This window comes from Callorhinus ursinus, unplaced genomic scaffold (assembly GCF_003265705.2).
Source record: "Callorhinus ursinus isolate GAN/ISIS: 27379988/994484 unplaced genomic scaffold, GSC_fseal_2.0 scaffold11, whole genome shotgun sequence".
Taxonomy (NCBI): Eukaryota; Metazoa; Chordata; class Mammalia; order Carnivora; family Otariidae; genus Callorhinus; species Callorhinus ursinus.
In genome coordinates, this window is record NW_027397073.1 from 58,201,066 (window position 1) to 58,262,013 (window position 60,948).

Sequence of the window (60,948 nt, forward strand, 5' to 3'; positions counted from 1 at the left end):
GGTGGTATCTCAGTGTAGTTTTGATTTGAATTTCCCTGAAGGCTAATGAAGATGAACATTTTTTCACGTGTCTGTTAGCCATTTGTATGTCTTCTTTGGAGAAGTGTCTGTTTATGTCTACTGCCCATTTTCTGACTTGATTATTTGTTTTTTGGGTGTTGAGTGTGAGAAGTTCTTTATAGATCTTGAATACCAGCCCTTTATCTGTAGAGTCATTTGCAAATATCTTCTCCCATTCCATGGGAGTTGTTCAGCCTCTTAGTTTTGTTGACTGTTTCCTTTGCTGTGCAGAAGCTTTTTATCTTGATGAAGTCCCAAAAGTTCATTTTTGCTTTTGCTTCACTAGCCTATCGATTCTTTAAACTGCTAACCAAAGCTAAGGAATATTCTTGAATGCAAATCAGCCCGTTATGTCACACTGTGACTGTGGGCTGGGACCCTCCTCAGGACCTTGGAGAGAGGCTATACCTGCCTTGCAATGCTTTATAGTGTTGATCACTGAATATTTAATTCTTTGGGAAAAGAAAAGCTTTTCATGTTCAGTTACTGCTCTGTCATTAGAGTTCTATCACATACTTAGGTTTTGTGGTTTGTAGGGTTTTAGAGTCATCTGTGGTCATGTATTGGAGCATTCAGTAGCATAGGCAGAAAATAAGACAAGTTTCATATTATTAAAGACCTTATAATATTAATATAATGTTTCGTTGAGGGTTTGTGATAAGAATTGTCCTACACATTTCCCATGGTAAGAATAAAATGAGACAAGGTATGTGAAAATACTTTGCATACCATAATTATCACTAATATTCACTCAGTAAATAAGTGACCACGTACTGTATAGATTTTGTTTTCACTTGCGTGATTTTTACATCATGTTTTGGTCCCTGAATCACATTTTCTTGGCACTTGGGGAGATCCATTGGCCAACGTGAGGTTGTACCAATTTCTGACAATATTTCTAAATACAAATACCAAATACCAAACAGCCTTTAATTGCTCAAAGACTCAGGATTGATGCTGACTATTTTCTTGCTACACTGCTTCACATTTTTCATCTATAAGATCTGAGTCAAAATCTAGGCTTCAAAGAGTAGTTGGAAAGCATTAAGTGAACAATGCACAAAAGCACCTTGTGAATATATAGCACTGAACAACTGCACCACTTTACTACTTACTATGATTACCCTTCAAAATACCCCGGGGTGTAGTATTACCAGTCCTATTGTCTATACTCTAGATCTTTTCAACTTCTCAAGAGATATCAGCAAATTTATTCTTAACACTGAGATTTATTAAGGCACAGCTTTATTTCCCCATCTTATGACAATATAGGTCATGTTATTTCAGCTATGGCTAACATAAAAATGTTGTTCAATTACACATATCTTAGCCTAAGTGAACATACATCATTATGTTATATACATACAATTTGTGAAAGAGTTGTCAGCTACAAACGCATTAGCCTATACATTGAAGTTAGCCATGGGAAAATGCTGTTGTCACAGAAAATTGGACTCTGAAAAGAGAGAAATGTTCAGATGCTTACTTTTGAAATAGGAAGCATTCATCTTGTGACAACATTGGCTTACAGTAGCTTTATTTCCATTATGTAAGTGCCAAGCAGGTGATTATTGTCCTTGAAGAATGTGAGGACTAGTTACTTCATCAGCACAGAAACAGTCTTCCTGTTAAATGCTAGATATAGTCTGGAGTCCTAGATGCCAATTCAACTTCTTGATTTAAATTTTTGAAAATTTGAATATTCTTTTGATACATAGCAAAAGCAATGATACAAAATTCAGAAGGTTCTAAAGGGAATAACATGAAACATCCCTCTGCTTCCCTATCCTGTAGCCATCCCAACCCCTTTCTTGGAGACAAATAATATTAATTTCCTTTCTTGTGTGTACTCTGTAGATATTTTATGCACATACAAGCATGTATCTATATCTGTATCTTTCTTTGCTTCCCTGAATTGTGTCTCCCCACCCCCACCCCCATTTCATATGTATCTCAGAATGAGACTCTATTTGGAGATAAGGCCTTTAAAGAAGGTGATTAGGCTGAAATGAGGTCCTGTGGGTGGGCCCTAATCCCCAACGAAAGTTGTCCTTATAGGAAGAGGAAATTAAGACCCAGACACACACAGAGGGAAGACCATGTAAAGACCGAGGGAGAGCTACAAACCAAGGAGAGAGGTTCAGAAGAAACTAATCCTGAATTGATCTCAAATTTCTAGCCTCCAAAACTGTGAGAAAGTTTCTGTTGTTTCAGCCACCCAGGTGTGGTATTCCTTATGGTGATCCTAGCAAACCACCACACCCGCTCCTTTTACAAACTGCTAGCACACAATGCCCACTTTGCCATGCCTTCCTTTTCACTTACTGTATGGTAAACAAGTACATAAAAGCTTCCTGCTTCATTTTATGGTATAAATATATGGGTTCTTTTTATTATATGGATTGAGCATAATTTGACCACTCTCCCATTGATGAACACTTAGATTATTTCCAATATTTTGTTATTAAAAACAACACTGTAGATAAATAAATAAATAATCTTGTACATAAATAATTTCACACATGGACAAGTATATCCCTACAATCAATTTCTAGAAGTGGTATTGAGACAGGGAAACTGAAAGAACCACATGAAAAACTGCTTTTCTGCTGCCTCTATTCTTGCTAGGAACTACAACCCCCTTCCCCTTACACATGCCTTACAGAACAGATAATGAATGACCTCCTTGTAAAGGTCAAGGAGTTCATGATCTTTTTGGAGTGTTCCAGCCCAGTAGGTAACATCTGGGAGTGACTGGGTGTGGTCATCATGAGTGTTTTCCAAGACCACTGACTCACCAAGACCCCTGGCTCCAGGGCATGAGTGACTTATGGAGGTCACCTAAACACTGGTCTTTGTTCCTGGATGCCTGAGAGGACATGCACACTGGACCACAATCAATAAAAACCCCAGACACCAAGCAAAGACAAGACTCACTCCTCTTTCCTTTCTGAGTTTCCTGGACACTCTGTATCCATAATCTCTGTCTTCAGTGGACTCTTCTCTCGCTTCCTCTTGACTTTTGTTTGATTTCTATCTGCATGAAGCCAAGCACCTTCTTGGCTGGTCTTGAGGGCCCCCCTCTGGGTCCTCAGACCCAGCCAGCCTATATCATTATCAAGGGGCTTAAGGGCATGTGTAGTAACATTTTTACAGTAATTGACAGATTGTCCTTCCAAGAGGTATAGAGATTTACGTGTCCGTTAGAAGGACTGAGAGTAGTTTGCGCTCCACTCCCTCCAGGTGTCCATTTCCAACCTTTTGATCGCAAAAGTCCTGCATTGGAAATTATCTTCTTGCATTTCTCTCATTTTGAGTGATGTTGAACATTTTTTCATAAATTTAAAGGGCAATTTGTATTTCATTTTTTGGTTAAGCTTCTTTTCCTACAAGGTTTTTTTTATATGGAAGATATTCTTTATTTGTTAAAAAAATTAATCATTTTCAGTGGCATGGGTGGCAAGCATTTCCCATTTATACTGGTTTTTTTATAGTGCTTCTGAGGAGGTCATGTCAAAACATTTTTTAATATAATTAGATTTATTATTTCCTCTTTTAATGGTACAATGACTTCCGATTCCAACTACACAGAGTTAGGCCAAACTTTGTAGGTACAGGTACCACCCTCCACAAGACTGCCCTCACTTCAGACACCAGCCTCAAATTCAGGCTCCCCAGGACCACCAGGCTGCAGTTCTGACCAAGGGGCTGCAAGTTTGGGGGTTCCCACTACCCTTGCCGGTTCAATAATTCACCAGAACATCTCACAGAAGTCAGGAGAGTGCTGTCCAGTTTTATAGTTTCAGTTCTATTATAGCAAAAAGGATACAAATTAGAACCAGCCAAAAAAGAGAGACACCTAGGGTGAAGTCTGGGAGGGTCCCAAATGCAAAGGTTCTGGTGTCCTCTCCCTGTGGAGTCAGGATGCATCACCTTCCTGGCACATCAATGCATGACAATATGCAGTGTATTAGCAACTGGGGATGCCCACCTGAATGTTGATGTCCAGTGTGCTTTTTTTCTTTAAAGATTTATTTATTTATTTGAGAGAGAGGGAAAATCTCCCGCAGACTCCCTGCCAAGCATGGAGCCCAATGCAGGGCTCTATCTCATAACCCTGAGATCATGACCTGAGCCAAAACCAAGAGTCGGGTGCTTAACTGACTAAGCCACGGAGGCACTCTTGTCCAGTGTTCTGAATTAGTTTCACTATTAATCGAATCATTGTCCACTTGATTGAACTCGATCTCCAGCTCACCTGCCCCTTCCCTGGAGGTTGGGTTGATATCACATGGCTCAAAGCCCAGCCCTCTAATCACTGAGTGGTCTTCTTGTAACCAGCCCCCTTCTGAGTCATGGCCTCCTATAAACCCTCAGGGTCCACCGTGAATGGGAGACATTCTTATCACTGGGGAATCTCCAAGGATTTAGAGTTTACTTCGCAGGAATCAGAAGCAAAGACCAGCCAAATTCCTTATTACCCAGGATACAGATTCTGAATTTCATATCATATGTAGAAAGTTCTTCCCTTTTTAAGAATATTACGAAAACAAATTGCCCCAGGATTTCCACTACAACCTAAATATTCCATTTTTTTTTAAATTTGTTAAAAGATTTATTTATTTGAGAGAGCGAGAATGAGAGAGAGAGAGTACATGAGAGGGGGGAGGGTCAGAGGGAGAAGCAGGCTCCCTGCTCAGCAAGGAGCCTGATGTGGGACTCGATCCCGGGACTCCGGGATCATGACCTGAGCTGAAGGCAGTCGCCTAACCAACTGAGTCCCCCAGGTACCCTGAATATTCCATTTTTTTTCCCCAAAATATATTTTTGATCCATCTGGAACTTATCCTAGTTTACAGGAGAAAGATTTAACTTATTTTTTTCTAGATAGTTGTCTTAAAATATTTATTGAGGGGCGCCTGGGTGGCTCAGTCGTTAAGCATCTGCCTTCGGCTCAGGTCATGATCCCAGGGTCCTGGGATCGAGCCCCGCATCAGGCTCCCTGCTCCGCGGGAAGCCTGCTTCTCCCTCTTCCACTCCCCCTGCTTGTGTTCCCTCTCTCACTGTGTCTCTCTCTGTCAAATAAATAAATAAAACTTTTAAAAAAATGTTTATTGAATAAACTATTTTCCCTCCACTGACTGAAATGCCAACCTTATGATATACCAAATTCCTATATGGATCTAGACCTATTTCTTAATTTCTTAGTGTGTTCCATTGATCTGTTTTTTATATGTCCATACTACACAGTTCGAATTATTGTAGTTTTATAATTTGTTATTTCAAATTAATATTAAGAGTAAATTTTGTAAACTTCTGTAGAGCATTCTTTTGGAACTAGATTTAAAATGAAATACAAATTAGGAAGTAAAATATCCAATATAGCTGTCAGGTAAGTAGCCAACATCCAGTTGATCTGGTTTCTGAGCCATTTAGCAGCTTAGAGTAGGAATTGTTTCCAATGAATTCAGTTACTTTTTATGCCAGAATTGAAGGTTACTCACAAAATTGTGTGCCATACTTTTGTCTTTTAGGAGAAGTTATCCAGAATCACATGCACAATTTTCAGTGCATTGGAAATAGCCCAGTGAACTGTAGCTCCTCCTCTCCTCTAATGCATCAGGAACATTCTAGGTATCTGGCTTTCTCAACAGCCAGTTGTTGAACGTTGAGCACACACTTTCCTCAATGCTTTTTTTTTTTTTAAGATTTTATTTATTTATTTGACAGAAAGAGACACAGAGAGAGAGAGAACACAAGCAGGGGGAGTGGGAGAGGGAGAAGCAGGCTTCCCACTGAGCAGGAAGCCCAATGCGGGGCTCGATCCCAGGACTCTGGGATTATGACCTGAGCAGAAGGCAGACGCTTAACGACTGAGCCACCCAGGCCCCCCTCTTCAATGCTTTCTGCCTCCTGTCCATTTTGAACCCTGAGCGAGGTCACTCACTTGCTCCCAGCAGAATCAATGGGCTTCCTTCTGCTCCTGACCAAGGTGGGTCTAAGTCAGCCAGTCCAACCCGGGCCCAGTGTTGGCAGAACATAATTCTTTCGTGGTCAACCCTGGTGTTTTTATCTTCACACTGGACTTTTCCTTCAGACTAGGCAAAGAAAATTGGCAGAATAGACCACATGATTTTGGCTCCCATAGGTAAAAATGCAGGTGTGTGAGCTTGTCTATGAACAGTGCGTGAATTTCAGAGCCTGCTTCTGTAGCATGCTACAGAATGAGCTAACAGGAGGAGATTTCAGAGTTCCCAATAAATGTGTCCAAATGCCTGCCCTAGCCCATCTTTCCATCTTATTTAATTTTTGTATCCATCAGGATTTAAAGGCATGGGATGTGTTCTTCAATAGAAAACTATGGAAGTCTTATTTATGTATATATGTATTTATTTATGTCAGATGAGGGTCAGATCCATCCACAGCTGAGCACTGTGTACTGGAGATAGAGGGGGTAACAGATAACAGAGGACCACAAGCTTCAAAAAGCCTGTGACTGATGAGGGGAGACACATGGGTGCTAAGCATTTAGCCTATAGTTTTCATGGGAAAAACTGAGTTAGAACTCAGGACTCAGGCTGTAAAGTGAACCCATGAGAACCCATAAACATTTGATGTTTTATTTCTCACTCTGTCCAAAAAGGATTGGAGGTGGTTTAAGGTTTTATCGACATACACACAAAAAAATCCCAGTAAAGTAGTATATTCACAAATCTAAAAATCATTAAAATGTTATTATACATTAAATTAGCAATAACGGTTATTATATATTTGAACACAGGTTTCACCCTGCAGTCTGAAAGTAAAGCATTCCTATGAAAACTTTCCGAAGCCAAAATGGTGGAAAGCAAAGAAGCAATTACCATTAATTTATACAGGAAAAAAATTGAACATTTCTAGACCTCTCTTAGGCTTTTCTGATTCCTAGGACACGTCTTGCTAAGAGTGGAGCAGATAAATGTAGGTAAAGCACAGAAGCTCGTGGAGAGTTCAGAGCTATGATGGCTGGATGCTGAGATGCTGAGTGTAGCTCCTGGGGAAGGAGCTGGGTGGGGCCGGCCTTGCCCCTTGGGGTTTATGCTGCCTCTGTAATGGCTTGTTGCAAAACAAGTGCTGAATGCTATTTTTGCTTTTTGCCTTTTTGGGCAAAAGCAAAAAACCTCTTTGGGTTTCTTTCAGTTAGTGAAAACAGGTACTAATGTAGGTCTTTTGTAAAAGCCAAGTGGCATAATGTGAATTTTTTAAAAGATTTTATTTACTTACTTGACAGAGAGAGAGAGATCGTGTGCACAAGCAGGGGGAGCGGGAGAGGAAGAAGCAGGCTCCCCACTGAGCAGGGAGCCCAATGTCGGGCTTGATCCCAGGACTCTGGGATCACAACCAGAGCTAAAGGCAGACACTTAACTGACTGAGCCACCCAGGTGCCCATAATGTGAATTTTTGCAAAGTAGGGGACACCTGTTTATCTGTTCCCCTGTAGCAGAATGATTCATAAAATATGAAGCCTTTTTATGAGCTCAGGCACAACAAAGATAGATACCAAACATGCCCAAGTTTTTGACATATACATTCAAAAGGTCTGATGTAGAACAAGTAGAAAGGAGAAAAGTTGGGTGGAATGGATGTTATTGTAGGGTTGCTGGTGGGCCCTCTTCTGCGCCCAGGACCAGTCTTCTATCACCTGGAAACAGCAGCTGCCTCACCGATGGATCCCTCCCTGGAGACTGCCCTCTGTCACAGAAGACTGTCTCCCCTGAGCTTACCCCTAGAAGGTGGCTCGTGGCCAGTGGCTGGCTGATGTGGGGATACACAAGCCCTGCCTTCTTGTCTCAGTTTGGGCCCTGAAGGGCTGTCCCAGCTCCCCTTGGGACAGGCTGAAGGTGCAGTTTCCTGTGCACTGGGGGTCATCTTCTCTTCCAGCCCCTACTCCTGCCTTCCTCACTTCTGCAAATTAGCTAGGACAGAGAGAAAGAGCCTGTCCCAAGGAACTGCCCAAAGCTCGAGGCAGGACCGGGAGACCCAGTATCAGAAGATGATAGGGACAGTTGATGACCCAGCTGTGGTTCATGGAAATTTACCTTGGAAGGTGTGGTAGGCAGAGTTCTCAGACTGCCACCGCCCATCCCAGCCCCTGGTGGACACACTTCTTCTCCCAGTTATTCAAACACTCATCTCGGAACTGCTGTGTCAGCATTTTGCAGATATAATTTAGTTTTCAGATTAGTTGGTGTCAACTTAGGGAGATTATCTGAGGGCGAATATGCTACCTAATCACATGAGCCCTTTAAGAGCAGAGGGTTTTTTCCTTCTGGTTACAGAAGAGGAAGTCAGAAATTTGAAGCCTATGAAGGATCAATGTGCTCTTGTTGGCTTGATGATGGAGAAACACCTCTGGCAAGGACATGAACGACATCTAGATGCTGAGAGCCCCTCCCAGCTAAGAGCCAGCCAAGGAAGCCAGGACCTTGGTCTCACAACCAGAGGACTTGAATTTTGCCAACAACAAGAATGAGTTGGAAGTGAATTTTCCCTAGAGCCTCCAGGTTTGCCAATACCTTGATTTCAGCCTTATCCTGAGCAGGGAACCAGCCATGCCATGCAGGATTTCTTATATATGAACTGTGGGCTAATTGAGTGTTGTTTTAAGCCACTAAGTTTGTGGCAGCGTGTTATGTATGTAGCAGTAGAAAGCTGATACAGGGGGACAATGCAATGGGAGGGTCTCAGGTTAAGCTCCTCCCTACGGCACAAAAGTGCATTTAGCCCAGGCCCCCCTCCTCAATGCTTTCTGCCTAGGAGATCAACTCCTAGGAGAAAGTGGGGAGGTCCTCTGAATGTGATTAGCCCTGCACTCAAGAAAAAAGGGAACAGGAGGCCTTAATGGACTTCAAAAAAAAAAAAACAAAACCCACTGAGTCTGATTAAATTTATCTGAGACTAGACTGAGTTTGCAAAAAGAGAGAGAATAAGGACTCAAAAATTAGTATGAGATCTAAAACCATAAAACTCCTAAAAGAAAACATCGGCAGTAGTCTCTTGGACATCAGCCTTAGCAACATGTATTTATGGATCTGTCTTCTCAGGCAAGCAGAACAAAAGTAAAATTAAACTAGTGGGACTACACCAAAATAAAAAGATTTAGCACAGCAAAGGAAATCATCAACAAAACGAAAAGGTAACCTACAGAATGGGTTGATATTTGCAAATGTTATATCTGATAAGGGGTTAATATCCAAAATATATAAAGAACTTATACAACTCAAGACCAAAAGAACAAACAATTTGATTTAAAAATGGGCAGAGGAGGGGAGCCTGGGTGGCTTAGTCAGTTAGGCATCTGCCTTCAGCTCAGGTCATGATCCCGGAGTCCCAGGATCAAGTCCACATCGGGCTCCCTGCTCAGTGGGGAGTCTTCTTCTCCCTCTCCCTCTGCCCTCCTTCCCCCGCTCGTGCTCTTGCTCTCTCTCAAATATATAAATAAAATCTTTAAAAAAAAAGGGAGAGGACCTGAATAGACATTTTCCCAAAGACATCCAGATGGCCAACAGACACATAAAAAAATTCTCAACATCACTAATCATCAGGGAAATGCAAATCAAAACCACAATTATCACCTTACCCCTGTCTGAAAGGTGAGTATCAAAAAGACAACAAATAATAAGTGTTGGTGAGGATGTGGAGAAAGGGAACACTTGTGCTCTATTCGTGGGAATATAAGTTGGTGCAGCCACTGTGGAAAACAGTATGGAGGTTACTCAAAAAATTAGAAATACGATATGATCTAATAATGTCACTACTGGGTATTTATCCAAAGAAAAGGAGAATACTAATTTGAAAAGCTATATGCACCCCTATGTTTATTGCAGCATTGTTTATAATAACCAAGATATGGAAGCCACACAAGCGTCCACTGATAGATGAATGGATAAAGAAGATGTAGTATATACATAATGGAATATTATTCATCCATAAAAAAGAATAAGATCTTGCCATTTGTAACAACATGGATGGACCTAGGGGGTATTAGGCTAAGTGAAATAAATCAGACAGAGAAAGACAAATACCATATGCTTTCACATGTAAAAAACAAAAATGAAGAAACAAAAAACCAAACAGACTCTTTTTTAAAAAAAGATTTTATTTATTTATTGACAGAGAGAGACACAGCGAGAGAGGGAACACAAGCAGGGGGAGTGGGAGAGGGAGAAGCAGGCTTCCCGTTGAGCAGGGAGCCCGCTGTGGGGCTCGGTCCCAGGACCGACCTGAGGCGAAGGCAGACACTTAATGATTGAGCCACCCAGCTGCCCCCAAACAGACTCTTAAATACAGAGAACAAACTGGTAGTTGCTGTGGTGAGGGAGTGGGGAGCAGGTGAAATAGATTAAGAGGAGTAATAGGTACAAACTTCCAGTTATGAAATAAATAAGTCATGGAGATGAAAAGTACAGCCTAGGGAATATAGTCAATAAAATTTTAATAACACCGTACGGTGACAGATGGTGACTGAATTTATAGTGAGCACTAAGCAACGTACAGAATTATCAAATCACTGTATTGCACACTCATATTAATAAATTATATGTCAGTTATACTTCAATAATAAATAAATAAAGTTATAATAATTAGTAAAATGAAGTTACATTTTTACACTTCTCAGTCTATGATATGTGAAATTTATACTCACTGTGATTTGCATTTGGTTGTTAAAAGTGTTTTTAAGACTTTTTTACCCTACAGTTTCCACAGGACAATGATACATTTATCTTGTTCTGTTGCAGGCTATTCACATGCTAAGAAGTATTTCCCCCTGTGCCTGGATCTTCACTGAAATATGGATTAAAAGACTTTAAGAGAAACATCTACCAACTGCAACATATGGATCCTGATTCAAAAAACTTTAAAGAAAAACTTATGAGATAATGGGGAAATTGGAACCCTGGTTGAACAGTTTATAATGTTAGGAAAAATTATTGTTAATTTTCAAAGGTGTGATAAAGGGTATATACATGCATGGATGTATATAATGTATACATTATATACATGTATATAATGTATAACATAATGAAAGATTTATGGATGAAATAATATAATGTCTGGGATTTGCTTCCAAATAATTGGGTGTGGGGCTGGGGGATTAAGTTCATAGCAGAGACAAATTTGGTCATAAGTTGATGGCTGTTGAATTTGGGATGACAGGCACATGGAGGTTCATTATATTTATTCATTATGACAAAATACTAAATCTTTTTTATTTTGTGTATTTGAAACTTTTCATTAGAGAGAAAATAAGCCCACTTTGGTCCCATTCTGGTTTTGATGACTGATGTCGCAGGCAGTCTGTGCCCTCCTGCGTGCAGGGCTCCTGAAACGGGGCTACCTCTTTGCTGAGCAGGAGCTGTTCCAGGTATAGCCTTTCCCTTGCTCCCCTCATTCCTCTCAAGGCTTCTTGGCAGAATTCCTATGGCTCTTCTTTTATATTATCTCTCTTCTATTTCCGAACTCCATTTCATGCTTTTCCTAATTATTCCCAACAAAAAGGAACTTGAAATTCACATATGCTGCCACTGAACATCTTGTTGCTGAAAGGGCATACAGAAATAGCCCAAAGAGCAGAATCTGTGGCAAGGAAAGCATCTGGGGAAAGATTTCTGCCTTGTTTTTCTTTAAAATAAGGTTATTTAGCACAGGTCTCAGAAAACACATAGTGAACCAGATTTCATTTTCCTGTTAATTACATTTGAGCTGAGATACAGAAGTAAAAAAGTATTTTCCTTTTTTTTTTAACAAGAAGTTTATTCAAACAACAAGATGCATGACTTGAAGGGAAACTAGGAAACTATCATTTCTTTTAGAGTAATTTATCTCTACTTAAAGTCAGCTTGCCCTACATATAACAGCTACATACAAAAAAGTTGTAAAATTATCCTTGATTTTACAATGATAAATGACAAACATTAAAATTCTCCAATTAAACAAAGTATAGAAGAATTTTTATATTCTTTTTGTTGTTGTTAAAGACCAAAAGCAAAATAGCTTACTGGAATACAAAGGTAAGAGCTGAGTGAGCATGCCACAATGGAGAAAGGGGCTATTTCCATAGAAGCAGTATTTTTCTCCATCCCATCTCCATTTGATGTCGATCAAAACATATCATTGGCCATTTATTAACAACAACAACAAAGCCAGTGTGCTTATGCACTTACACCCATTACTTTATGTACAACAAAAGAATGGAGAGGGAGGAAATGAAAGAATAGAGAAAACTATACTAAACCATGTGATACTAGTTGGGATATGGTGGAACCAAACTGCAGTTTTCTAACTGAGAATGTCTTTCTTCTGAGTCTGGAGGAACAGAGTTCTGGAGTGAAGTAGCAGATTCCCTTTCTAGTAGACATCTCCCATCTGCTGCTGGAACACATCAATTGTATCTTCCTCATCCATTTCCAACCATGCAGGTGTGTCTGTCTCATGGATTAGCTGCCTGTCAAATCAGAATCTGATCTGCCTCATTGACAAACCTTGTCATACACAATAGGCTTTCACCAGTTTACTAAGTAGCATATGCCTCTTAATCTTAAACGGCCCTACAGAACCATCCTGCCCCACTACCTTCAAATTAATATGATTGTAGTTCTAGGTCTTGACTCATTCCTTGGGCTCTTCATTGGCCAGGGTGAGTCCCGGGGTCTCCTCAGCTGCAGCTTCACGAAGAAGGGACCAGGTTGGCAGTGAACAAGCACAAAGAAGCACCTGGAGCAGCAGAAGGAGGGTGGTAGCAGTCAAAAAGCATTTTCTGAAATAAAAAATAAGTTCCTTGGAAGTGTTTAGAACCTACTAGGATTTGTTTAGAACCTACTAGACCAGAGCAGGAGAAGATCTTTTTCATGGGGTTTATTTCCAGTTGATTAGTTGTGAAATAGCTGAGACTTAGCCAGAGAAGTCTGAAACTCCCAGGTAACTGGCATTCCTGTGTAAAATAAAGCTCTTAGCCGGGAAGGGCTTCCCAATACAGCCAAAAGAGCAAGAACTGCTCTTTTTACATCAAAAAAGAATAAAAGACTTGGGAATGAATTTAACAAAACAAAATGTCTACTCAGAAAACTACAAAACATTGTTGAAAGAAATTAAGGAAAATCTGAATAAATGAGAAGATATCTCAGGCTGGAGGATCAGAAGACTTAATATATTGTCAAGATATCAGCACTCCCCGCAGTGATTCACTGCAAGATCATTCACTGCCATCCCCATCAAAATTCTAGCTGGGTTCTTTGCAGATATTCACAAGAGGATCCTAAAATTCATATGGAAACATAAGGGACTCAGAAGAGCCAAAACATTCTTGAAAAAGAAGAACAAAATCAGAAGACTCATTTCTTGAAAAACTTATTTTAAAGCTACAGTAATCAAGACAGTGTGTTACTAGAATAAAGACGGACATATAGGTCAATGGAATAGACACATTGCAGCTGATTGATTTTCAATGGGCTCCAAGGAGCCCATTGGGGAAAAGAATAGTCTTTTCAATAAATTGTTCTTGGATAACCGGATATCCACTCATAAAAGAATGAAATTAGATGATCTACCAAATACCATATACAGAAATTAACCCCCAGTTGTTAAAAAAAACCAAAATCCTAGATTAGATTAGATACAACACCTAAAGCATAAGCAACCAAGGAAAACATTGACATTGAACTTTATCAAAATTAAAAGTTTTTGTGGTTCAAAAGATACCATCAATAGAAGTAAAAAAAAGACAACCTACAGAATGGAAGAAAATAGTTGTAAATCATATATCTGATAAAGGATTGATACTTAGAATATATAAAGAACTGTTACAACTCAATAATAAAAAGACATAAAACCTAATTTAAAAACAGGTGAAGGATCAGAGTAGACATTCTCCAAACAAGATATGCAAATGACCAAGAAGCACATGAAAAGATGTTCAACACCATTAGCCATCAGGGAAGTGCAGCTCAAAACCACATGAGATACACTTCACACATGCTAAGATAGCTGCAATCACAAAGACAGATAATAAAAAGTGTTGGCAAAGATATGGAGTATTAGAACCCTCCAGCATTGCTAGTGGGAATGTAAAATAATGCAGCTGCTGTAGAAAATAGGTTGGCAATTCCTCAAATGGTCAAACATAGAGTTACCATATGACCCCCCAATTCTAGTCCTCCGTATATACCCAAGAGAAATGAAAACAAAGGTCTACACAAAAACTTGTACATGGGGGCACCTGGGTGGCTCAGTCGTTAAGCGTCTGCCTTTGGTTCAGGTCATGATCCCAGGGTCCTGGGATCAAGCCCTGCATCGGGCTCCCTGCTCAGTGGGAAGCCTGCTTCTCTCTCTCTCACTCCCCCCTGCTTGTGTTCCTGCTCTCACTATCTCTCACTATCTCTCTCTCTCTCTGTCAAACAAATAAATAAAATCTTTCAAACAAACAAACAAACAAAAACAAAAAAACTGGTACATGAATGTTTATAGTAGCCTAGGGGCTAGGTGACCACTTCCAAGATGGCTTTGTCACAGGGCAGGCTATTGGCTGACAGTTCAGCTGGGTCCAGGGTCCTAAGAACTTGCGTCCTCTCTTCATATGCTCCTCCATGGGCTGTTCTGCTTCTTCATGTCATGGTGACTGGGTTCTAAGAAGGAGAAGGGGTATCCCAAGAGACAGGAAGCAGAAGCTGCTGGTTTCTTAGGGCCTGGGTCTAGAAACTGTTACCATTACCCCTGTTGCATTTTATTGGTTGAGCAGTCACAGAGCCTAGATTCAAGAGTTGGGGACATTGACCTCAACTCCTGATGGGAAGTGTGTTAAAATTTTGATGACATGTTTTATAACTGCCACACCCCATAGTAGTTTCCAGAGCTGGGATATGACTCCTGATATGGCTGAATCATGGAGTTCAAAGTCTTAAAAATTCTGCTTTACATTTCAAATGGGAGGGGTGACAGACCCTGGGATGGAAGAGCAGGAAAGCCGTTTAAAATATTTTTAGTTGGTTTTGGGAGGGGTGTATTACCCTGCTCATAATCATGACCATTTTGAGGAAAAAAAAACTATTTGCAATATTTATGGCAAATTTCAATGATGTCATTTTAATGCTGAATATCCGAAGATGGAAGGTCAGAGACAAGGTTATTAAAAGAACAAACAGAAGAAGGTCTTGTTTCCCTTTTAGCAACAGATCTAAAGACAGGACTCGCCATGAACAGAAAGAGCTCTGTCTATGCTTTGGTTGTGAAGGAGAACAGTCTCTTTATAGTGGTCATGTCTTAACTCAATACATTACTCAGCTGGGCTTTAATCCTGGGGCTACAATCAGACCATTCAAAATGCCATCATTATACCTGACAGATGGGGCATGTGCCAGCATGATTCAGACCCGGTAGCCCATCAAAATGGGAAGTGAGGGCTCTGTTCAACTGTTGGCTTTGCGACGCAAATAGAATCCAGCCCCTTTCCTATTTTATTCTGTCATTGTTCCCCAAAGGTTTTCCCAAGAGGATAGAGAAATTCCAGCCATTGCCCTCATTTACTTTGAGGATCTTGGATTTGGATATTGTTACGGAACCTGCTCTGGATTGCCCAATGGAAGAACCAAGTGGCACCCAGAGATCTTGGAGGATAGGAGGTTTATTTAACGCCGGCGGGCTCAGAGGAGAGTGGTCTCCAAAGGTCTGATCCCTGAGCACAAACAAAAGGGGTAATTTATACACTTCTACTTCCGCACACTTGGCCTTTTTGGCGCATGCGCGAAGCCAGGCAGGGAGAAGAACCTGGATTGGTGCGCGCGTGGGAAGCAGAGCTGGAAGAAGAACCCGCGTGAGCCCCTGGGCAAGGACTGGGCCTCTCCTGCTGGCTCGGTCTGCCATCTTAGGACACAGATTTCCCTAATCATTCCCCTCTTTGATGCCTCTTTAAACACCTAGTTTAGAGGGCATGCTTTTCATTTTCTAACAGGCGATAGTGTGTAAGGAGTAACTGGAGTCTGATTTTAGCAATTTGAGTAGTGATAAACCTAGGAAGGGCATTAAGAATACAAGGACCAAATGCTACTGTGAGGAGGAGCATTAGGAGGGGGCCGACGAGGGGGGCCAACCAAGGGAGCCATTGTGAGAGGGAATCCCACCAAGTGGTCCACTGGAGTGCCTCCCACCAGTGATTCACTAGTTCCTGTAATTGGGTTAGAGTTTCTTGGACCACCCCCGACTCACTGGCATAGAAACAACATTCCTCCTGTAAGAAGAGGCAGGGCCCCCCTTGCACGGCCATGAGTAAGTCGAACCCATACTTGTTTTGGAGGACCACTGAAGCCAGTGAATCGAGTTGGCGCTGCAGGTCCAGGGCCAACTGAGTGAGGGCAGAAAAATCACCGTGAGTTGTTGAGTTAGCCCCTGGTACTGAACCTGAGACATCCCGAAGCCAGTGGCACTGAGGGCAACACCTGATACTGTCAGCAGACTCCACGATAAGAGGGATGGCCATGGGGGAGCATCGAGGGTAGCAAGGAGATCTCCATATGAGTGGGGCATCTCTCCCGGGGAGGACTGAAAGATCAGGTAAGAGACTGACAAGCGTGCATGATTGATCACACAGGGTGATGCAGATGTACACACCTTGATCAAAGCCAGAAAAAATGTTGTCAGACGCACAGACCCAACTGTGGCCTGTGATGGGAGAGGAAGAGTTGCCATACAGTGGTACCGGAGCCAGAAAAGGAAAATCTGAGGTCCCCGGTGTCGGTGCTGTGATGGGAGGTGACACGGTAGACTGGTTGAGGATGACACCTAGGTATTGGACGGGACTGGGCTTCATATGGATCCAGCAGTCAGACCCTAGGGGTGGATTCGAGTGGTTAAGCGCTTGGTGGGAGGCGTTAATCATACCTAACAGTTGCGCTATAGATGCCTGCTGTGTGTGGATGGGGGACCCAGGGATGTGCCAGGGCGAGTTATTTTCTGTCTGACTCTGGGGTTGACTGTAAGGCTTGGAGTGAACATGGACTTAATCATAAACTTGGCCATGGGGTCGGTCCCCATAGGGCGATATTGGCCCAACAGGAGAATGATTCCTGTGGCCCATGATGTGGCATTGGGTTCTAAGACCAAGAGAGTGAGCAGTATACAGTGATTGTTAGGGCAAGAGGATGGGGCGGCGTTGCGTGACAAGGAAATCCGGATGTCACTGCGCTGTTTGAGGCGCCACCTGGTGGACCAGGGTTCCATTCCCGGCCAAGTCGTCACCCAGGACTCACATCCCCAGGCTCAGGAGCAGAACTGAGGGCAGGTGTTTGGCTGTTGAGGCGTAGGGCCCCCACAGATGCAGATATCTACCAGCCGGTAACCAGAGTGAGGGCCATGGTAGGAACACCGCCTATGCGGTTCCCAGGAGGTATCAAGAAGCTGGCATCCATCAAAACGGAGGTTAATCTTTGGTGTGTGCCCATCCCAGGTGGAGGAAGTCAGTGGGGGCGCTGGTGCGGGATTGAGGGGGATAAATTGGAAAGTCCGTTTGCCAGTGACGGCGATACGAGAGTTTGCCCCCCTTGCCTGGCCGGACAAGCTAGAGGCAGTGAGAAGGAGCAGCACACCAGGTAGCAGAAAACCAGGACTGACTGGGGCCAGGAAAACCATGGTGAAATGTGCTCAGGAGTAGAGAGCAGAGGGCCAATAAAAGTGGGATCTATGGCCTTAGGTAGAGGGAGCCATAGTGGCTCACCCATCAGCAGATGAAACCTGTGGACAAGTAAGTGCAGTAATACACCCTAGGGTCACCCAATAAGCAATGACAATAGTAAGCCTCTGGGGGAAAGTCCAGTCAGGCGGGGCAACAGTGCAGAGTCCGATTCCCAAGATGAGGGAAATCACACCGATGAGAGTTAGGGACCACAGTGAAAAGGTGTCCATCAGTCGGTGGGGTCTCATCAAAGGTGAAGCCAGAGTGGGTTTGTGAAGTCTGGCTGGACTCTCCAGTGCATGACTCCTCATCCGAATGATGAGCTCTCTTCAATCTGGAGTGGTGGACCCACGGGGTGAACCCTGAGACCTTGAGGGCAGTAGGGGCGGTTAGAACAACAGTGTGGGGCCCTGTCCACTGTGGTTTGAGGGGGTCTTTCTTCCAATCTTTGACCCAAACTGAGTCCCCTGGTTGGAAGGAGTGTTAGATGCCCTCCAGTTGCTGTTGGAACAAAGATGCACCCATCTGGCATCATCCACCATCCCTTTTCAATCAGGGTGACCCCCTCAGCCGTGGCCCATTCTTTTTCCTTTTTAGTGTAACTGGGTAGAGGGACTTCTTCCGGGGGTGTTAGGCCATAGTGAGGGAAGGGGCTCTGTCCTTGTCCTCACTGGCTGCGGTCTTGGCTGCCTCATCTGCCAGATGATTTCCCCATGCTATGGGGTCATCTCCTTTGTGGTGTCCCTTACAGTGCAGGATTGCTACTTCCTTTGGAAGCCAGACGGCTTCGAGGAGTCTCAGTATCTCCTCTTTGGTCTTGATGGCTTTTCCTGCTGCAGTTAGGAGGCCCCTTTCCTTGTAGATGGCTCCATGTATACGTACAATAGCAAAGGTGTACCGAGAGTCCGTATAGATGTTGACTCGCTTGCCTTCACCGAGGGTGAGGGCTCGGACTAAGGCATATAATTCAGCCCGTTGAGCTGACCATCCAACTGGTAATGCCTTAGCTTCTAGGACTTCAGTGGTTGTGGTTACTGCATAACCCCCTTTCTGGGCACCCTCCTGTAGGTAACTGCTGCCGTCGCTGAACAGCGTGAGCTCTGGATTCTTTATGGCTTGATCCCGCAGATCTGGACAGCTCGTGTAGACCTCATCAGTTACCTCAGAACAGTCATGGTCTGGTTCCCTCTCTTCCGTGGGGAGAAAGGTTGCTGGATTTAATGTCCTTACTGTTTCGAGGGTGACCTGTGTGTTTTCGCAGAGGAGTCCGTGGTATTGTGCTAGCCCAGAGTTGGAAAAGAAGCAGTGCCCCTGTGAGTTCATGAGGGACACAACTGCATGAGGGACCTTGACGTTACGTTCTTGCCCCAGGGTAAGTTTGTCCGCCTCCTTGATGAATAGGACTGTGGCTGTCAGTGCCCTGAGGCACAGTGGCCATCCTGCTGCCACGGGGTCCAGCTTCCTTGACAGGTAAGCAACAGGTGGTTGCCAGGGTCCAACAGTCTGGGTGAGTGCCCTGAGCACTATTTTTTCCTTTTCATGCACAAAGAGATTGAAGGGTTTTTCTACATCTGGCAGGTCCAGGGCTGGAGCCTGCCACAGGGCAGTCTTTATCTCTGTGAAAGCAGCTTCTACTTCCTCAGTGCAGGTAGGGGGTTCTCGATTTGGTCCCCCTAAAAGATCATAAAGGGGTCTTGCTATTGCTGAGAACCCCGGGATCCAGATGCAGCAGAATCCTGCAGCCCCCAGGAATTCTCTCTCGTAGGCCCCTTTTTGTCTGGGGCTGTGGCAGGGAGATGATATCCCTTTTCCTCTCTGGCCCTAGTTCTCTCTTCCCTTGGGTGAGGAGGAAACCAAGGTATCAGACCTGTTGTTGGCAGATTTGTGCCTTCTTCCAAGAGGCTCGGTATCTCGAGTCTGACAGGAGCTGTAGGAGGGCCTTTGTGCCTTTTGTGCAGTCTTCTTGGGTGTCACTGGTGAGGAGGACGTCATCCACATACTGGAGGAGGGTGCACCATGTGGCCTCTCTTGGGAAGCTGGCGAGGTCCACGGCCAGCCCTTCCCCAAAGAGGGTTGGTGAGTTTTTAAACCCCTGCGGGAGGCTCGTCCAAGTCAGTTGCATCTGGCACCCTGTATCAGGTTCAGACCTTTCAAAGGCAAATAGTGGCTGCCTCTGGGGAGCTAAGCGGAGGCAGAAGAAGGCATTCTTCAAATCTAGGCAAGTGAACCATCTGGCCCACACTAGGATTTGGCCGAGGAGGGTGTATGGATTCGGGACCACTGGGTGCAGAGAGATGGTCACCTTGTTGATGGCCCATAGGTCTTGAACTGGTCGGTATACCCCTCCTGGCTTCTTGACTGGCAGGAGTGGGGTATTCCAGGCTGATTGGCACTCGACTAGAATACCCGCTTCTTTGAGTTTGGTCAGATGTTCTTGGATGCCGATCTTAGCTGCTTGTGGAAGGGGGTATTGCCTTTGCCTCTGAGGTTGGGCTCCTGGGATCAGTTCAACAATGATAGGGGCCCAATTCTGGGCTAGTCCAAGTGGGTTTTTTTCAGTCCATACTGAAGGGAAGGCGAATCTGAACTCCAGCGGGCTGCTCGGTTGGGCCTGGGCACAGAATAGCCTCCATTCTTCTTCCCTTGGCATGGTAATTGCTAGTATTAGAGACCCTGCCTCCTCTTGTCTTGGGTTCAGTCGGAGGCTAGTGTGTCCAGTGGGCTCAAAGGTTATCTGAGCCCTAAGCTTGGAGAGTATGTCTCAGCCCAGGAGAGGGATGGAGCAATCAGGCAGATAAAGGAATTCGTGTCGGACCTTGTGGCCCCCGAGTTTGCACTGGCGAGCATGGCAGAAGGACTGTGGTATCGCCCGTGTCCCAGTGGCCCCAAGTGGTCGCGACCCAGTGGTCACAGTCCTTTTGCTGAAAGGGGCCACTGGGGAGGTGACAACAGAGTGCTCGGCCCCAGTATCAACCACAAAAGTCACTGGTTGGCCCTCCAACTTCATTGTGACCATGAGCTCATGGGGGCCAAGGAGGAAAGAGCCCAGTCCCCCTCAGTCTGAATCCATTCCCGCAAGGCCTATGAGGTCCTCCTTTTGGGGTTCTTCCTTGTAGCAGCTGGGCTTCTGAGCCTTTCCCTGGTTGGGACATTCGTTTTTCCAATGCCCTTTCTCTTCAAAGTAGGCACATTGTTCCCTTGCCAAGGGAGTTCTGGGCTCCCCCCTTTCACTGGTCAGGGTCTCCCCACCTTTGTGTTGTCCTTTTCTTTCAGGGTGGCAGTGAGGAGGCTGACTTTCTTTTTCATCTTTTTGTAGGCTTCCCGTTTGGCTGCGACCTCCCTGTTCATGTAGACCTTATTGGCAAGCTCTATTATTTGGGTGATGTTCATCCCGGCAAAACCCTCTAGTTTTTGAAGTTTTTTCTGATGTCTGGGGCAGCCTGAGCCAGGAAGGACGTGTTTACCATATGTTGGCTTTCCTGTGCCTCGGGGTCAAATGGAGTGTGTAGGCTGTACTGTAGGCTTCACATAGTCTTTTGTAGTAGTCCCCGGGGGACTCCCCTGGTTGTTGAGTGACTGAGGATACCTTAGTCATGTTCATGGGTTTCTTAGCTCTTGCCCGGATTCCCCGGAGGAGGGCTTCCTGGTACCGGCAGATGTGGGCCTGTCCCTCGGATGTGGTGAAGTCCCATGCTGGGCTCCCCTTGGGTGCGGCCGCATTAGCCCAGGCAGCAGGGTCGATCACTCTGCAGGTGCGTGCTCTTCCAGGGACTGCTGTGCACCTTTCATTATTCTCCTCCTTTCCTCTCTGTTAAACAGGGTGCGGAAAAACTTTGGCTGTCTTCCCAGGTTGGCCGATGGGTCTGAAAGAGGGATTCTATGAGTTCTACCATAGCCTGTGGCTTCTCAGAGTAGGATGGGGTGTTATGTTTCCAGTTGAGGAGGTCAGTGGTGGAGAAGGGCTGATAATACATCGTGGAACAGCCGGGTTGGACCGTCCCATCTTCATCGTGCCTCTCGGGTTCGTGCGTCTCTCGTACTGGCATTTGGAGGGTGCTTGCACCCAGCCTGGGACATAGCTTGGTCGCCGGTCCTGGACAAAGTGGATCTTTCGGCCCTGGGGGCACCAGTGAGACTGATGGTGGCAGAGTGTCTGGAGCTGAAGGGCCAGGTGTAGGCGATCTTGGGGGTACGTACGGTGTGGACAAGGACGGTTCGTCCTCGGGATCTCCAGCTAGGATTTGTGGAGACTGGGGCTTTTGCTAATTTTCTTTAGGATGCTTAGATGAGGCAATTAAGACCCTGGCCTGTCCCTGCCTATTGCAAGCGAATTGCACCGAGGGGGGAAGGGTCTGAGCAATTTCTAGCCAGGAGTCAATGTACAGAAACTGGTCAGGGTGTCCTGGGTCTCCTGTTACGACTCACCATACTCGAAGAATCGCTGGGACCTCCAGTGTCCCTTCTGAAGGTCACCCGACATCAAAGGTGAGCCATTCCAATTCACATAGAGTTCTCAACTTGCCAGGGTTCATCCTGACTCCATAGTCTCCCCAAAACCCCTTCTTGAAATTTTTGATCATGCTCTCTAGAACTGTAGGTTTACTCTGCCCTCACCCCATGGTGATGTCCCTGTGTGCAGTGGTACAGAGACAGAAAAAAGTGGGGAGGGGGTGCCTCCTGAGGTGAGGAGGCCAATCAGATGCCCGTCTGGCCGTGTCCCAAAGGAGCTTAGGTGAGGCTTAGCCGTAGTGGTCCCAGCATTGTGACTTATGATCGGAAACTATTCTGATGCCACCATAGACCATATGCCATTCACCATGGAATCACAGACAGGCCCACTCAGACTCCGTAGGCTTCTGGGGACTTTAAGGGTGCCCGCCCGTGGAGTGACAGAATCAGTCTGCATGAGCAAGCCAGGTCGGACTGCACATTCATCACACATTCACTCCAGAAGTTATTACATTCGCTCCCTGGGAATACCTATGTGTGAGACACCTAAGAGGTCTCTGGGAGGTGATCAGGCTCCCCTTCCACCCCAGTGGGGGTGGACCTGTCTGGGTCCTGGGGCCCCAGGCCTTACCGGAATAGGATGTTGAGACCAGGCCCTCACCTGTCAAGTCTCCTCGAGTCCAGCAGGAACAGTGGAGAGGGGCCGGCCCGAGTGACTGGGGTGGGAGACTGCCGAAAATTAGGTAGGGCGTGCCTTCTCCATTATGATCCCTTGTTCCCTCACCGCCCTGCCATTGCCCCAAACTGGTGGCCAGTGTGGTTGGGTTTCCTCGTCAGGGAACCAAATGTTATGGAACATGGACTGGATCGCCCGAGGGAAGAACCAAGCGGCACCCGGAGATCTTGGAGGATGGGAGGTTTATTTAACGCCGACGGGCTCAGAGGAGAGTGGTCTCCAAAGGTCTGAGCCCGGAGAACAAACAAAAAGGAGCAATTTATAGGCCTCTACTTCCGCATACTTGGCACTTTTGGCACATGCGCAAAGGGGGGCGGGGAGAAGAACCTGGATTGGTGTGCGTGGGAAGCAGAGCAGGGAGAAGAACCCGGAAGAGCCCCGGGGCAAGGACTGTGACTCTCCCGCTGGCTCCATCGGCCATCTTAGGACACAGATTTTCCTTATCAACCTAGCGGTATTGGTCTGCTTTCCTGACTGTTAATTAGCATATTCCAGGGGTTTTGTGAGTTGAACATTTCAATTGTGGAAATGTCACTTTGCCTCTGAGCAGTTTGGTCAGAAATGTGTGCTGCCTCTCCTTTTCCCATGACTGACCAGTCTGGTTCAATTTTTCAGGTTGATTATTCTGTCTACCCCCACACTGTTTTAGGCCAGGGAGAGTGTACAGTGGGGTCCACAGCAGGATCTAAGCTTCCTAGTGGAGGTCATCCACCCCATTACTACCATTCAGGGTTCGATACCAAGTGTCTAAAACACTGTTAGCACACATCCTTAGGTTGCAAGCTCAAGCCCTGTTAAAAAACAGATGCCCCAGGGAGGCCCACGCATTAAATTATGGATTACTAAGCCCTGCCAAGGGCTTGTAGGAACTCCTTTCCAAATGGTATTTTCAGAGAGGAAGGCCTGGAAAGAATGGAGATGGGGCAACACAGAAAAGTGTTCTGAGAAGAGTGTAGCAGAAGGACAGACTTTGTGGGGTGCAGAGGGTGGACCCAAGTGGAGAGGGTGTGGCCATGAAATGCAAAGGATGAAGGGGGTTGATTTTAATTGAGCCTTTATTCTATGCCAGACATTACACAAAATGTTTTCTGTGTGTTTAATCCCTTCAGTAACCCTGGGGAGTAAAGTGTATGCTTACTTCACCCATGTGGGAACCACCAGTCAAGGTGGTTGATGATATCCCCAGGATCACACAGCTGACATTTGATGAAGCCACCACCTGAACCCCAGTCTCCTTCTAAAGCACTTACAGCCATGCTGTAAATTGTCCTGGATCTCAACACCAATTATTTTAAAACAATAGACATTTATTTTTTATAACTCCAGAGGCTAAGAAGTCCAGGATAAAAGTACCAGCAGAGTCGGTGTCTGGCAAGGGCCCTCTTCCTGGTTGGCAGACAGAAGCCAATTCTAATAGCAACCTAATAACCGCATGACCAAATCTTGTTGCTGCAGACTCTGAGATGGTAGACTTTAAAAATTAGGAGCTAAGAAGACAGTTTGGCAATTTTCCCCCAAATTAAACATAGCCCATCATGTGATCCAACAAACCTACCACTAGGTATATACCTAAAAGAATTGAAAGCAGGGACTCAAACAGATATTTGAGTACACCAATATTCATAGCAGGATTATTCACCACAGCCAAAAGTAGAAACAACCCAAGGGCCCATTAAAGGATGAATGAATAAACAAAATTATTACATCTATACTACCATGGAATATTATTCAGCCTTAAAAAAAAAAAAAAGGAAATCCTGACACATGCTGTAACAAGAGTGAATCTTGAGGCTATTACACTAAATGAATAAGCCAGTCAAAAAAAGGACAAATATCATATAATTCCACTTATTTGAGGTACTTGAGTAGTTAAATGTGTAGAGGCAGAAAGTAAAATGGTGGTTGCCGGGGGCCGCGAGGAGGAGGAAATGCCGAGTTATTTAATGGGGACCGAGTTTCTGTTTGGGATGATGAAAAAGTTCTGTGGATGGATGGTGGGGTTGGTTGCATAGCATTGTAAATGTACTCAGTTCCACAGAGCTGTACACTTAAAGATGATGAAAGTTCCTTGGTATATATATTTACCACAATTTAAAAAAAAAATGCACAAGGACAGGAATTTAGAATTTGACCTTAAATATCTTCTTTTATTCATGAGCACAGAGCATATTCCCCACTTTATGCTATTCTGCTCTATGGTCATGAGATGGTAGAAGCTGGTAGAAGCAGTGAGCCTGACAAGATAAATACAAAGTTTCTGATGGTGAATCAACTGGTCCTACCAACTAATTTTGCAGAAAGGGAAACTGAGAGCTGAGGTAACTTACCTGAGACCACGCAACAAGGCAAGTCAGCCTTCAGTGGCCAAGGGGCACCTAAAGCCTTGGCTGCCTGGCCAGGCTTTCTCCCCTAGAGCCAACTTAAGAAATGCAGAGAACGAAGCGAATGGAGTGGTGTGCTCATGTGCACACTTACCTGCCCAAAGGTAAAAGCATGGAAATGATGTAGACATGAGAATCTAGTATAATTAAATTATTTAAACCACTTTATTTTGCCAAAAGATTCCAAAACCAAACGCTTATTTCTTCCCTCAATTACTGCACCTTGACCTTCTTCATCCCTGCACAAGGGGTGAGTCCATGTCCGAGCTATGAACTGTCAAACAAATTCCTGCTGAACAGGGGGGGAAAAGATTCAATTGAAGTAAAACTCATTCCATTTTTCATGCGCCAAGTATTTCTTGAGCACCTAATTTATGCCAGAGACTATGTATCTCAAGGAGTATAGCAGAGAACAAGCCACACTTCGTCCCTGCCCTCATGAAGTACTGGCCTCAGGGCAAGGCACGGGATGCCAGACTAAGGGAAGCCTGCATAACTCGGTGAGACTTGGAGAGTTGCAGGAAATGACAGCCCAGTGTTGTAAAGGCGATGATGTGAAGTCTGGATAGTGAAGGAATGGTTGGCATGATCTAACAGGGTTCAGAAAAGCAGAGCCACTAAGAGATAGACAAAGATCCAGGTGGTCCCCTCTAAATTCATACACTGAAACCTACCCCCAATGGAACTGGACTAGTGTCCTTATAAAAGAGAGCCCAGAGAGCTCCCTCTCTTGTCCACCTGGTAAGGACACAGTGAGAAGACAGCCATGAATGACGAAGAGGGTCCTCAGCAGATGCCAAATCTGCCAGAGCCTTGATCTTGGACTTCCCAGGCTCTAGAACCATGAGAATAAATTTCTGTTGTTTATAAGCTACCCAGGCTGTGGTATTTTGTTATAGCAGCCTGATCTAAGATAGGTAGGTAGGTAGGTAGGTAAATAAGTAAATAGATAGATGATAGGTGGTAGATGATAGATAGATAGATAGATAGATAGATAGATAGATAGATAGATAGATAGATGATAGATAGATAGATGATAGATTTGTTACAGGGAATGGCCTCATGCAATTGTGGGAGCTGCTAAGCACCTTCCATCTGGCTGTTGTCTTCACATCCGAGGCTGGAGCCTGAAGAGCCCACAGGGCAGGAAATTGGGGAAAGAAAGTTGGATGTAAAGTGGAGGAGATAAAGAAGGCTTCTTGTTGCCTCCCAGACACCCCCTCAGTCATGGACAAAAGCATACATCTGGCCCAGGAGTCAGAGAAGCTGGAAGGGAGAAGCACTCAGGGCCAGCCCCTGCCTCCCGCCAATGAGGTGAGCCAGCAGGTGCGAGACCACGTTGTCAGCTCCAGAAGCGCTGCTGCCTCATGTCCACCCTCCTCACCTCCTACAAGAGTCTCTTTTGTGGCTCATCATGACTGGACACTTACAGGGAAGGGAGTTCTGGGAGATGTGGTTGTCCTCATCAAGCTGACAGATTTTAAAGCCACCACGGGTGACAACCTATCCTAGACTGGGGGCTGGGGGAAGTTTCCAGGAGAAAGTCACATGGACACTGAGACCCAAAGGATGGCAGGTGGTGGCCACATGGAGCGAGGAGAGAGTTCCACGAGTGTCAGAACCACAATAAGAAACAGACCCTGTCTGAGAAAGTTGGCATTTTTAAAAGGAAATGGGAACCAAGAGGAGAAAGATGTGCTCCCAAAGGATGAACTTGTTCAAAACCAAGAATATAGCACATTTTTCTAGATCTAAAATAGTGAATTGAAGCCACTAAAACAGTGGAGGAGCGGCTTTCCCAACCTGTGGGGTGATTCACAACTTTCTCTACTTCCCATCTGTCCATCCTTCCTACTTCCTTCCAGGAGTAAGGTTCCCGTCATCTGTCCCCACCAGAGCCCTGTGGACAGCACTTCATTCTCCCAGGAACAAGATATGAGAATATGTGCCAAATATTGCCAATTGAGGACATTTACATGAGCCTTGGTGTCCAGAGACTTTACTGGGGTCAGTCACGGAGGCATGGGGTACCTTCATGACTGACCTTAGTTATTCAGATTCCAGCATCTCCAAACTGGGACAGCATGGCCAAGGTCCCCACCATAAATCGCACTGTGATCACAGATTATCTGGCATGGCCCAGTGCCCCAGGTAAATAAAGACCGTCTTGTCAGGCAGGATATTCCATGGGCTTAGAGTTCTCTCTCAGGAACCAGTGAAGTGCTAGACCTTTCTTCGGAATGTGCTGAGTTTGGATAACCCAAGCCTACTGGGTCAACCATGTATTGTTCATCCACACATTTTGTTCACATTTTGTTCTGAGAGGGAAATACCATGGTCCAGAGTGGGCAACACTAGTCAGGACGCTTCCTGTCACTAACCCGCCAGTGACCTCAGGTTAAGACCTATCGAGTCTCCTTCCCTTAGTTTTCTCGCCTGTGAGGTGATAGCAGTAATGCCCACTCTGAATTTCCTAAAAGGTACTATGAGAGTCAAACGACACAGTGGATGAGATAAGTACTAAGCCTCCCGTACTTGCTAATGTCAGGGCTAATAAGGTGTCCAAGTCAAATGGCACTCTAGGGATTTCTGTCTATTTTGCAGCCATTTTGTTTTTCCCCCTAATAGTTATAAAGTGCTTACTATGTGCCAGGTACTAGGCCAAGTGCTTATGTGGATTATCTTATTTAATCCTCATATCAATCAAATAATAATTATCTGAGGAGAGTACTATTATCATCCTCATCTGAGAGGACTGAGTTTCGGTAAGGTTACCTGAGGTCACATCTCTTCTTAAATAGCAGAGACAGCTTTGAAACTGAACAAAGATAACCAGAGCCAGAAAAACCAAGCTAAGTTGGTTGCTCGCCAGACAAGGGAGGGCTGCTTCGCTCACCCAAAGGCGTTTTCAGTGACTCTCTCTCAGTTAAAAGGGAAAAGACTAGATTGGGACACAAAGAAAAGGCTTCGGCTCTCAGAAGGTGGGATTCTGAAGTGTGTCATTTCATGGTTAAAGGAGAAAATTGTGAAACCTTTGGAACTGTTCATCGCTCTGGTTTTTACAACAGAAGCCCTGTTGTCGACAGGTCTAAATGGGTTGCACAATTAAGATTGCACTGGCTCAGGTCATAGCCGGTGAGTTTGTGGGCACCTAAGAATTGGGGACATCCCTCTCCGCAGAACTGAGGCTGTCTGTCTCCAGGGCTGGAGATCGTACATTCCCGTATCTGGCCACCTTTGCTCCGTGTCAACTGTCTTCCCGCCAGCTCCCTGCCACTCTTAGCCAAACGTGTCAGGGAACTCGGACTGCCTGGAGAATGCTCATTTTGTCAGTTTTTAACAGTGTCATTGTTTTTAAGGAAAAACCTCATTTTTATTAGAGAACTGCAGAAGTAAATACTCCTGATTTCTTCTACCATAGGCTCATCTGCTGTTCCTTGTCCTCCAAGATAAATCTAGAAGAGGAGACAGCTGTTCAGTTGCTACAAATCATAGGAACACTCTGGTGCAAAAATCTCCATAGAAGACTTCAAAGAAGATTTATGTCTTGAGGCAGAATTTAGAGGAAAGGCAAAAAAAAAAAAAAAAATCTTGGCAAGAAGCTGCAGAAGGCTTTTACACAGAGGCACGTCTGCAACTCTGAAGAGAAAGAGAAAAGGATACCCACCATGGGGAAAAGGGCAGGCGTCCAGTGTCACCCTGTGCTGCCCCAGACTGGGATCTGTGGATGGGGAGAGCAGGGGCAAGGCCTCTAAATGGAGCCTGGACCAGAAAATCCGCACAACGAGGAGTATTTGGAAGGAGTCCAGGACGTGGAGATTGCCATCAGAAGAATCTGCTTTGGAGATGAGAGAGCTTAGAAGGGCCCCAAATGTCCAGGAAAAAGAAGGGTGGTTCAAAATAGCCAATTTTCAATAAGCCACTTTGGAGATTACCTGGAATGTTTAGTAGTAGGAATAGGAGTAGAAGTAGCAGCACTATTATAATTCCAGAAATAATTAATGTGTCCTTGAATAAGTAAGCATTACTCACAAATTGGGATAGGATTCTAAGTCTATTGCTCTTGACCCCCCCCCCCCGCGCCCCAGACTCCCATCTCCAGTCCTGGAAATGTTTGCAAAGACACCCCCTTTCATAGCCCAAAGAAGACCTACATGCTGAGAAACTTGAGTTTCTGACTGAACATGGTCTATTTTTCCTGCCCGCATGACCTACAACCTGGCCTTCCGGGAGGTGTTTCTTTTTCTGGGATGGACGATGCCTGATCCAATGAGAACAGTGTGCAACACGCTGTTCACCTCTGCCACTCACCCCCTGGGTTAGCACAGACTCCACAGGTGAAGGGCACACTCTCCATCCACAGTGCCTCACTTCAGATACCAGCTGCTAGTTTGGGGGTCCCCAGGTCACCTGTACTTCTGACCAGTTGGCTATGAAATTGGGGTTCCCATGAACCCCTCAGGTTTAATAATTCACTAGAATGATTCCTAGAACTCAGAAAGTGCTATATTTATGATTATGGTTTTACTATAAAAGATACAAATCAGGGGGTGCCTGGGTGGCTCAGTTGGTTAAACATCTGACTCTTGATCTCAGCTCAGGTCTTGATCTCAGGGTCTCAGAGTTCAAGTCCCACTCTGGGCTCCACACTAGGAGCTTTAAAAAAAAAAGTAAGATACAAATCAGGAATAGCCACATGAAGAGATCAATAGGGTGAGGTTTAGAATGGTCCTGAATAAGCTGCTTCCATGCCCTCTCCCTGTGGAATCAAGATGTGTCACCCTCCCGATACTTCAGTATGCTCATCAACCTTGGGGCAGCTTTGGGTATCCAGTGTTTTCATTGGGATTTTATTACGCAGACACTATTGACCAAATCATTGGCCACATGACTGAACTCAAACTCCAGCTCCCCTCCCCAGAGGTGGGGAGGTCAGGCTGGTACCACAACTGGCCCTATCCTGAGTTACCTGGTTAGCGTTAACTCAGGTGTGGTCCAAGGGCTCCTGGCATTCAGGAAATTCCAAGAGTTTAGAACCTGAGACAAAGAGCAGACAAGTGCTTTTATTATACAGCACAATGACAACAACTAACATTTAATGAGGGTTTTCTAGGTACTAGGCTCCGTGCTGAGTACTTGACATACATCTCCCTTGATCTTCAAAACAATCCTATGTGCCAGATTTATTATTATCCCCATTTTACAGATCACAAACTGAGGCACAGAGACGGGAAGTAACTTGCTTAAATTCACACAGCTGGTGAGTGGTAGAGCAGGGGTTTGAACTCATATTTGTCCCGTGGGCCACTGTGTCCCTCTCGGGCTGATTATAAAAACAGAGAAGCCCAGAGGACAGCCATTGTCCCTACAGAAGAACTTATATATAATGCAAGGACCCAGAGTGACTTCAAAATCTTGGAGGAAAAATAATCTAAGCTTTGCACTTGAAAGAATTCAGTCTTTAGAGGCAGAAAATCTGCTTTAAATTCCACCTCTACCAACTGAGAAAAAAGCACTAAACTTTCTGGTCTGCTATCCCTTCCTCAATTAAATGGAAATTCTAAATAACATCTACCTACGAGTCTGGTCTGAAGAATAAAGGAGGTCATTTATTTGAAAGTGAAGAACACTAGACCCGTGCAAGGCTTTCTTTTTTCTTTTCCACTCAGTCTGTCCCTGGTCTTTCCCCACAGAATTTATCTTCTCTCCACCCAAGCTATTTATTCCTTGTGCCTCACATGATACCCTTCAGCCTCTCTGATTGCCTTGGATTATATTTTGGTTCTCTTAGCTCAATTATTTTTACACTATTCACATGGACTATTACTTCAGCTGCGGAAAACACCAGCCTTAAAAACATGTTTTAAGCACCTAATTATACATGGCACCACACTTGAAACATAGCCAACAGGGGTCCAGGCCCGGTGGCACAGTGGGAAAGGGTGGGGCATGTCTTCTGAAGACTTGGGTCTGGTCCCACTTCTGCCTCCTCCTACCTTGTTGCCTCGAAAAGGACACTTAGCCTCTATGAGAATCAAACTACTCGTTTATAAAATATCACCAATAATTATGCCTGTCTTGCTAACCTCATGGGCCGGGGGGAGGGTTGGATAAGAAAATGTTTGTGGAGTCTTTTGAAACCAACAAACCTTTATATGAATAGAAAGAATAATTATGTAAGACAGCAACTGAAGCAGATATTGAAGCCCACATTAAAAAGATCTACGAATGGGCGCCTGGGTGGCTCAGTTGGTTAAACAACTGCCTTCGGCTCAGATCATGATCCCGGGGTCCTGGGATCGAGTCCTGCATCAGGCTCTCCCTGCTCTGCAGGGAGTCTGCATCTCCCTCTGCCTGCCACTCCCCCTGTTGTGCGCTCTGTGTGTGTGTGTGTGTGTGTGTGTGTCAAATAAATAAATTAAATTAAAAAAAAGATCTACGAAAATCCTAGAACATTCCCATCTAAGGAGCATACAGAAAAAATGGCACAAGACATGCACACAAATAAAGTCAAGTCAGAGTTGGGCTCATTTTTGGAAGGCGTTTGGCAGGGAGGGCTGGAGAAGAGGTTGAAGGATGTGTCAGTGTTTACAAGTGCTACTGTCTGGGAGCAGAAACACATGCGAAGCTGGTAGCCATATGGAAAAATCTCATGGCAAAAAGCATGAATATCCGTAAGTGTGTCTTGGACATTATACTGATGTGATTCCTGAGGTATCACTAATGCATCCCATAATGGTATTCAAAGAGTTCAACTCTTATAATGAATATGGATTTCTGTGGCTACCAACAATTGAACCCACCTCCCTGTCAGGTGGATAGAGAGAAACCCAAAGCTGCCCAGGGAGTTGGTTCAGATGAAAGCCACAGGGCTTGCTTCATCTACAGAAAATTTCCAAACACTATTTCCTCACTGGACACAAAAGAGATGAATTGTCTATATTAAAAAAAAAAAAAAAAGCTTTGGGTGATACATAAGGTGGTGCTAAAGTTGGGGTAATACACTTCCTTAGACCTCTAGCTTTAGCTACTTTTATCCATTCACTAAAAAAAAAAAAAGAAAGAAAGAAAGAAAGTTTATTTAGAGCTCCTGGGTGGCTCAGTTAAGCATCCGACTCTTGGTTTCGGCTCAGGTCATGGTCTCAGGGTTGTGAGATCGAGAGAATGCTGGGATTCCCTCTCCCTCTCCCTCTTCCCGTCCCCCTACCCGCCCCGCCCCATGCAAGCACTGTCTCTCTCTCTCAAATAAATAAATTAATTAAATCTTCTTAAAAAGATGTTTATTCTGTGTCATTGGGAGGCAGGTAGTCTTCTATGCCACCGGGATACCCCAGGGAATGTAACTGACAAAAGCCCCTGCCTTCATAGGGCTGGTGGACTCTCGTCAGGGGCTGGGAAAGAGGCAGGGAGACAGACCATATGTGATAGACCCAATGAAGAAGGAAGCTACAGAAGAAATGAGGACTTGTCGACACCACAGAGAAAAGGAAAGACCATGAGGGGGATTTGAAGGGCAGGATGCAGCAGCTGCCGTTTCCAATCCTGGGGCCCTCCTGAGCACGTGACTTAACCTCCCCAGGCCTCCCTGCCTTTCCCATGAAATGGGACTAATATGCGCCTCCTAGGGGCACAGCCACGGTGGAATGAGGTAGTGCTGTGCACACACTCGGGACACAGGAGTGCCCACAAAGTCATCATGGGCAAGGCAAAACTTGAGTTTTGCACGTGGTAAGGGGAAACTGATACACACAGGAAGAGAAAGTTAGTAAGCGGGTGATGTATGGAGCTTATATTCTCTCTCCCACTGGCACCACGGAGCCTCGATCTACTTCAAGTAGAAGCAATGACATTTTGATCCACAGCAATAGAAAAGGTTGTGAAGGCAGATAATCTTGAGATGGAAAACGTAGAGACTGAACGCCGTTCTTTGACTCCTGTGCCACGGAGAAGGGGAAATGAGGAGGGAAAAAGAGAGCACAGGAGCCCCGAGGGCAAGAGCAGAGAATACTGAGAGCTGGTGGAAGGGAGAGAGGCACAGGCCCCGAGTGTTAGCGGGCTTCCAGACTTTATTTCCAAGTGGCTCTGCCCAGACAGATGCTCGGCAATGGTTTGTTTCATGAAATGCCAAGTTTCCCCCCAAAACTGAGACTTCCAGTCACTGGGCAGGACTGAGGGGACCTCAGTGAACATCAAGGGGCTGCTCGGTCTCACGGACTCTATGGGGAGGAGGAGAAGCCGCTTGCACTGGAGAGGGGGAAGGCTCAACCCACAGCCTGGGAGCAGAAGGAATACGGGATTAATCACTCCTGTGGTTAGGTCAGGCCAGTTTACGCCTCACAACACCCTGCCGGGAGCAGGCTCTGTAGGCTTAATGCTAACATGTTGGTGGTTTCTTACCTAGCTGTTTACTTTTCACACATATCGTAGGGAACTAATCAATTGAACATTCGCATAGAGATATATTTCTATGTATTTGTATAACAAATTTTATAAGTGCATTTTATTTTATTTTTTTAAGATTTATTTGAGAGAGAGAGAGACAGAGTACAAGTAGCAGGGGAGACAGAGGCAGAGGGAGAGGGAGAAGCAGGCTCCCCGCTGAGCAAGAAGTCCGATGCGAGGATCCATCCCAGGACCTGAGCTGAAGGCAGACGCTTCACTGACTGAGCCACCCAGGCACCCCTATAAGTGCATTTTAATCGTGTCTCTAAAAACAATGCTTTTCATGACTTCCCTGGGTAACAAGTAGGCCTGGGAAGGGGATCAGCTGTATCAGATGCTGTGGGGGGAGCCGATCCTGGAGGTGGGCAGCTGCTAAGGAACCATTGGATGGAAGTACAAGTTCATCCTAATTTCAGGTTACTGGTGGCGGCGTGGTAGCTGCCCAAACACCACCCACCGGGTCAGGGGAGTCCCCTTGACTCCACCAGTAAGGCAATGGTTTCCCATCTTTTCAAGCATGTGACTTAACCCCACCAGGCCTCCCTGCCTTGTCCATAAAATGGAAAAGACTTGTCATCACATCAAAAAGGTTTATAGACCTCATGAATAGTACTTGCATCATTTATTTTCAAAATACAGGCAAGAAGCTACAATATGTATGGTAACATCTTAAAGTTAATTTTGTGTTTTGTAGATTGTGGCAGGACCCTCTTACTCTGTGTACCACTCAACTTACAGTGCTTGGGGGCATATCAACAACGTGATGCGCTGCACAGGCTCTTCAGACACGGTGTTTGTGGAAAACAACATGGGGATTATTTTAAAAGAACTAATGGAAAAAACAAACCACCGTTTGTCAATAGTCAATAGTTAAATAGTTAAAACCGATATATATGGGGGGAAACCCAGTACCTATGGAAAACTATGAAAATATCAAGCTGCTGTTGGATTCTGGCATTAATCCTGTCCTGGTGCTGATCCTGAGCTACATTTTTTTGGTTGGAGCTCTTTTTTTTTTTGTCCCCAACCTGATCTGTCTCCCCCGACCTGGCCTGTGGGGACATTCATGCGGCTGTGCTCTGGCAGAGGGCACTCCATCGCTTTGCATTTCTCAACACGCAGTTTGCCACCCCAACTTAGCAGAACAAGACTGTCTCAACTGACCTCATTCTTGCTCTCTCTCTGTTCCTGCATGTTGAGATCCATAATCCTAGGGTTTGCAGGCAATGACCATGGGGACAGGCCCTGTGGCGGGAGGGAGAGGTTTATAAACCTCAGGGCTTCAGGGGCACCTGGGTGGCTCAGTCAACTAAGCATCTGCCTTCAGCACAGGTCATGATCCCAGAGTCCTGGGAACCTGCTTCTCCCTCTCCCGCTCCCCCTGCTTGTGTGTGTGCTCTCTCTGTGTCAAATAAATAAAATAAAATCTTTAAAAAAAAAACACGTCAGGGCTTTAGATTTCGTGCTGTCTGGAAGATTATCCTCCATCTTCAGTGGCCTTCCCCTGTTCTCACTACAAATATGGGAAGCGTGAAGAAGCACCTGTCCCTGCTCATGAGCTTACCTCAGCCACGGAGCCAGAGCTTGGTCACCTCCTGCAGGTCGCCCTCCTTACAGGTAGGTGGCAGACTCAGGCCCTGGAGAGACAGGGACATTAATGAGAAATGTGGGGTACCATCGTCAGGATCTGGGCCCCTGTCAGCGTCTGACCAAGTTTCTCAGACGTCTGCTGAGGAAAAAGGAGAATTCTGCTGAGAAGGGACCAAAAAATCAGGAGAACCATTCAGCCTTTCCTCCTCCCTCACTGTCCGTGCTGGGAGCCTTCGTGCTGTCAGTCCTCAGAATCTGTGCCTGAGCATCATCCCAGATCCAGCAGAGCCTCAGTGATGGGGATGAAGGCGGGAGGGGGCAGTTCTTGACTTGTCTGACTCATTTTATTATTATTTGGCCAAACCAGCTTCTGGGAAGCAGTCTAGTTAAAAGTGGAAAGAAGTTCAAAGTGGCAGCCAGTACAAATCCCAACTCCATCACTTACTAGTTGTTTGGCCCTGCAAACCCCTGGACCTCTTTTTTCTTTTCTCGCTAATTTGAGACACGGTGTTTTATTATCTATTTTTGTATTGAAGTATAATTAACATACAATGTTCTATTAGTTTCAGGCGCACAACATATTAATGCGTCGATTCTATTCATTACTCAGGAAGTGTAATCACCATCCGTCAGCATACAAGGATATGACAATATTATTGACTACGTTCCCTATGCCGTACTTTTTGTCTCCGTGACTTATTCATAGTATAACTGGAAGTCCATACCTCTGTGTCTATTTCACCCAGCCCTCCAGCCCCCTTCCCTCTGGCAACCACCCCTTGGACCTCTTTATTTCTCAGTGTCTTCACCTATAAAATGGTAGTCACAGCAGCACCCACTTAGAGGATCGTTATGGCAAACAGGCTTACAAGGAACTTGGGGTATAATTTTAGTGTGACTTGGGGACTACAGGTTAACAAGCTTGATTCTAAATATAGCACATAGTAGGCCCTCAATAAATGTTAATTCAATGAATCAAGATCAATAACAAATTCTTCAGGAGAGGTAGCTGGAAATGAACATTCACAACTGATAAATTATGTGCGGGGTGAGTTTTACAAGGGAATGCTGATAATTTGTGAGTTGAAATGGCACTGTGTCTTAAATAAAGGGCAATTTTCAGAAAATTGATTCTGTGGGAATGACCTTGGCATCCACATACCTGAATTCTATTCCTGATCCTGCTATTAATTCGCTTTGTGGCATTGAAAAAACCCGCTTCATATTCAAGGTGTTTTTGTAAACTGAAGAAGTCGGACCAGATTATGTCTAAGGTTCATGTCTACTCAGTGGATGGTTCAGTAATGGTCTCTGGTACTTCTGCCAGAAAAGCTAATTAGCTTAAGTGAAGTGAGTCAAAAGTGGTTTTAAGGGGGAAGAAGAGATCTGTGTGTTATTGAGAAATATACCTAATTCTCACCAGGATAAAAGTCACCATCACTGTGAGTCAGGATGGTCGTTATCGCCATCATCATCGCCATCACGTACTGTGTACTGCACCAGACACTACCCTAGGAGCGTGGTACACGCATCATTTCATTCAACCCTCTCAGTATTTCTTAGCACCTCACCAGATCCATTCAAGAAGGAGAGATTTATGTTCCCTAAAAAACAATGGGATAATTACCAATTACAGGACTAAAAGCTATCATTAACTAATGATTTCTGACAATGCCAGGTGTTCTGCAGACCTCTTCCCTAATCCCCACAACAACCCTGTAAAGTAGGTAATGTGAGTTCTGAGTTCATTTCTATTGCTGAGGAAAATATTACCATAAATTTTGAGGCTTCCATGGATGAAGACTCCAGCAGGGCTTCGTGGGTCCTCTGTTCAGGACCTCACAAGGCTGCAGTCAAAATGTCAGCTGGGCTGTGATCTCATCTCATCAAGCCCACTGCTTGTGGTCCTCCAAGATGGCTTTCCCTGAAATGATAGCCAAAGTTCCCTATGGTGGCTGCACTCGGTCCCTACCTTTTTGCTGACCTTCCGTTGGGGTCGTCCTCTGGCATGTGGTCTTCTCCACAACATGGCAGTCTGCTTCTTCAAGGCCATCAGGAAAATCCTCCTGACTTCTGTCTCTGACCTCTCGACCCTCTTTTCAAAAGTATGCCTGATTAGGTCAGGCCCACCCAGAATAATCTCCCTTTTAGTAACTCAACATTAACTGACTTGGTACCTCGATTACTTCAGTAAACTCCCCTCACCTTTGCCATACCATGTAAGAGAATCATGGACATACTATCCCACCATATTCAAAGGTCCCACCACATTTGGGGGAGGGGATTATCCAAGACATGCATCCCAGGGACAGGAATTTGGGGGACCACCCTGGAACTCTGCAACAAGCTCTGTCTTAGAAGTCATCAGGTGCTTGTCTAACGAGTCATAAGGAGCAAAACTGGAGTCGCGGTCAAGTGTGAGAGTCCTGAACCCAAGACCCTTCTTGCACACCACACCCCCGTTCTAATAGCAAACTTCATATCCCCAAAATAAACATTTTCTGAGGTCATCCAGGGCACTTGCAGTTCATAAAATACTTTATGACATGTAAAATTCAGTGTGCTTAAATCAAATTCAAGATTTCCCCCAGGAGCCCCTCTCAGCACACATGTCAATCAAATCCAGGCTGAGCCATCAAACCCAATTACCCAGAAACCAGCTGACACCAGCTATTAATAAAGCCATGTGAAGCAGGGGGGCAGACGTCCTCACTGCAGCTTTTCTCTCCCCCTCTCCGCCCCTCTCCTCACTGTCTTTGCCCAGGTGTCACACCATTGCTCCTGAAGCTACTGCACTTGGCCAGATTCCCACCTGGTCTTGTCTTGATCTCCCCTTCCCTGACCCCTGCCCCACATGGATGGAGCGCTCAAGACATGTCTGTTGGACTAAACTCTTCTCCTCACCTCGTAATAAGCATATTTCAGACTATCTCAATTTCCTCCCCTATGATTTCAAGTGTTTGGGGGCATTTGAATTAACTGATATTCCCTGCGTATGTCCATATAGACAATGCTTCTTGTGCAGTGGCCGCGTGCCCAGCCAAGGACGTGGAGTATGTGGACACACTTCCCTCCTTCCTCTTCCTCCTAGAGAGCAGAGACTTGGGAACTAACACCTGCTGAACGCCTACTGAATGCCACATACTGCAAACGTACAATTATGCATTACCTTTTAGAGCCATAGAACCTGCGCCTTGGAGAGATTAACTCATCTGGGCTCATGCCACTGATCGTGCTGCAGCTCAGAGCTGAACCCAGACTCGATGATGGCAAAGCCATACCTTATCCAGAATTCACTGTTGAGTTGGGGCTTTTTTCCTCAAATTGAGTGTAGTCTGCAAAACTTTGAACAGTGTTTAGACAAGTATGAGTTTTAAAGGAGGCTTCAAGTGTTCAAATGAAACCTCATCTTAACAGATATGCATTTCTCGAACATGGCAACCTAACAATTAATGCCACATTTAAGACTCAGTATTTATATCTATAGAGTTTTCCATACATTTCTGCTGCTTGGTACCTATGCCTGCCTGAGACATATTAGTCTTTCAGGAAATATTTGGAGAAAGAAGCCAGGAAGGGGTGAGAGCGTGAGCCCATGGGGTGTTTGGCGGTGGGGGGGTTTGGATGCTCCGTATAGGTGAGCAGAGCAGGGCCCAGGGCTGGCCTGTCAGCACAGCGAACATTCTCCCTGCTTTTGCGTGCTTCCATCGCCCCCTAGCCATTATGGGGAGAAATACCCGTCTCCGGGAAAATCCGTCATTCCTCCAGAATGTCACTTGTGAATACTTTTAGCCCCTTGAGTTGATGATCTTTGCTACAGGGTACGCCTGCGTGCTTTGTCTTTTTCATTAGCAGCTTTCTTTAGTGGCTATTATTAAAATGTGGTATCACTAAGGGTTGGCATCACTTATCTTCTCAGCCCAAAAGAATGGGATTTGTCAGTTCTTTAGAAGCCCTTTGCTAGTTAAGACGCAGGCCTGGTTTGTCTCTGAGTCCCCAACTGCACCATGAACTGTCCTGGGGCATATGTCCACATGTGCCTTGGCTTTAGGGTCAGACCAGGTGCTGTCTCCTCCATGAAGCTCACACAGCAATAGCTTCTGCTAATTCCCCATTTACCATGTGCTAGGGACCTGACGAGCATTGTCTCACATAATTCTCATGACGGCCCTATGAGGTAGTATGATTATTCCCATCTCACAGTCGGGGAAACTGAGGCATGGTGGGGGCACACACCTTGGCAAAGCCGAGATTCAAACCCAGCTGCCTCCTCCCCAGGCCTAGGACCTTCCTCCCAACACAGGCCCTGGGAGTCCCCCGGCCACAGTGGTGTCTCCATCCTCTGCTGCCATTCCTTTCTGACTCCTTCGTGTCATTTTTCACTCCTTCTCCTTGCAGGTTGTATTTCTTCTTTCTCTAAACCAGAAACCCAAACCCCAACAAGGACGTTGTCCCCCAGCATGTCATCTTTGTGCACACCGAATCTCCTATGTGGTGGGTACTCGGGAAAGGCGTGTGTCCATCCATGTAACTTGTGAAATTGCAGCTCCTTTGATGACTACAGGGTTGTTAGTTCTGAGTTCAGTTTTCCCAAGGAGAGACCTGAGGACACCTGGCATCAGAATAACCTTTAGCCGGTTGTCAGCTTACAACTATGCTCTCATGGGAGGGAGGAGAGTGAATGGGGGTGTTGCCTGGGACAAATGCAAAGTAGGACTTATAATTGAGACGCAACAGAGGGGAAGGGGGAGCTGAAAACTGTCTGAAACCAGGCTCATCTGGGAACAGTGAGGCTTGGTTTACTTTTTTTTTTTTTTTTTTTTTTTTGATAAATGGATTAGCAGGCAGGGAGCAAAGAGGTCAGTCTGGAGGCTCTACCCTTGAGCCGGCTGAATAGAGGCATCCAAGAAAACAATTCCCAAAAACCTGGGAAGTCTGGCTGTGGTGTAAGTGACAGGCTGCCTATTTGATGTGTCCAGAGTCCTCCCCCTTCTCTGATCAGATTCCTTTTCGGGGAGGTGAGCACTGTCCAGCTATTGATCTCACCTGCCAGGACCAAAGCAGAGGAAGGTGGGCCGTTCTTCAGCATGGGAAAGGAGAACCAGCGCAGGATTCTGGAACAAAGGAGACTGGCCTGTAGGTTGTTTGAGGGATCGTAGAATAAGGGAATGGCCAAAAGCAGAATTGGGGGTCAAAGGCAGGAAATTAAGGTCAGAGGGAGAAAGAAAAAGAAAGAGGTTCAGTTCACAGGTTCAGTTCACAGCATTGAACAACAGCGTGGGGTAGATGCAGGTCAATCTTTAGACAGTGCTGTACTCCTGAAAGCATGAGCCCTTCACCCCTCAGACCCTGGGGAGGGCTAGGGGGGCCCTGGAGAGGTGCCTGGTGGTAAGTCTGGGGCTCCGGCACTGACTGCTGACCAGTACAAAGAAATATAATATTTTATCAACCACTGCTCTCATCAGGTATACACTGACTGAATATCTGTACTGAGATGAGGGCAGAGGGAAGAGAATGTGACTATCTGGAATCATTAATGGACACGGAGGCCAACGACAAAGGGAAATTGGCAGCAACATGGAGGAGCTGCCCTTCCAGGTTCCCTGTCGCCCGTCATGGCGGGTCCAGCGGCCCCTGTGGTCCTAGCTGTTGACCCTCCCCACCCGGGGAGGCAGCCCTGGCAGGAGCACCCAGCCAGCTGGCTGCGCGGCAGCCCGAATTTCCAAGGCAGGGAAACCGGCTGGTCAGTTGGGCCAAAGCCCAGAGTGATGCTGATCTTGGCAAGCTCTCCTGCCTTCTCATCGCTGCTCACGGGCCACAGGTGGCTCTACTCCACATGCCCGAGTCAAAAACAAAACCCTCAGCCGAGAAGCAGCCACAGAGCCATTTGCCACTGGGCTTCACAAAATGTGCAATGCAGATCACACTCCCCTCCGCAGAATTGCTGTTAGAAGATCCGGAATTTCTGACTTTCCAAGAAGGAGCCCAGCATCCGTGCCTTTGTGAAAAATGACAGGAATGAATATTTTCAGATTCAGTTACTCAAAGTCCACAGGTTCCAAGAAGTTGCAAGACCATCATCACCTCCCTCCACATTCAGCAACTGTTCCCACAGCGTCCTGAGTACATTTTCGTGGCTGTTTCTAATTACCCCCTGCACTTGGGGAGTTCATCTTGCGTCACAGTTTTGCTTTGGGCCATCGAAAACTATTTCTGTCTTCCCATATGCGTTTGGCTACCACTAGTTGGGGAAAGTTATTTTTAGCATTTCCTTGTCTTTCCATCTTTGCAAATCTGCCCTATTTAGGGAAAAAAATCTAGAAAAGAGTAATTTTTCCCCCTAAGGAATACCAGAGATGCTTTTAAAGTTCTACAAGCAACTTTTTCATGTTCAGTGTAGAAGTCAGTAAAGGAGAGCAAGAATCCCAAATCCTGGATTTTCTCCTCTACCATGTGTGCTGACCTAGAAAGAAAATGAAGGATTCTTTTCCTCCTTCAAAACCCAGGTTGGTGTAGATCCTATAGCTCCCCCATCCCACTCCTGCTTCGGGCAGACCCACCATCCCTACACTTCAACAATCACACTAGAACTATACCTTGCTATACTTTTTTATATTTCAGATACTACTTGCACCCCCAAAAAATTCTGTCAAATTTTTAGGTGTTTTTTAAAACACTGAAGATGAAGGATTTTAAACTACGTTTACCTAATCTATACCAGAAGCACCTTCTTTTTATTAATTAGTCATTTGGCAAGCTGCTTTAGTTATTATTTTAGTACTTGAATTTAAAATAATAGCAGCATACAAACATTTGTGTGTTGCTGCCAAAATTAAGAAATGGTATTTTCTTATCATTTGGTTTAGTATTTTGTTTTTAACTATCACTCGTCAAACATAACAAAAAAGCAGTTTTTGAACCACATGGAAACATGAATCTTTGATGAATTTTGGTCAAAGATAGACCTAGCAGTGTTACTCAGAAATGGGTTCTATTGAAACAGTTTCATTTCCTCTGTTCTTCATTACTCAAAACTCATAATTAAGACTTCTTTCAAATATGTGAGCAGAGAGCTTCATGAAAAATTAATTTGAAATTACTTAAGCTACCCCTCACCTATTAGAATGGCTCAGATCCAGGCCACTGATAAGGCCAAATGCTGGCGAGGATGTGGAGCAACTGGAACTCTTATTCAGTGCCGGTGGGAATGCAAAATGACACAGCCATTTTGGAAAACAGTTTGGGATTTCTTACAAAACTAAACAGACCCCTACCCTATGATTCAGCAACAACACTGCTTGGTGTTGACTCAAGGAGCTGAAAACTTATTTCTACATAAAAACCTGCACATGGATGTTTATAGCAACTTAATTCAAAATTACCCAGACTTGGTGACTTTCTGCCTATTATTATGTTATGAATATTTCTCCCAGTTGGCCTCCAAGTATATAGATATCTTTGTGTGGTGGACATGGAGCTGCAGTGCCTGCAACCCTTTCAAGGAAAGACAATCACCAGCTTGCCTCAGTGGCAGAGAGCTGACTTGACCAAGAACATGCTCTTCCTGGGGGACCCATATCCATTGACTGGTTGTGGTAGGAGACAAAGGCCCAGCCATTTCAGCCCAACATGGGACCACTCTGACAGGCCATTTCTGCTCCAGAGCTCTCCAAAGCGTTCCTATTGTTGGCCTGCACTGTAACTGGATCTTTCCCATGAAGAAATCCCACTTCCTTCACCTCCTTTCCACAGATGATCTCCAATAAACAACATACACATCAAACACCATCTTGGCGTCTATTTCTGAAAAAAAACAAAAAACCTGTGACAACTTCGAAGTTAATTGTTTAATTAATAGCTAACATAACATACACCTTTACGTATAAATACACTATACTAGAAAATAGTGTGTTTTTTTTTAATCATAGAAGAAACTGGCTCTTCATAGAATGATTATTGGAATGAAAGATTCAAAAGTTGAACACCACACCTGAAACTATTATGATACTGCATGTTAATCATACTGGATTTTTTTTAAAGGTCTTAATTAGCTTACATGAGAAAAACTAGAGTGATATAGTTGGGACAGTGATTATATTGCTTTTCAAACCTTGGTCCTAGTCATGAAATCAGAATATCATTTCATCTTTGAGTTTTAATGATCTCAAATAAGATAATAGTACATTATAACTTAATTTGTAAGCCTACCTTTGGAAGGATATATAAATTATCTTTGTGGAATTGTATAGGACCAAATTGTAATAAATGATGTAAGTCAATCTAAAATAAAACAAAACAGAACACTTGAGTATCAAAACAGTATTTTTCTAACAGCTATTATGCAAATCACCTCTTTATTTGGGAATATAATCCCTGTTATTTGCTGCCCCCTTTATCTTGCTTTATTTTTCTTAATAGCACTTTTTTTAGTATCTTTTATTTCAATATCTGCCTCCCCAGCACCTAGAATGGAGCATGACATACAATAAGTGTTCAATAAATATTGGCTGGATAGCTAAATGGATAGACGAATAAATGAATAAAAAACTTAGGGCCAAAGGCAGATAAAACATATCCAGACCAATAATATATTTGGCCTCCCTCTTCAGGAAAATGAAGCATAGTATTAACTTGCTTTGTATAAAATTGCCCAAAGTACTCATTGTATATGCACAGATGTATCCAGACCACTCTGGAAACCATTTTTCTTTGCTCCCTTCTTCCTCCCAGCCCCACCCCTTTGATGCAGGCTGCCTGACCGCATAGCTTCAGGGGAGCTCACAAGAAGGTTGTATTCAGAGGATCAAGAATGGTAACAGATGGCTGGATGCCCTCATTCTGCAGATGCCTCTGTATCTGTGCTGCTTAAAAGCATTTTAACTAGTATAGGGTGAGACAGGTATTATCTGGTGGCAGCCCAAGTTTCTAGAATCCCAGATTAGTGCCTAGTCCCCTCAACCTCATAGCTGCTAATCCTCTGTGACAGCTCCTGTGCACCTGTTGGTGTTGAGTGCTTTCAGACTTCAGTGAATTCTGCTTCATTATATCTTGTCTGGGGTTGGATTTTCCCCAACATGAGCTCTTTGGCTAATGTAGCTGGCTCATATTTTTGTTAGACTATTTAAAGACAAGTGAATAAACTTGGAGAGGGTAAGGAAAGGTGATACAGGAGCCCTGAGATTGAGCTAGGACTTTGGCCATCCGTCCTAGTCATCAAAAGCAGTCATTAACCTTATTGTTGTTCTGACAAGATGGCAGAGATTTAGAGATTCAGTCCAGGGACAACAGCGACTCCCCAATTCTTTTGTGGAAAGAGCTGAGCAAAGAATATAACAGAATTGCACAGAACCTCATAAAAGCAATCTGTGTTCATAGTTAAGTTCACCTACAGCATTTTTGTCACTTCTGGCTACAATCAGAATGACTAAGGCCATAATTTTCCAATAGCTTTCCATATGAATGCAATGGATGTTTGTTATGCTAAGTCTGTAAGCAGTAGAATCTTTCTTAGTTTCTAAATGAACCTTTTCCAGTTTAAGTAATTTGCATGGAGGAAAATGTCATCTTTTCCTCTTCTTTTGCTCAGAGTGAACTGATTAGAACAAATGCAGGAGACCCCAAATGTTGAAATCAGCAGACCTTTAAATCGCATGGAATGAGATTTCTTAAAACATAATTCTACCTGGGTTGCTGAAAATGGAGCTAAGAAATCCATTAGCTCTTGGCCCTTTTCCCACTTTTATAATTATTGTTATATCTTCCTCTATTGTGAAGTGTCTATTAAGCAAATCCCATTGGGAGTGGCTTTTCCATCATGATCAGCTCATTGTTGCTATCAGTACAGAGCCCTCTGGAGACTTCACCGAGAGTCTACCCAGAAAAGAAAGGAAATGTGAGTTTGAGGAGTTTTGTTAGCATGAGATGGTGCAGTCTCCATTGTAGCAATGCTTTGCCAAAACTTTTCAGGATGCCCCTGACCTGTGAAATCACCTCAGAGAAATTATACAGGGTTTGGTGTATATTCCTTCCTTTTTTACAGAAACATGACCAGTCACATTTTTATGGTCACAGAGGGAATAAAATCCTTTCCTCTGGTGACAATTATTTTTGTTGGGCTTATAATTTTAAGGTCACTGATCGAGGTGGGGGTGTCCATTTCCCATAGAAGGCAAGTGTAGTGAAGAACCTGATAGATCTTCTCAGAGAGGAGGACCAGATAGAATGTAAAATTATAATCATGAAGAATGTGACCATTCATCCATCAATAATCTTTTATAAGCTCAGACTTAAAGATGTCTCTCAATTAGGAAAACAAGGTAGTATGGTGTAAAATAGAGAACACAAGCTTTGAAATTAAAGGACTGTTATTGGCCATTAAAGGGAACTAATGAAGATGGGGGCCTTCCAGAATTATGATTTTGGGTCGATATAGTAGACTGGGTGGGCATGGAAGAGATTCACTGCCCTCTCCCACCATCTTTCTCTAAACATATATAACCCCCTAATAACAGACTTAAATGGGTAGCCCAGTTTACAAGATTTCAGAAACTGGTCCAATATATAAAGGAAACCAAAGCCAGAGTGGTAATGAAGAGCAGAAGCAGCATGGCCTGGGGGTATCATACCCAAATAAAGGTCTTATCAGCTGGGAGTTGAGGTTTTAACACACTGAGACAGAAGATTTAGTTCCCAAACCATGGGGAAAAGATGGTCATGAATAATGTCAGGAATCTCAAATTTTCATTTCTTTCATGAACTTATGAGTAGAAAATCTCTTCCTATGTGCCTGGAGAAGAAACAAGAAGATAGCCACCTACTCTGACCCTCGGACCAAAAGAGCCACCCACAATATATCAGAATAGAGGTGTGAGGTCTGAATTTACAATTTGAATATGGTGAGACAATCCTCATGCTAAGAAATTAATATAAAAATTCTGAAATGGGTGAAGTCACTAGAAACACAGAGGAGGCCCTGTAAATCTGTTCTTAGAGACATTTCTTTACCCCCTGTGATGAACTGAATTATAACCCCCACAATTCATACATTGAAGCTCGAGCCCCTTGTGTGATTATAATTAAAGACAGGGCCTTTAAAGAGGTAATTAAGGTTCAACGAGGTCATAAAGATGGACCCCCGATCCAGTAGGACTGGAGTCTCTCTGAGAGGAGGAAGAAGCATCAGGATGCACACACAGAGGAAAGACCATGTGGGGATGAAGTAAAAAGGGCCAGCTTCAAGGCAAGGGCAGAGGCCTCAGGAGAAACCAAACCTGCTGGCAACACCTTGATCTTGGACTTCTAGCCTCCAGAACTGTGAGAAAATAAATTTCTATGTGGAAGCCACCCAGGCTGACTGACACTCCTGGTTACATGGCAGTCTGGATACACTCACTGAAGATAAATTCACAAGAAACATGTATAGGCCTTACAAAGAGAGGGAGTCAGAAGGAACATCAAACAGGAGAATTTGCACTCCCCAAAACTAAAGGTAATAGGTTAAGCTGAAAAAGGTTATAAAATAAGTCTGTTTAAAATATTTAGAGACAAAAGAAGGTGTACAAACTGTAAGTCAAGTACCGGGTAATATGGGAAGAACATGTTTTTGAAAGGAAACTATATATACACTGTAGAAATAAAAGGTATAATTATTGAGGGGCACCTGGGTGGCTCAGTCAGTTGAGCGTCAGACTCTTGATCTCAGCTCAGGTCTTGATCTCAGGGTCATGAGTTTGGGCCCCACATTGGGCTCCATGCTGGGCGTGGAGCCTACTTAAAAAGGGGACAGTATAATTACTGAAATTAAAAGTGTACTACAGGGGCACCGGGCTGGCTCAGTCAGTAGAGCAGCCCACTCCTGATCTTCCAGTCGTGAGTTAGAGCCCCAGATTGGGTGTAGAGATTACTTTTTTTTTAATGTCATAGGTGGGAAAATAGCCCATGAGACCCAGGCAAATAGAAAATTAGTGAATTGAAATATAAATCTTAAAAAAAAACCTTGCAGCATAGGATGAAAATAGAAAAGAGAGGCGGGACACCTGGGTGGCTCAGTCAGTTAAGTGTCTGCCTTTGGCTCAGGTCATGATCCCAGGGTCCTGGGATCGAGTCCCGCATCAGGTTCCCTACTCAGTGGGGAGCCTGCTTCTCCCTCTGCCTGCCATTTCCCCTCCTTGTGCTCTCTCTCTCACACAAAAATATAAATAAAATCTTAAAAAGAAAAGAAAAGAGAGGCTACGATACATAAAGGACAGAATGAGAAATCTCAAAATATGTCTGGTAAAAATTACCCAAAAAATCAACAGAAAAAAATAGAGGAGGTGGTGGTATTTGAAAAGTTAAAGGCTGAAAATTCCCTGAATTAAAAAAGGAACCTGTCTTTGGTTTAAAGGAACATATCGGTGATGTGGAAAACAAAGGCAAAAGAAATGTAGCTTAAATTAAAATCTCTTTGCAGCTTGCAGCCCATTGACAGATGCCTGAAACACACAGGGCATGACCTTCCTCCAGGAACCCGTAGCTACCTTAGTGGCTTAATGTTTAAAAAGAACCTTATCTTGACAGCAGCTGATCCCTCAAGGTCCTGAAAGACTTGCTTCCAGATTCCTTGGAGACTGGTGCTATCCCTCACCCCCACTAATTAAAAAGTACACAAGTAGTCACTCCTCACAATCCCACTGTAGCTCTTTCTGCCCACAGGTCCTGTCCCGTGAGTAGAGTAAGGGTTAAGGTGCAGGCGGTAGAGCTAGGAGGCCCCTGACTCTCCGACTGGGCTTCAAAACTACCCCTGGCAGGTGGAGATGCTGAGGCAGAGCAGAACAAGACATAAGAGAACAAACCAAGAAGGTACAAGAATCTTAAGGCCACAAGCTTCCCAGTCAGTTCTCAATGAAAGACTTCCATTAAAAGCCCTCAGTGGCAACCCACTTGGGACCCTTCTCACTCTAGAGAGCTTTTTCTTTCCTTTATGTTCTCACCTTCACTTAATATAACTTTCACTTCACTTCACCCTCTTGTGTCCGCGAGATTCCTTCTTCAACTCCGTGAGACAAGAACCCTGCAAGCCTGCAACATCAGGGCCTAAGCAGGAAAAATAAAAACATAATCCCAGTGAAACATATCATAATGAGCTAGCAAATATAAAAAACAAAGAAAAAAAGTCTTGAGAGCCACCAGATTATGTATCAGAGAATGGCAATCATACTGGAGAAGACTTAACAACAGTAGTCAAATGACAATGGAGTGATATTTCAAAGTTCTGAGGGGGAAAAAACTGTCTCCCCAGAATTCTATCCCGGTGACACCATCACTCAAGACCGAGAGCAAAATAAAGATGCTTTCAGAAAAGCAAGTTTACTATTTACAGACATGCTTGAAATAACTGGTTAAAATGTACTATATAGGAAGAATGGATTTGAGTGGTATGCCAGAAGCAATGGTAAGGGGCGCCTGGGTGGCTCAGTTGTTAAGCATCTGCCTTCAGCTCAGGTCATGATCCCAGGGTCCTGGGATCGAGCCCCACATTGGGCTCCCTGCTCTGCAGGAAGCCTGCTTCTCCCTCTCCCTCTGCCCCTGCTTGTGTTCCCTTTCTCGCTGTGTTTCTTTCTCTGTCAAATAAATAAATAAAATCTTTAAAAAAAAAAAAAAGAAGCAATGGTAAATACATTGGTTATCTTCATCAGCATTTACTGTAAATAATAATGATAGCACTAAGACGGGCAAATGAGGTGAAGGTCAGGGAGAGGGGAGAGACCACAGTAAATGGAAAACACAGAATAAGATAATAGAAAAAAAATCCAATGTATCAGTACACAACATAAATGTAAATAGATCACATTTGTCTATTAGATTCTGACTCCATTTACAAAATCCAGCTGGATATTGTTCTAGTCTTTGTGGCTTGCATTCATACTAATGAGAAGTGAGTTGGCTGTCATTCTTATCTTTGTTACTCCATAATGTATCCTTTTTCTCTAGCTGCTTATGAGATTTTTTTTAATTGTTTGTTTTAAGTAATTTGATTATGAAATTACAGTAGCACTTATCCCCAAATTGATCTATAGATTTAACAAAATCATAACAAACTTTTTATAAGAATTTTTAAGGTAGAGATTGATAAGTTTATTGTGAAATTTATATGAATATGAAAAGGATCTAAAATAGCCAAAACAACTTTCTAAAAAAGGTTGGAGGACGTATAGTACCTGATTTAATTGATCTCAAATCTTATTATAAATCAGTAATAATCAAGACAGTATAATCAAGACAAATGGATTAATGGAACAGAACAGAGTCCAGGAAAAAATCCACATATATGTGGTAGATTGATTTTTTTGACCAAAATACAAAGGCAATTCAGTAGACCAAAAACCAGTCTTTTCAACAAATGGTGCTGAAACAGCTGGCTATGGATTCACAGTAAAAAAAAATGAACTTCAATCTATATCTTGCACCATAGGCATAAATTAAATGGATCAGAGATCCAAATGAAAGAACTAAAACTACAAAACTTCCAGGAGAAAACATAGGAGAAAATTTTAGTGGCCTTGGTTTGGCAAAGATTTCTCAAATAAGTCACAGCAGCACAAACTATAAAAGCAACCCCCCTCCCCCGCTCCACATCCCTCTACCTGTTTCAGAGAACCACTGATCTGGTTTCTGTCTATGCAAGAGTTTCTTTTATTTTTTAGAAATTTCATATAAATGGAAACATAAATAGACAGTCTCTCGTGTCTGGGTTCTTTTGCTTAGTATGTTTTGTTTAGTTTTGTTTAAAGATTTATTTATTTATTTATTTGAGAGAGAGAGAAAGCATGTGCACATGAGTGCATGAATAGGGAGAGGGGCAGAGGGAGAGAATCTTCAAGCAGACTCCCTGCTGAGCACAGAGCCTGTTGCAAGGCTTGATCTCACAACCCATGAGATCATGACCTGAGCCAAAACCAATAGTCAGACGCTTAACTAACTGAGCCACCCAGGCGCCCCTCACTTGGAATGTTTTTGAGCTTCATTCTTGTTGCATATATCAGTAGTTTTGTTCGTTTGTTTAATCCCAGGTACTACTCCGCTGGCGGGAGACAGTCCACCTTCTGTTTATCCATTCTCCAGCTAATGGACTTTTGGGTTGTTGCCACTTTGAGGCCATTATGAATAATGCTATTATGAATAGTCACAAGTGAAGGAGTACAAGTCTTTGTGTGGATGTTAGGTTTTCATGATTCCTGGAGTTATTCACTTCCCTAGGAATGGAATTGCAAGATCGCATGGTAAGTGTATCTATTTAATCAACTTCAAAAATGATTTACAAAGTCGCTGCTATTACTTTACATTCCACCAGAAAAGTAATAATGTTTCAGTCTCTCCATATCCTCATTAACACTTGTTATTGTCTGTTTTATTGAGTACAGCCAGTATAGTGGGTGTATAGTAGTACCTTATTTTGATTTTAATTGCATTTCCCTAATGATGTTAAGTATCTTTTTATGTACCTATTAATCATTCCTATATCATTTCCGCTGACTATTCAAATATTTTGTCCTTTTAAAAAATTGGGTTTCTTGGGAGCCTGGGTGGCTCAAAGGGTTGAGCCTCTGCCTTCGGCTCAGGTCATGATCCTAGGGTCCTGGAATCGAGTCCCATGTCGGGCTCCCTGCTCAGCGGGGAGTCTGTTTCCCCCTCTCCCTCTGCTCATACTCTCTCTATATATATCTCTCTGTCTCAAATGAATAAATTTTTTTTAAAAATCTTGAAAAAAAATAAAAAATTGGGTTTCTTATATTAGTACTGATATGAGAGTTCTTTATATATTCTGCATACGAGTTCTTTGTCAGATGTATAATTTGCATAAATTAACTCCTAGCCTGTGCTTTGTGGGGTTTTTTTTTTTTCATTTTTAAGGTGTCTTTTGAAGAACAAAAGTTTTTTCATTCTGATGAATTTTTGTGTACCAATTTTTCCTTTAATATGTAATACTTTTGGTGTCATATGTAATAAATCTTTATCTTTTCTAAGAAGACTGTACATAATTTCTCCTCTGTTTCTTCCCAGAAGTTTTATAGCTTTAGTTCTTACATTTAGATCTGTGATACAATTTTTATTCTTTTTTGTGTATTGAGTGAGGGTTTTTTTTGTTTGGTTTGTTTTTTAGCACATGTACAGTTTCTGCACTAGATGTTGAATAACAAATACAACAAAGAAAAAAGACCAGAGAGAGAGAGACTGTCTTTATATATAAGATAGATTGAACAGTCGTATATAAATATAATCGTTAGTCTGGAAGATTTTATACTATCTCAGGACCTTTTGTAAGAAACGGGAAGCATTTTGGGGCTCCCATCTCATGTTGGCTAAAGGTTTGCCCTTTGGGTGTTAAACCCTCGTGCTTTCAGTTTGCATATATGTGGACACACGAACATTTCTGAGTTCTACACCATGGGGTCAACGGGGAAGCCCCAGGACCGGAAGCTGGAGACTACAGCCTGTGCCTGAAGCAAGATGCTTGCAAGCTGCACCCTCGTGAAACGAATTAAAGCCAGGAGAACTGGTCACAGAGGCAGGAACGAAGCCCAGCTAAACCAGGAGATCTTGCAGTGACACACAAGAAGTGTCTAATACCATGTCTTATCTCTCCAAAAAGAGGATCTGTAGTTGCAGGAATGTTTTTCTGGACCACAAAGTGACAGAATGCAAGGCGGTATGGTTGCAATCCGATTACACAGCAGTGATAGTGTGGAGCAAATTATCTGTGTCATAGCAAGGGAGACAGCTGCGTTAGCTCGGGGACGTAGAGATTAACCTCCGCAAGGAGGCTAGAGGGAGATTAGGGGCAAGACCAAAGGGCAGTATCAGCAGCAGTGACACTTCTGAGTCCCCTGGCATAATCAATGTCTGCCCAAGGCTCCCTGGTGAGTGCCATGGGAACCAGCAACAGTTGGGTCAAGTACAGAGCAGGAGGGTCATGGGGAACAAAGGGAGCAAGATCTCCACTTTCAAGACCACTGTGGCTTAAGAGGCAATTGGGAACTTCATTACTTAAGCCTATCAGGCAGGCAGTATCCCTCATCTCAGGTGTTGCGGGAATGAAAATGACCCCCACCTGTGGAAAAGTGCCTTGGGGAGGAGGCTACAGTGGAAGCAGGAACAGCGCTTCCTGGCACTGGGGAGGCTAGATGGTGTCTCCTCCATCGGACCTGGGGGAGTCAGAGAGGTCTGACTCCTCCAAGGAAAGAGTGAAACTGAGGTTGGGGGATGAGAATGTGTGTGACAATGATTGTCTGATCCCAGGGTTACACTCAAAATACTTAACCTCAGGCATGGCATGGGCACTAATTAGTAAGAACAGATGCTAGCAGTAAACAATCAGTGGGTCATAACTCTGATGAACACTGGCCCTGACCCAGGCCTTGCCTTGCATCAGCTAAGGCAGCTTACAGGAAGGGTAACATTAGGTGACAGATTTCCTCCTGTGTGCCAACCTTCATCTATTCATAGCTACTGCTTAGAGTGCTGTGCTGAGACAAATTCTAGCGGTTATATCCCAGCTTAGTGGGAATGATCATTGTGATCCGTGATCAACTAGTGATGTCTGCTACAGTCACAGGGCTGGAAATGTCAGCAGATGGGCTGTGTGACAGATTAACTGCCCCTGGGTTAAATGTTTACATTCAATTCATCTTACAAACATTTATTGGTCATACATTGTGTGATTGCCCTTGTTAAATACAAAGTTGATACAAACATGAAAACGGCACAATTCCTATGCTAAGGAAGACCTCAGTCTAGTTAGGAAAATAGATATATAAACAGAAGTTTAACACAAATGATCATTACATCAATAGAGATATACACAAGGTATCATTATAAAAACATAAAGGAACACAATGTTAATAGAATTGTCCAGGTATATTAATTGAGATAGGATCATAAATGATTAAAATCATAGAGCTCATGTAAAGAAAAAAGAAGAATTAGGGCAGAAAATAGCCACTTTCTAAACTTCCCTGCAGGGAGCCTGGGTGGCTCACTCGGTTAAGCATCTGCCTTTAGCTCAGTTCATGATCCCGGAGTCCTGAGATCGAGCCCCATATCAGGCTCCCTGCTCAGGGGGAAGTCTTCTTTTCCCTCTGCCCCTCCCCCCTGCTTGTGCTTTCTTTCTCGCACTCTCTCAAATAAATAAAATAAAATTTCCTAAAATAAATTAAATAAATAAACTTCCTTGCATAAAGTACAGAAGGCATGGGAAATGAACACTTGGAGTTGTCACCATCTTTATCCTCCAAGCCTGTCTACATTTGGGGGTATTTGTAGCTTAGGTCTACGGCAAACTGGTGGCCAACTAGTAAGCTTCCAGTTCTCACACAAGTACATTTTCTGTAAATTTGTCCACACATTCCCAAGGTTTTGTGGATTCTGGGGCAGACGGCACTGCCATCACACTGTGTGCACACCTCCAGGGTGGGCTGTTTGTCACTGGTAGACAGTGGAGGAGAGAGAGCTGGGGAGCAGAGGAATGGGCTTAATAAAACTTCTTTAATTCTCAACTCCTTTAAAAAGAGAAATACAGAGATGAAAAGAAACCACTAAATCTACTTACTCCTTCAGTGAAGGCCTTGGAAAACAGCATTTTTTTTTTTTAAAGCACATGAGGTCAGAACTAAAGACAGTAAATTCCACCAAATGGATGGAGAAAAAAAAAATACATGTTCTCTTCAGTAAGAGCAAATGTGACTACATTCAGTTATCCTGTTTTTCCCACCCTGGGTGTGGAGAGGAGCCAAGGATTCTGACTCTGCTTTCCCTGGCACATACCAGCTGAACGGTGGGCTCCATGAACCAGCTGTGCCAACCTTCACCTTGAGCTGAAGGCAGAGGTGTGACGAAACTGAAGCCCAGAGAGGTCAAATGACTTGCTCCAAATCATTCATTCATTCATTTCACAGATATTTGTGAGCATCAACTCTGTGCTGGGTTCTGTACAATACCTGCAGACCCCATTACAGAGGCAAATTCCAGAGTAGAATCTATAATCTTAAATACTGAGATCAAGGGCTTTTTCTAGCACTGCTTTCCACCCTGGCAGTCCTGTCTATGGGTATTGAAGGCACAGGGGAATTTGATTCCAGGAGACCTGGGCTGCAGGACCAGGGCTGTAGGACAGAGATAAGCAACAGAGTCTCTATCCTAGGTGAGGGAGAGGCTCTGACATTGCTTGGATACTGAAGAGAACAGAAGTGAGTACAGCTTCGAACATTCTCGTAGTCTCGGAAGGGAGTGAAGAGTGAGCCCAGAAGGAGAGGGACCTCCTGAGTTTCAGAACCCCATATGGGGGCAGAACCTCAGGGGCATGGGCTGGATGGTACCCCAGAAGGGGTTGTGCCTGGAGTCCTCGGGTCCCAGCCTCAGCAAGCCTGTTCTGGGCTGGCTCGTCATGGAAGTCCTGGCCTCATCCAGGCTTTAAGGGCTGTAAGAGCTCATACCCAAGAACAGAAGGCCCCCTCCCCCAACACTGGCCTGCATGAGACTGGAGGACTTTGCAGGACCCTGATGGTCAGGCAAAAGAACCACAATCACGACCAAGATTAAATTTTTAACAATCTCTAGAGAATGAGAGCTTGGGGTTTTTCTTTTAAAAAATGAAATAATCCATTGTCTCTTGGTCTGAGGCACGACCCATATTTATAGAGCCAGGCTATTTATTTAGACCAGTGTTTTTCAAGCTGTATGGCCCACTAATAGGTCATGAAATCAGTTTAGTGACTCTTGACCAGCCATTTTTCATTAACTGAAAAAGAAAGGAAAGGAAAACATCCCAGTGCTGGTTCAGGATTTTTTTTTCAGTTACAGGTCAGTATGTGTATATAGGGTAGCAAGGTAAATATATTTTATAGTCTGGGTCACGGTCAAAAAGTTTAAGAGGCATTAAACTAGACCACATCACTATGGGTGAATAACTCCCTGCCAGCCAGCTACTCGTATTCTCTCTCCTGTTTCTACAGGAGGAATTAGGCTAATGCTTCCCAATCCTGGATCCTTAAGTATTGGGGATATTACAAGCTATTTTCAGTAATCATAACCAGCACTTAGGAAACCTATCCTGGGCAAGGGGCATCCACGACACTTCATCTCCATTTTCTAGTTAAGCTCACTCAGACCTATGTATTTAGTGGAAGAGGTGGATTTTAAATCCAGGTTCTTCTGACTCTAAAACAATGCCTTTTCCAATATACTACACTGTGTTCCCTGTCCTTCAAACACTCATAAAGTTTATTGAAATATAAAAGAGCCTACAATAAGGCTGCTCAACCCAAACAGAACAGGCTTGAGAATATTTTGTCAAGTTGGCGGATTCATGTAATAAGTCAAGTAATAGAGGACGTGTATGAAGAATTCTATAAATTACACAGCAAAATTAAAACAGCAGGTGGTATCAAGGTCAGACAAGACTGTTCTGGAGTCTTTTCCTCAGAGCTCTCAGACGCAGTAAGTTATTCACCACTTAGGATTGGCCCAATCATGCCTACTGGTGGCTTCTTTCTGGAAATTTCCATGGGCATGGGAGCCTACGTTTTGCCATCTCCTGCTTCTTCCTGTCCTGCTGTGGCTCCCTCCACTAGCTCTCCCCTACTGCCTCATTTCCTCACATCAGAACTCCTTCCTTTTCCCCTGAGCATCTGTCCCTCTCACTCTGGACCCTGGCTTATCAACTTACCAGGTTTCTCTCTTCTGGCAGAAAAAGAATTTTATGGCCCATCAGAGTGCATTTTTGTATTAACCTCAGGCTCCATTTCCTACTTTATTCTTGTTTTTATTTTTATTTTTGTTCTCCTGCTTAGGGCTATGTCTTCTTGCTATAGTCACTGTATCTCTGTAAGCCACCTTAAAGCCTTTGGGGAACAAGATAAGGATAGAAATAAATTTTTTAAACCTACAAATAGAGATAGTTTCATGTCCCTGTTTTTCCAAGTCAGTAATGTCTTTCTTCCTGTGTTTCATGTAGGCTTGGTGGAACGGGTCCCCAGCATGGAAAATTACTGAGTCACCTCATCTCATGGATCCATTAGGAGTCTGTTCTATTTTGCAACTTGGCATCTTTTTTCCTCTGGATCCAGAACAGTTATGTCCAGAATTGTCCAAGAATTGAATAGACACTCCCAGCCTGAGAGCTAACACTCACCTGGTTGATTCTAAAACAACCTCATCCTCGGGTTTTTGTCCTTGTTTATTATTTTAATAATGTACCTTCAAAAGTACACCAATAAGATTCATCATAGTATTTTTGTCCTTAGCTTCGAGCTAACATCAAGAGGATGTTTATTAAAGGAAGAAGGAAATCCACAGCATGATTAAAAAGGAGAAGTCACCAGGAGCACAGTTCCTCAGAGTCTACTAACTATAGACTCACAGAACACTCAGTGGGGGAAAATCTAGCCTCCTGCACATGTGTCTTCCACAAAGACTACTCAAAGCTGACCCAGTGTGTTGCTGGTTTGCTCACACAGCCCTGAGCCATCTAGTAAGTAATTGATGTTTACTGAGTTCCTGCTATGTGCTAGAAAAAATGGTGCTTAAGTTTATATTTCTAAGCAGGGGAATCTTTTTAAAAATTGAAACATTACACTTAATGTACCTTTTTCCATTAGCATAAAGGCACTGCACCACTCCCAGCTGGTGTGCCTCCCCAGATTTGCTTATCCTGACCCCTGACCCCTGGGCTCCAGGTCCTTGCTCCAGGAAGAGCCACAGTTGCATCACCACCACCCGGCACTGCCTCCGGCCTTGCCTCTCTTGGCCAGCGGAGGCCACCTAACATCTGCCACAGCCCCAGCACCCTGGTGTGAGCCAAACAGACTCCAGGGGCTCTAACTGGGGCTGGGTAACACACACACAGACCCAGGGAGTTAATGCCCCAGAGAGTGTGCTTTGGCAATGAGAGGAGATAGAAGGAGCTGACAGAGAAATTGCTCACTCTTGTTCCCACTCCAGTGGCAGTCTGCCGTCCCCAGAGCAATGATTCCACACAGCCTCTACAGAATGTCCTGTGTGCAACTGCTCTCTTCTTGGGACGCTGGGGCGGACTCTGAATTACACCACTTTTTATTTGTTTTCCCTCCTTCCCTGCCCCCACCTCAGTCCTTTCCCTGCACCCTCAAGCCCTGGGATTCCCCACCTGCCACCCATACTGTATGGTGGCGCTGTTGTCTCGGGAACCTGGGTGGAGGCTGGTGATCCTGGTCGAGTAGCCTCCCTGGACCAGTCTGCACTTAAAATTATACATAGAAACACACATCAGATTCCAACACATTGAAAAGCAATTTGGATCTTCACAGAAGTATTTTAAAGCTACTTAAAGAGAAGGGAATTTGCACCATATTCCACGTGGAAACTTTCCCCAAAGTCCCATTTCAATATCATTTTCCCCCCAAAGTCCCATTTCCCATTTCAGCAGCTCAAATTTCCCCACAGTACCTCCAGCCCCTCAAAGCCCTGTCAGCCTCTCTCCCACTCAGTTAGAAATCTTCTCTTAACTTTCCTCTCCCTTCTCTCACCAAACTTGAATTTTACAAACTTCTCATTTGAATTACGCCCTTCCCCACCCGCCGCCAAGAACAGCCGATACATAACCGTGTGAAGGAAGGCTTCTCCATAGAAGGGTAACAGAGGGCTATGACTGATAAGAGTTATAATCCAGGGGTAAATCCCTTAATACTATTACTACTTTTATTGTTACTATCCATCCGCACCTTCTTACACCATTTGACCTCGAAACCAGTGGCACGTGCTGGGAAGAGGGCTGGCAAGGTCTAAGAGAGCCATGTGTGGTGGGGACACAGTGTGCACCCAGCTGGCACACACAAGGGGTAAATCAAGGCAGACCCAGTGCTCCAGGCCGCCCAGCCTCGGAGCCCAAGGGGTCCTGCTCCCGGTCCAGGGCTCCTCACCTGCACGCAGGGATGTCTGTTCTCCCTCCCCCACCCCCATCTCCTGGGGTCACCTAAACCCAGAGAGGAAGGAAGTGACTGGAGCAACCCGTGGACAGGAGGCAGTGTCCCCGCCCCGATGACGGACACAGCCAGGAAGCAGCCAGCCCCCCCCCCCCCCCCCGCCCAAGTCACGCTGAGCGGGCCGTGACTCAGCCAGAGGCAGCAGGTCCCTTGATGAAACCCTTTAAGTCTGCCCCGGGGCTGATTGGTTACTCAGCAGAGGATGTGCCCCGCTTGTTATCTGCGGAAAATAGGGCAGGGTCCTGTTAGACTGCCCCTTTTGAACAATGAGCAATCTTCCCCCTCACAATGCAGTTTCCCTCTGATGCAACCAAAGATAAAGCAACGAGGCGCTTCCGCCCAGAGGAGGGGGAGGGGCCGGCCCCGGGGCGCCCAGCACGTCTGCGTCTCGTCTGTCCCCGGGGAAAGGACCATCCAGGAAGGGACAAAAACCTTCCGGATCAGCACAGCGCCGCGCGATGAAACTGGCACTCCGGGGGTTTTTCCCCACCTGCCTTCTCTCCACGGGTTCCCTCGGAACTGAAATGTGAGCTCCTGAGCTGCACACGCTCCAGCACAGTCTGGAGCACGTTGCCTTGGCAGGTGGTCCTGGCGGAAGTTTTCTCCTCTTGGTTTGGTGACTCAGGGCTGGCTCGCGCACAAACACCAGGCAGCAGCCCCAGGGACTGGAGGAGCCATCCGTCCCCGCTCCTTCCCGTCTTTGTGGGGCCCACAACCCCCGAAACCTGCGTCAGTGCATTTGGTTTCCCAGTGAGAGAGAAAGCTTTAAAGGTAAACTCTCTCCCGGAGGTGAGCGCACAAGCAAATACCGAGAACTGGCTGCCACTTGTCATAAAATCCATGAGACAAGAAACAACCAAACCCACGGAGAATGAGGCCCCAGGCTGGACCAGAACTATCCCTTTCATCACGTTGCTTCTTGCCATTTCACTGGAAAGAATTAAGACAAATTTCACAGCTTTGTGTATATGGAATGTCTGGTTCACTGCATGTAAGTGAACTCATACCATTCTGATTTTATAGTCAGTTCAGCCACTTTAGAAGAATTATGCTGTTATCTCCATAAAGTCCAGAATTTGCAAAAGTCTAGGTACCTAGCAGGGGATACCTGAAAATCAGCAGGCCCTACCTTTTAAGCTGTTACTATTAATTTTTTTTTGAGTAGATAATACATTCATGTATTCAAATACCAAATCCATATAAAATAATACACATTCGGAATTCTTCCACCCTGAGGCACCTGGGTGGCTTAATCGGTTAAGTGTGGACTCTTAATTTCAGCTCAGGTAGTGATCTCAAGGTCCTGGGATCGAGCCCAGCATCTGGCTCTGTGCTCAGCATGGAGTCTGCTCCAGATTCTGTCTCTCCCTCTCCCTCTGCCCCTCCACCTGCTCTCTCTCTCTCTCAAATAAATAAAATCTTTAAAAAAGGGGGCGCCTGGGTGGCTCAGTCGGTTAAGCCACTGCCTTCGGCTCTGGTCGTGATCCCGGGGTCCTGGGATCGAGCCCCACATTGGGCTCCTTGCCCTGCGGGGAGCCTGCTTCTCCCTCTCCTCCCCACTTGTGCTCTCTCTCACTATCTCTGTCTCTCTCTCTCTCTCTCAAGTAAATAAATAAAATCTAAAAAGAAAAAAAAATTAAAAAAAAAGAAAAAAAATTCTTCCACCCTGTCCACACTCCTCACTGTCCCCATAAGTCACCATTTTTATTACTTTCTTATCTAACCATTCAATGTTTCTTTATGCAAGTACAAACAAAAATAAATATATTAACATGATAGTCCGATTAATGGCCGCCCAAAGATGTCCTGGAACTTCTGGAACCTGTGACTCTGCTACTTTTTGTGGCAAAAGGAGCTTTGCAGATGCGATTAAGTGAAGGATCCTTAGATGTGGAATTACCCAGGTGGGCCCAATGTCATCCTTACAGGAGGAAGGCAGGAGGGCCAGAAATGAGAAAAGACAACAGAGACACTGGAAAGTACTACACTGCTGGCTATGAAGATGGAGGAAGGAGCTGTGAGCCAAGGAATTCAGGCAGCCTCCAGAAGCAGGGAAAGGCAAAGACAAAGATTCTCCCCTGGAGCCTCCAGAAGGAATGCAGCCCTGCCAATCCATTTTATTTTATTTTTTGTTTAAAGACTTTATTTATTTATTTGTCAGAGAAAGAGAGAGAGCACGAGACCAAGCCCGGGAAGCTGCAGGCAGAGGGAGAAGCAGACTCCCCACTGAGCAGGGAGCCCAATGCTCGATCCCAGGATCCTGGGTTCATGACCTGAGCCAAAGGCAGATGCTTAGCCACCCAGGCATCCCCTGCTGATACATTTTAGACCTCTGACTTCCACAACTAGCAGAAAATAAATGTATGTTGTTTTCCACCACAAAGTTTGTGGTAATCTGCTACAGAAACAACAGAAAACAGACACAACTTATCTTCACCCTTTTCTTAAAAAAAAATTAGCACACCCGGGTTGGGCATTCCAAAGTCTTGGTGCAGTTTTAGGCTTTAGTAACTTCAGAAGTACAAATACTATAAACTTGCAAACAACATCATTTGAAAGTTTTATTATTTGAATCTCTTTTAGTCTTGTTTAGTTATG

The 60,948-nt window shown here is 44.5% G+C and overlaps 1 long non-coding RNA gene across 3 annotated transcripts; it reads right to left on the bottom strand.

Annotated features, from left to right (window-relative positions):
- Positions 1-33,870: 33,870 nt before the first annotated feature.
- Positions 33,871-58,306, bottom strand: LOC112835162 (uncharacterized). Of its 3 annotated transcripts, XR_003211126.2 has the most exons (7): positions 58,288-58,306; positions 48,328-48,430; positions 43,096-43,159; positions 40,403-41,354; positions 37,130-37,280; positions 35,331-35,492; positions 33,871-35,011 (listed from the first exon to the last, which is right to left on the bottom strand). It is a non-coding gene; the product is annotated as an uncharacterized lncRNA (long non-coding RNA). The 3 variants fall into 3 exon arrangements; XR_012380082.1 differs by lacking the exon at positions 43,096-43,159 and having other exon boundaries at positions 33,871-35,492; XR_012380083.1 differs by lacking the exons at positions 40,403-41,354; positions 43,096-43,159 and having other exon boundaries at positions 33,871-35,492.
- Positions 58,307-60,948: the final 2,642 nt, after the last annotated feature.